We start from the raw sequence: 67,661 nt of genomic DNA, 5'->3' as shown, positions 1-67,661 counted from the left end.
ATCCCCAACCCACTTTGCAAAGCACAAAAATATGACCTTTTATTACACCCATGTAGGGGGGTTAGGGTGAAGCCCACCCCTGCAGAAGTAAAATGTAAGTGTAATGCATAATGTGCATGTGAATTGTATAAAAAGCCACCAGGTGGCAGTGTTGTAGCAGCTTTCCTGGCACCTGAGTGGGCAGGGAGAGAGCATTGGGAAGAGAGTAGGTTATATAAAAGGAAGTGATAGAGGGAAGGAAACAGGAGAGTCCCTGAGGAGATTTGCTGATAAGAACCCCATTTTGAAGATTCTGACCCTAAGGGTCACCCCTGCGACTGTGAAACGCGGGATCCATCTGGATTGTTGAACTGCATCACAGAGGAGCAAGTATAGTCTGACAGTCGGGGTTCTGGAGTTCGTATCACCTGGCTGCTGATACTCAAAAAATTCCTCACTTACTCAAGGTCAGTGCACCCTCAAGTAGAAGGGTATGGCTGGATGGCCTGGGCACGAACGGGAGAGCCCTGTCAGTTGCGGTCCTTCTTACGTGTTAGCATCCCCTGTGGGTGGGGTGAAGTGACTCAACGGACTTCATGACCCGGTCAGTGCTAGTGTGAAGTGTAGTGACGGAAGGAGAGGCCTAGAGGTGACACAAAATACCCAGATGCCAGGGATACGGACAGCTGATAAATTATGTAAGGGAAGGAAGAACAGAAGGAACCCCTATGGGAAGTGAACCGATACCGGCGAAGCGCTGACAGAGGTGATGTGGAAGATAAGGGAAAATAAAGTTTGCTTGTTTGAGAAAAGAAACAATGTCGGAACTTTAATTGCTGTGAGAAAGAAATGTCGCCTGAATAGTTATCAGGGAGCGGTCACTGATGAAGTGACGTACGAAACGCGCGTCGAGCGCAAGGCACGCAGAAACACCAGTATACACAGGTATCAAGAAGTATTTATTATTTGCCTAGTAGGTTAATTTGGACACAGGTCCACTAGCACATAAGTGGATACCTCGGATATAGTGTAGGAAATGCAATATTCATTCCTGTGTCATTAATCCCCTAATTATACGTGTATAAATATGAATTGAATTTTTTCAACTGTTAAAAATATATAAATTTATTTTATTTTGTATAGTCACACACTGGTAATTTATTGTTAGATTGTTACAATATTTAGGGGTTATTTATTTATTTTTACCTGGGTTTTGCGTCCTTGATTGCATAGGTAGGCACTCTGTCAAAATGAATTAGAAAATGAATATTTTCTATGTAGGAATTTTGTTTGTAAATAAAAATTATGTTTTAATCAATGAAGTTGTGTCGTAATAATTCCTCTGTTCTGATGGTATCATTTTGATTCTATTATCCACACGGTGTCTCCTGTTGTGAATACATTTTCCAGTTTGGAGCTCCCTCTTGTGGTCAGTGCTGGCGGTGCAGTTGACTTGTGGAATGAGAGCCAGACACCTATGGAGGACTGGCAATCAGGTCTTTCAGATTGGGCTATATAGCTGAATAGTTTTCTCTTGTTACTTGCCGGTGCTTAATGGATCTCCTGTGTGCTAAGGACATTCTGAAACCAGCCCTTTTCTCTACCAGAACTACTCTCAGATAAGTTGGTCTTTGTACCTCTACTTATTGTTTCCATTTTCTTGTTGTTTTTTCTGTTTTGATACAAATGCTTGATTCCTATTTTGCCTGTGTGGAGTTCTTGTTGGAATTGGATCATTCCCTGCTGGGAGTGTCTGTATACTTAGCTCCATGATTCTGCTATGTATTGTGTTTTGTCATGCTTGGTATTGAATTCAGTCCCTCATCTATATTAGTGTTTTTGGATCCCAGTAACATCAGAGTACTGATATAGTGGGGGAGAGCCTGTGTGGGCTCAGGGTCTTTCCATATCAGGCGTGCTGAGATTTATTAGGGTTTTTACAGCTACAGACAGTACTCTTTCCTATCCTTTCCTATAAAGATAGTTTGGGCCTCATCTTTGCTGAATGTTTTCTGGCTTTGTATTGTGTTTTCTTATATCAGTCTTTACATGTGGGGGGCTATCTATATCTTTGGGGATTGCTCCGAGGCAGATTAGCTTTTCTTATATTTCTATCTGTAAGAATATTTAGTTCTCCGGCTGTGTCGAGACAACTAGGTTATCGTAGGCTCGTCCCACGGCTACTTCTAGTTGTGCGTCAGGATTAGGTCTGCAGTCCGTTAAGGTTCCAGCCACTCTGGTTACTTTTTGGGTTTCCGCATTTTTGATCCTCCTTGGTCACTGAATCATAACAGTCTCCCAATTGTGCTCCTGCGCAGGCATATTTCACTTTGCCTAGTTATGGGCAGAGTAAAGTATTGTCGTGCGCATGCGTTGACTTTACTTCCGGCCCACCAGCGCCATGCGCATTTCAGCACTTTACTCTGCCCTCAGCAGAACAGACTGAAGTGCATCTGCACAGGAGCGTGATTGGGGGAGGCGCTGCGTGGATAACGTAGAATGTATCATCCACAAATGGAAGGAGGATGGTGATCCTAGGAAGAGAAAGGGCGCCGGATCAAGAACAGAGACGCCCAATCGGACCAGACCGAACTGTATGTGCTGTGCAAAGTGGGTTGGCGATATACATACAGCCTAATAAATTGCTGTAAAAGTGGCCTTAAAGTGGTGGCCATACTTTATATTGGCGACAGGTTCCCTTTAAGCTTCCGCATACACTTTAGATAGCTGTTGTGTGAACACTCGTTCAGCTAGCCGCTATCTCACTCTACTCTCCCATACACAGGAATGCTTGCTCTGCCGAACGCTCCTGTGTTCTCTACGAGAGAGCCACTGCTAGATGTCTCAGGCCGGTAGCTTACCTCTTGGTCAACAACAAGATCGGCAGCTCGAAATCGGACATGCCCAATCCTGATTTCCTCTATATTTTCTGTTGGCGATCCCCATATACATTAGACTGTGGGTTGAACCCACCGATAATATATGTGAATAGAGGTCTGTAGCACCCCTGAACCCATCAGGGTGCTACAAGGTTCTGCATCCCCACAAGGATGCAGTGCCTACCCCCTTAGGGACCAAGAACCCCAGTGCCGGTAACACCAAAAACCCAGGTAATCCCAGTTTTCTCCGGCAATTCCCCATGCAATGGTACCTAGCTAGGGTGGGACCATGTATGGTCGCCTGGAGGTGGAGTCATTCCGGTCCACTGGTTGACCAGGTGGGAGGGGCAGACTGTGGAAAGTAGTTGGGAACACAGGAAGTCAGGAGGAGTTGAGTAGTGACAGCCGAGGTGCAAAGGTGGAAGTGAAGTGACTCCCTGACTCGAGTTGACGGTGACCTGGTACCCAGGAGAGGTGGTTGCCGCTGGAGTACGGTGGAGTACTCTCGGAACTACGCACCAACGGGGTACAGGACTCAAGGACAGGAAAGAGCCTCAAGGACCTTGCTGACCCTAAAAAATCCGAAGACTCAGTAGCAAAGGGAGAACCGGGGACAGGACCAGAGACTCCAACCCCAAAGGGTTCACGCTACCATCAGGCGGACAGAAGTGGACAAACCACAGACCGGGGACCCCCAGTGTTCCATACCATGGGGACCCACTTACCAGAGACAGGTGCAGGAGCAGAAGGTACAAGAACACCAGACTGGCACTGGGCCAAAGGGGACCTGGAGGTGAAACCAGCCGGCCTCGGGCAACCAGTTAATATCCAAGTGAGTAAACCAGTTGCACTGAATACCTGTCTGGACTACTTCTTCCAACGTCCACTGCACCATAGACCCGCTGGGGCAAAACCCTACCTGTGGAGGCACTACCATACTAGCTGCTAATACCATCAGCCCCAGTAGATACATTTTGCAGCGGCGGCTCCCTACATATAGCCGCAACACCGCAAGTGGTGTCACGTATAAACTTTATTCACCAATCCCCTGTAAATATCCCCATTACAAAAAGGGCCCAGGGCATGGAACCGGGAACAGCCACCATCGTGACATTCCCAATAGAAACACTGCCCGGAACCAAGTACCCCATATCCCTGGGTGCTACAGGTCTTTACATCAGACCCTTTAGCTGGGAGAGTTAACAGATGAAAGGCAGACGCTTTTGGGTCGGGGAGTGGACTAGGGTTTCTACTGGGCATCAGAGGTCTCCAGCACCAGAGGGACAATAGGTGAAGGTCGGTAAAAGATTAGTGATGGAAAGTCCAGCAGAAAACAGTGAAATTCAGAATGGCAGAAGGCCAGATACAGAATAAAGGGAGTATAGCTATACATACAGAAATGACCTAAGAAGCATTAGAAGAAGCATCGGTGGAGTAGAGCTCCAGAGTAGACCTGTAACAGTGGTGGAGTGATAGGTGTCAGCCTAATGTGGAAGTTATAGAAATATTTCTAAAACTTGCAGTCACTGGTGTGTCACGCGCCTAGGTGTGGAACCTATCTAGGGTTGTGAGGGACCTCAGGGTCCAGCAGTAGGGATATCTAAGATCAGGTATCCTGCTCAGCACATAGATGCGGAACCTATCTAGGATGGTGAGGGACTTCAGGGTCCAGGACTAGGGATATCTAATGTCAGGTATCCTGCTCAGTGCATAGGTGTGGAACCTATCTAGGGTGGTGAGGGACCTCAGTGTCCAGCACTAGGGATATCTACGGTCAGGTATCCTGCTCGTCGCATAGGTGTGGAACCTATCTAGGGTGGTGAGGGACCTCAGTGTCCAGCACTAGGGATATCTACGGTCAGGTATCCTGCTCGTCGCATAGGTGCGAAACCTAGCTAGGGTGGTGAGAAACCCCAGGGTACAGTGGGAAGTTTGGTCAGGGGTCATCATCCTCCTCTTTCCTTCCCTTTCTCCATTCACTTGATACTTCCCCGTACCTAGCGTGACACTTGCCTTATGGGAACATCGGGGAAACTGGCTGCTTGAATCGGATTTCTGGGAAAGTCAAAGAGTGACATGTGGGTGTCAGATCCGTGAGATTGCGATGAAGAAGCAGCTAAATGAAGTGCCACCACATGTAACCTTGAGGCTTAAACTCTTTCAGAAGTGAGAAGTTTCACGTATGGTGCAGTTCATCAGGGTTGTTCATCTTTCAAAACTACAGTGAATTGAATTTTGTTTCTAGCTATATTGGCTCCTCCTGTTTCATTGCTACCAATCTTCATCACAAGAGACCTCAAGCCACCACCCCTGAGGATACCGTATAGATATGGTCAGCTCCTAACCTCATCCTAAGACATTATCATTGATGTTGAGGTTCAAGGCAACAATGGGCTGAAGGGAAACTTACACTCTTTTCAATTTGAAGCGTTGGATGACCCATGACTTACTTGTCTGTCTTGGATCGATTTCTCTGCCTTTGATACAGGTTCGCACACTTAGCCTGCATCTTTCCCTGCACATGTTGGCTGATCTGAGCAGCTATGTGCCTCTAACAGTCATGGAGGATTGGAGATCTGCCCAATTAAATTCCGCTGTCAATCTCCGATAGTGGAATTTAACAAGACCGGCGGGGAGTGCGTCATTCCATGCTCCCATTGGCGTTCCCATGACGTGACTGCAGGGCATTGACGGCCGTGGGTCAGATGATAATCCCTGCGTCTGACATTACGATCCTCCTATGAACGCCGGCTCCGAGCGACATTCATAGGAGATCGTGAATTCTGCTGTACAGAGTGCGGCTGATGCTGATCATGAAGCTGATGATAATACCCTGCTCTGTACAAGCAAGCAATCGGATGATTGCAACTTTAAGTCAACTAAGGGGACTTGTAAAAACAATAAAAAGTTTTAAAAACTATTAAAAAAAAAACCCACAAAAGTTCACAATCACCACCCTTTTGCCTCGTTGAAAATAAAACAATAATAATAAAAAAATACACATATTTTGGATCGCTGCCTTCAGAAACATCCGATCTATCAATATATAAAAAAAAATAATTTGATGGGTAAACAGTGTAAAAAAAATTAAAGTGATTAATGTCTATCTCATGTTTATGTTATGATATGTAAAAAAAAAAAAAATTATTGGTTAAAATAAAAAAAAAAATTAAAACACCAGAATTTAAGTTTTTGGCAGCGGCAACAACAGAGAAAAAAAAATAACAGGTGATCTTAATATTGTGTATTTATACCCCAAGATAATATCAATAAAAATATCATCTCGGGGAATAAAAAACAAAAACACACACAACCCCAGATCCCAAAAATGGAAAACGTTACGGCTCTTAGAGAATCGTGACACAAGAAAGATTAAAAAAAAAAAAAATCAGATTTTTTTTCACCACTTAAATAAAACAAAAACTATAAATGTTTGGTTTCTTCGTAATCGCCAATTTCCCAAGTAGTGTAAAAAAATTAACGTTAGCCAGAATAATCAGAGATAGTATTAATCAATCTGTAATATAAATAGGATAGTCATGCTTAAAACAAGTTGTAATGATGCAACTAAGTGAAAATAATTGTGTTATCGGTGAGATATGCATTATTATCGCACTTACTGTAATACGCTGGTAGAGCAAAGTGCGGTGATAACCGGATAGATTTATGAGCTGCAGGAGAAAATAACAACAGACAAGAAACATCCAAGATACAAAGCAAAGAACTTACGTCACCAGAACCCAATGCTACTCCACAGGACAGCCAAGGACACCAATCTTCTAACGAATGATCAGCACACCATAATTTCCTCCAATCAGGTGGAACACCACACTAGCACCAATGATAGGACTTTGTTACTAACGACAATTCAATCTGACTTCCGGACTTTCGACCTTTTGATTATTCATTTCTGAACCAGCTTCTTGCTAACCTGTCATCTTGTCTCTTAATGCTTCTTAAAACATAAAACATGCCACTAATACGGTATTTCTAAAATTTGGTTCCAGGGTACCGCGATGGGGTCTCAAGAGTTCCCTGAACCTTAAAAGGAAAACAATATTTTAACTTTATCTAGGTGATTGGGTTACATAGAAAGAATGATCACTGCAGGCAGCCAAAGATCCCCATATACGTGAGAGCGGGGTCGTGCGGAGGTGCCGCACTGGGACCGGATCCTTCTGAGATTCAGTTTACACTCAAGGAGAGCAAAGATACCTGACTCTAGGATGATGCTAGAGTTGGGTCCTAGAAGAAAGAAATACACACAGGGACATGATTTCCAACACTCTCCAAAGACTTCTGAAGTGTTCATTTATTTATACCCTTTCTGACTATAGGTGTACGGTGCATTAATATGTGTGTTTGTGACGTGGTTGCAATTAACAGAATACTTACATAGCTGCATAATAAGTAGAAGACGCTCCCTGTGTCCACACATCGTCAAGTCTTTGCTTCAGAACGTGTTCTCATGAGAATTACCACACCTTATGATAATTAACAGATCTGAAAGCATTAACACTTTGTAGCAATTATCTTCATTTAACTTTTTGCCAAAGTGGTTGCAGAGAGTAATACAATTTTTTTTTCCCAAAAACAGCGCCACATCTGTCATCAAGATGTGTTTGGTACTACAATTCAGTTCAGTTTATTTCCATGAAGCAGAGCTAAGTCATGGATGGTTTTGGTGCTGTTAGTGGCAGAAATCAGCCATATTTTTCTAACCTTGTACAATTTAAAAGTAAATCTAATATATAAAGCTGACTGTATGTGTATGTATGTATGTATGTGTGTGTGTGTGTGTGTGTGTGTGTGTGTGTATGTATGTGTGTATGTGTGTGTGTATGTATGTGTGTATGTGTGTGTGTATGTGTATAGTAATTATGTGTATGTATGTGTGTGAATGTGTGTGTATGTGTGTATGTATATGTGTGTGTATATTTGTGTGTGTATGTATGTGGTGTATGTGTGTATGTGTATGTATCTGTATGTGTGTATGTGTGTGTACAGTATGTATGTGTATTTATGTGTGTGTGTATGTGTATGTGTCTATGTATGTGTGTATATGTGTGTGTGTGTGTGCGTGTGTGTTTGTGTGAGTATGTATGTGTGTGTATGTATGTGTACGTGCATGTATGTGTATATATGTGTGTGTGTGTGTGTATGTGTGTGTGTATGTGTGTGTGTGTATGTGTATGTATGTGTGTGTATGTCCACAAAAGGAATCCGCACTGTCACATTTACAATCACAAAATTAACCCACCTCATTTTACTCATGGAGGATCATAGACTATGTTTTTGTGTATGTATCTGTATGTGTGTGTGTGTGTTTGTACAGTATGTATGTATGTGTATTTATGTGTGTGTGTGTGTGTGTGTGTGTGTGTGTATGTATGTGTGTATGTATGTGTGTCTATGTATGTGTGTGTGTGTATATGTGTGTGTGTGCGTGTGTGTTTGTGTGAGTATGTATGTGTGTGTGTGTGTGTGCGTGTGTGTTTGTGTGAGTATGTATGTGTGTGTGCGTGTGTATGTGTGTGTGTATGTGCATGTATGTGTGTGTGTGTATATATGTGTGTGTGTGTGTGTGTGTGTATGTGTATGTATGTGTGTATGTGTGTGTGTATGTGTGTGTATGTATGTGTGTGTATGTCCACAAAGGGAATCCGCACTGTCACATTTACAATCACAAAATTAACCCACCTCATTTTACTCATGGAAGATCATAGACTATGTTTTGAATGCAAAATTTAACCCCGCACTTTACAGTAAAAAAAACTTGCTTACATTAAAGTCAATGGAGCTGGGAGCTACATATCATTAATAGGAGCTGTGATTGGTTGCTATAAGCAACGAAGGAAATTCTTAGTATAAGAAGCTTATGTGTGAGGTAATTAATATGAGATCTGTGGAGAGATGGATAGAGAAAGAGACAGAGAGAGACAGAGACAGACAGAGACAGACAGAAAGAGAGACACAGAGAGACAGAGAGAGACAGACAGAGACAGACAGAGACAGACAGAGAGGCAGACAGGGAGAAAGAGAGAGACAAACACAGAGAGACAGACTGATAGAGACAGACAGAGACAGACAGAAAGAGAGACAGAGAGAGACAGACAGAGACAGACACAGACAGAGAAAGACAGAAAGAGACAGAGAGAGACAGACAGAGAGAAAGAGACAGAGAGAGACAGAGAGGCAGAGAGGAAGAAAGAGAGAGAGACAAACACAGAGAGACAGACTGATAGAGGCAGACAGAGACAGACAGAAAGAGAGACAGAGAGAGACAGACAGAGAGAAAGAGACAGAGAGAGACAGACAGAGAGAGACAGAGAGGGACAGAGAGGGACAGACAGAGAGAGACAGAGAGGGAGAAAGAGAGAGAGACAAACACAGAGAGACAGACTGATAGAGACAGACAGAGACAGACAGAAAGAGAGACAGAGAGAGGCAGACAGAGACAGACAGAGAGAGGCAGACAGAGAGGCAGACAGAGACAGAGAGACAGATAGAGACAGATAGACAAAGTGAAAGAAACAGACAGAGAGATAGACAGATAGGAAGAGAGAAACAGACAGAGAGAGGCAGAGAGTGAGATGGATAGAGAGACAGAGACATAGACAGATAGATACAGAGAGAGGTAGAGAGCGGCACAGAGACAGATAGATACAGAGAGAGGTAGAGAGCGGCACAGAGACAGATAGATACAGAGAGAGGTAGAGAGCGGCACAGAGACAGATAGAGAGGTAGACAGAGAAACAGACAGAGACAGGGAGACATCTAGTTACTATCCCCGGCAATGCTGGGTACTACAGCTAGTATATACAGTAAATTGACAATTGGGATGGTTCATTGTAATTTGTAAAAAAAAAAACAAGTGATAAAATACTTGAACTTTTTTCAGAGATTGTGCCACATTATGAGCTATTGGGTGGGGGGGGGACACCCCATTTATGACTCTTATCTATAACCATGAGGTGCTACAAAGAACGTCTCTCACGCTGGAGGACCCCGTGTGTCCATGCATTATACGGTCAGCCAGTTCATTTCAATGGACACTGTGTAATGATAAATTTGGTTTTTCGATGGCGCTGCAGAATAATTCTTCACTTGTTGCCAAGTTCCCCTTGAGTTATTGGCTTCAGTAGGACACTTAAAATTACGGGACCCTTCTAATAAGAAGGCATTGTCCTAAGCAGACTGCTCCTTTAAGGAGGTATTCACACTTTATAACGTAAAAAGGTATTGATGGATATGCCATCACTGTATTGAAAAGCTAACCTCGGGGAGCCCTTCTGGTGTTTGAATAGCTCCACTCCTAGAAACAAAATACAGCAGGCCTCCTTCATCTAAATAGGAACCTGTCAGTTGCTATAAATAAGCAATTTTTGTACCTGCTGTAAAAGCCGCTGTTCTCCTGAATCCGGCGATGTTTTTCTTTTCTTCCTGCGCCTCTCTGTTCCTGAGATATGGCCCCATCTTTTTTGTATATAAATCTAGTATTTTAGCCAACTGGGAGTGGTTCTCAGTAGACACCTACAAAGAAAAGTTAAAGACCACACCTACTTGACTAAACAGCCCAGATTTATATACAGGGAAGAATGGGCCATATCTCAGGAACGGAGAGGCGCAGGAACAAAAGAAAAACATTGCTGGATTCAGGAGAACAGCAGCATTTACACCAGGTAGAGAAAATTGACATATTTATAGAAATTGATAGTGTCACGGGAGTGTCAAGGGTGACAGACAGTTGTAGTTTCTGGCAATAGAAGGTCACAGTGTTTAGCTGCGCAAAATGCTCCTCAACTTTCTATTGTTCTTGCTGTTAGTATTCATTGGTATAGGTAGCTTTCCTGCTGGATTTTTATCTCATCCCCTTTAGGACTCAGCAGAGCTCTCCTTCTATCCAGTTGCTGATTATCAGTATTCGCCATGTGCTTAAATACTCTCATCTTCCCTGGACTGGTGCTTAGTTCATTCAAGCTCTGGTTGCAAGCAGGTGGCTTGTACTCCTCTGTGGTATTATCAATGAAACTCTGCTGAACTTCTACCTGTGTCATCTGTGGATAAGTAGTTCTTGCATTTTCCCCCTGTGTGTCCTCCTTGTGTCTTCTATAGTTTTTAGTGGGGTTGACAAGAGCTCATCCCACCTGTTCCCTATTTAGGGTTCAGCACTGGGGATACCTAGGGTCAGGTATCCGGCTCGGCACATAGGTGCGGAACTGATCTAGGGTGGTGAGAGACCCCAGGGCCCAGCACTAGGGATACCTAGGGTCAGGTGTCCGGCTCGGCGCATAGGTGCGGAACCTATCTAGTGTGGTGAGAGACCCCAGGGACCAGTGATAGGTGTAGTTAGGGGTCACCATCTCCCCCTTCCCTAGAAATAGAGTTTCCCTTCCTTTCTCTTTCGCCGTTAGCATGGTACTTCCCCACACCTAGCATGACAGACTATTGACTAATGACTCTAACTATTTCTGCACTGCCCATAGGCTATATAAACGTCTAGGCAGTCCACACTTTACTCTGCATTGATTTTCAAAAATGTCACTGCAAAGAAAGCAGCTTGCAGAGGATTGTACAGCTGTAGGTGTGTGGAGCCAGATGTCAGACACAGCCGGACTCCCCATAGAAAAGGCAAACTTCATTAATTATCATGTTTGCCTCCCTGATCGCTTTATACACAACACTGAACAAGCCGGATATTAATGTGATCATGATGACCCCTGAGAAAGCTACATATGCGAAACGCGCGTTGGGGACAGTGGCTGGAGTACTTCTTTGCCTATTAGGAGTCATAGTATGTAAAATAAATTTAAATATATCTGAATAAAATAAGTCAAGAAAAAATTAAATAAAAAATACCAGTCTGAATTGCTATTTCTAGTCTTGCCCCAGTTAAAAAAATATTATATAATATATAAAAATTATTTCTACAGAAAAATGGAACATGATTTGAAATGTTTTTAGTGGGTCTTTAAGGTTCTAAAAATAAAATATGAAAAATAGACACACATTTCCTATATTTTTATTTTTTTTACATTTTCCTCCCCTGAGATCAGCAAGAAGGGAATATAAAAAAAATGCAAAAAAAAGGGCAAAAAAACATTGAATATTAGAAGAACATTTTTAGAGCTGTTAAAAGTACATAAATGATAAAATGTCCTGGTTATAAACTGGTTAAAAGAGCTTTTTTATTTTTTTTTACTTAAATGCATGTCTTTGGGGATAAAAAAAAAATAAAAAAAATAATTTTTGCAATTCGGTATAATTAAAAAATGTTCATGGTTTGGTTTTTATAGGCTCTTTGTGTTCTTGGCACATTCAACTTTGATGTGGTCATTAATAAACAGAGAGGCGGTCAGAAAAAGAAGGATAAGGGAATTAGAAACTCCCAATTGACAGTGAAAATGAGCTCACTGAAGGGTTCTCAGTTAACTCATTCTGCAACAAAGGGGCTATAGAAGGCAAATGATGCAAACAGGACCTGGGTACCAGTATAGAATCCCTATATACACCTGGCCCTTCACCTATATACCTCCCTGCGATGAGGCTTTCACTTTCTGAGCATTGATGTCATCCAAACTTTGACCAAGAATATTTTATTACAGCTTTATCAGTTATATAAAAGTATAATTAATGCCAAAAGTTGCAAAGTCCCCGATAATATGATTACATAATAGTCTGATTATGCAGAATGTGAATGGAGTCATAGAAAGAGAATATATCTTAAAGGGCCGGTACATGCCGAGATTGATGAATTACACAAATGTCCGATCCTATGTATGGGGGGCAACTTCTAATCTTGGTACATGCCCTTTGATGGGGAACGCCGCCTTCTCCTTTATGACATCTATATATCGACAGGGGTTATCCATGAGAGGAAAATTAAATTAAAGGGAGTAGGGACCGCTGCAACCAATCGATGTCCTCATGACAATGTCACGGCTGAGATCAGCGATTGGCTGCAGGGGTCATGTGAATTATCGAGGTCTGATACCGGAGCTGAACCTTGTGGAATTCTAGGGGAAGTGATGGATACGGTTTCCAAGTTGTCAATATTCAAAAGGACAAATAAAAAGCCAATGTGGCGCACTGGACAAGCCAGGGGCCACAGGTAACAACCAGGGCCGGATTATAGGCGGGGCAGGCGGGGCTTCAGCCCCGGGGCCCCCACCATCAGAGCTTCCAAGGGGGCCCCCACCACCAGGGCCATACTTGCCACCCGTCAGCAATTTTTTTTTTTTCTTCTTCACACCCTCTCCCCCTCCGTAAAGACAGTCTAATAAATCAGCTGTGTTTTCGGGGGGGGGGGGAAGGTGCGCGCACCTACATTTATTTGTATCTGCGGGCGCAGGACGCTGATTGACCCCGGAAGTAGTTTGTACTTCCGGGGTCATAGGTATGCCTGCTCCCTGCTCTGCTGCGGGGTCCAATGCCGCGGCCGTCACAGCAGGACGCCGCCGCGGCCGCGGATGTCACAGCAGGACGCGGCCGCGGATGTCACAGCAGGACGCCGCCGCGGATGTCACAGCAGGACGCGGCCGCGGATGTCACAGCAGGACGCCGCCGCGGCCGCGGATGTCACAGCAGGACGCCGCCGCGGATGTCACAGCACGACGCCGCCGCGGCCGCGGATGAGAAGACCGGCGTCGCGGCCGCGGATGAGAAGACCGGCGCCGCGGCCACATATGAGAAGACCGGCACCGTGGCCAGGAGAGGAGACTCACCGGAGCAGGAGGATGGCCGCGGCACCGGAACAGCAGCAGGAGGACGGCGGCCTATACCGGAGCAGCAGGAGGATGGCATCAGAGCAGGTAAGGGCAGAGCTGAAGAAAGATGTGTGGTGTGTGAAGCAGAGCTGTGTGTGTGTGTGAGAAACAGAGCTGTGTGTGTATGTGTGTGTGTGTGTGTGTGTGTGTGTGTGTGTGTGTGTGAGAAACAGAAGCTGTGTGTGTGTGTGTGTGTGAGAAACAGAAGCTGTGTGTGTGTGTGTGAGAAACAGAGCTGTGTGTGTGTGTGTGTGTGTGTGTGAGAAACAGAGCTGTGTGTGTGTGTGTGTGAGAAACAGAGCTGTGTGTGTGTGAGAAACAGAGCTGTGTGTGTGTGTGTGTGTGAGAAACAGAAGCTGTGTGTGTGAGAAACAGAGCTGTGTGTGTGTGTGTGTGAGAAACAGAGCTGTGTGTGTGTGTGTGTGTGAGAAACAGAGCTGTGTGTGTGTGTGTGTGTGAGAAACAGAGCTGTGTGTGTGTGTGTGTGTGTGTGTGTGTGTGTGTGTGAGAAACAGAAGCTGTGTGTGTGTGTGTGAGAAACAGAAGCTGTGTGAGAAACAGAGCTGTGTGTGTGTGTGTGAAGCAGAGCTGTGTGTGTGTGTGTGAGAAACAGAAGCTGTGTGTGTGTGAGAAACAGAGCTGTGTGTGTGTGTGAAGCAGAGCTGTGTGTGTGTGTGTGTGTGAAGCAGAGCTGTGTGTGTGTGTGTGTGTGTGTGAGAAACAGAAGCTGTGTGTGTGTGAGAAACAGAGCTGTGTGTGTGTGTGTGTGTGTGTGTGTGTGAGAAACAGAGCTGTGTGTGTGTGTGAAGCAGAGCTGTGTGTGTGTGTGTGTGAAGCAGAGCTGTGTGTGTGTGTGTGTGTGTGTGTGTGTGTGAGAAACAGAAGCTGTGTGTGTGTGTGAGAAACAGAAGCTGTGTGTGTGTGTGTGAGAAACAGAGCTGTGTGTGTGTGTGTGAGAAACAGAGCTGTGTGTGTGTGTGAAGCAGAGCTGTGTGTGTGTGAGAAACAGAGCTGTGTGTGTGTGTGAAGCAGAGCTGTGTGTGTGTGTGTGTGTGTGAGAAACAGAAGCTGTGTGTGTGTGTGTGAGAAACAGAGCTGTGTGTGTGTGTGTGAGAAACAGAGCTGTGTGTGTGTGTGAAGCAGAGCTGTGTGTGTGTGTGTGTGTGTGAAGCAGAGCTGTGTGTGTGTGTGTGTGTGTGTGTGAGAAACAGAAGCTGTGTGTGTGTGAGAAACAGAGCTGTGTGTGTGTGTGTGTGTGTGTGAGAAACAGAGCTGTGTGTGTGTGTGTGTGTGTGAAGCAGAGCTGTGTGTGTGTGTGTGAAGCAGAGCTGTGTGTGTGTGTGTGTGTGAGAAACAGAAGCTGTGTGTGTGTGTGTGTGAGAAACAGAGCTGTGTGTGTGTGTGTGAAGCAGAGCTGTGTGTGTGTGTGTGAAGCAGAGCTGTGTGTGTGTGAAACAGAGCTGTGTGTGTGTGAAACAGAGCTGTGTGTGTGTGTGTGAAACAGAGCTGTGTGTGTGTGTGTGAAACAGAGCTGTGTGTGTGTGTGTGTGAGAAACAGAGCTGTGTGTGTGTGTGTGTGTGTGTGAAACAGAGCTGTGTGTGTGTGTGTGTGTGTGTGTGTGAAACAGAGCTGTGTGTGTGTGAGAAACAGAGCTGTGTGTGTGTGTGTGTGTGAAGCAGAGCTGTGTGTGTGTGTGTGAAGCAGAGCTGTGTGTGTGTGAAACAGAGCTGTGTGTGTGTGAAACAGAGCTGTGTGTGTGTGAAACAGAGCTGTGTGTGTGTGAAACAGAGCTGTGTGTGTGTGAAACAGAGCTGTGTGTGTGTGTGTGAAACAGAGCTGTGTGTGTGTGTGTGTGTGTGTGAAGCAGAGCTGTGTGTGTGTGTGTGTGAAGCAGAGCTGTGTGTGTGTGTGTGTGTGAAGCAGAGCTGTGTGTGTGTGAAGCAGAGCTGTGTGTGTGTGAAGCAGAGCTGTGTGTGTGTGAAGCAGAGCTGTGTGTGTGTGAAGCAGAGCTGTGTGTGTGTGAAGCAGAGCTGTGTGTGTGTGTGAAGCAGAGCTGTGTGTGTGTGTGTGAAGCAGAGCTGTGTGTGTGTGTGTGAAGCAGAGCTGTGTGTGTGTGTGTGTGAAGCAGAGCTGTGTGTGTGTGTGTATATGAATCAGAGCAGTCTGTGCGGCACCCCAGAGCGCTAAGCCACCCATCCCAGTAATGTGTACGCCACCAGAGCTGTTTGCCACTCCAGCAACATCTATGCCCCCTCCTGTAATGTATATATTGTAGGCCCTAGCCCCTCCTGTGATGTATATACAGCAGTGCTGTGTCAGTGTGCATGGTGTGCAGTCATGTCTGTTATTGATGGCCATCATGCAACACAGCCACATGTCCTGGAGGAGCTGGACGGAAACAGGCGGGGGAGGTGAGTGATGCTGCTTGTGACTTCTCCATATTAACACCTGTAATGCGTCTGTGTCTGTATGTATGTCAGTGTATATGACTTTGCATATATTTTTCTGTTTAAATGTATTTTTGTGAATTTGTCTTCAAATATGTATATGTACGTATGCCTGTATGTGTATGTGCGTGTCTGTGTGTGGATGGGGTCCACTGAGACTCAACCGGGGACCACAAAAACCTGGAGCCGGCCCTGGCTGCCTTAACATTGGGATGAATAAAAAAATATGTGAGTAACTCTACTTTCTGTGTATAAGTGACTGCTGTGAGTGATCCTGGACTGTGTCTGTATTGTACTGTGTGTATAAGTGACGGCTGTGAGTGATTCTGGACTGTGTCTGTATTGTACTGTGTGTATAAGTGACGGCTGTGAGTGATCCTGGACTGTATCTGTATTGTACTGTGTGTATAAGTGACGGCTGTGAGTGATCCTGGACTGTATCTGTATTGTACTGTGTGTGTATAAGTGACTGCTGTGAGTGATTCTGGACTGTATCTGTATTGTACTGTGTGTATATAAGTGACTGCTGTGAGTGATCCTGGACTGTATCTGTATTGTACTGTGTGTATGGGTGACAGCTGTGAGTTATCCTGGACTGTATCTGTATTGTACTGTGTGTGTATAAGTGACTGCTGTGAGTGATCCTGGACTGTATCTGTATTGTACTGTGTGTGTATAAGTGACTGCTGTGAGTGATTCTGGACTGTATCTGTATTGTACTGTGTGTATATAAGTGACTGCTGTGAGTGATCCTGGACTGTATCTGTATTGTACTGTGTGTATATAAGTGACTGCTGTGAGTGATTCTGGACTGTATCTGTATTGTACTGTGTGTGTATAAGTGACTGCTGTGAGTGATTCTGGACTATATCTGTATTGTACTGTGTGTATGGGTGACAGCTGTGAGTTATCCTGGACTGTATCTGTATTGTACTGTGTGTGTATAAGTGACTGCTGTGAGTGATCCTGGACTGTATCTGTATTGTACTGTGTGTGTATAAGTGACTGCTGTGAGTGATTCTGGACTGTATCTGTATTGTACTGTGTGTATATAAGTGACTGCTGTGAGTGATCCTGGACTGTATCTGTATTGTACTGTGTGTATATAAGTGACTGCTGTGAGTGATCCTGGACTGTATCTGTATTGTACTGTGTGTGTATATGTGACGGCTGTGAGTGATCCTGGACTGTATCTGTATTGTACTGTGTGTATATAAGTGACTGCTGTGAGTGATCCTGGACTGTATCTGTATTGTACTGTGTGTATATAAGTGACTGCTGTGAGTGATCCTGGACTGTATCTGTATTGTACTGTGTGTATGGGTGACAGCTGTGAGTTATCCTGGACTGTATCTGTATTGTACTGTGTGTGTATAAGTGACTGCTGTGAGTGATCCTGGACTGTATCTGTATTGTACTGTGTGTGTATATAAGTGACTGCTGTGAGTGATCCTGGACTGTATCTGTATTGTACTGTGTGTATATAAGTGACTGCTGTGAGTGATCCTGGACTGTATCTGTATTGTACTGTGTGTATATAAGTGACTGCTGTGAGTGATCCTGGACTGTATCTGTATTGTACTGTGTATAAGTGACGGCTGTGAGTGATCCTGGACTGTGTCTGTATTGTACTGTGTGTATATAAGTGACTGCTGTGAGTGATCCTGGACTGTATCTGTATTGTACTGTGTGTATGGGTGACAGCTGTGAGTTATCCTGGACTGTATATGTATTGTACTGTGTGTGTATAAGTGACGGCTGTGAGTGATCCTGGACTGTGTCTGTATTGTACTGTGTGTATAAGTGACTGCTGTGAGTGATCCTGGACTGTATCTGTATTGTACTGTGTGTATAAGTGACTGCTGTGAGTGATCCTGGACTGTATCTGTATTGTACTGTGTATAAGTGACGGCTGTGAGTGATCCTGGACTGTGTCTGTATTGTACTGTGTGTATAAGTGACGGCTGTGAGTGATTCTGGACTGTGTCTGTATTGTACTGTGTGTATAAGTGACGGCTGTGAGTGATCCTGGACTGTATCTGTATTGTACTGTGTGTGTATAAGTGACGGCTGTGAGTGATCCTGGACTGTATCTGTATTGTACTGTGTGTGTATAAGTGACGGCTGTGAGTGATCCTGGACTGTATCTGTATTGTACTGTGTGTATAAGTGACGGCTGTGAGTGATCCTGGACTGTATCTGTATTGTACTGTGTGTATAAGTGACGGCTGTGAGTGATCCTGGACTGTATCTGTATTGTACTGTGTGTGTATAAGTGACTGCTGTGAGTGATTCTGGACTGTATCTGTATTGTACTGTGTGTATATAAGTGACTGCTGTGAGTGATCCTGGACTGTATCTGTATTGTACTGTGTGTATGGGTGACAGCTGTGAGTTATCCTGGACTGTATCTGTATTGTACTGTGTGTGTATAAGTGACTGCTGTGAGTGATCCTGGACTGTATCTGTATTGTACTGTGTGTATATAAGTGACTGCTGTGAGTGATCCTGGACTGTATCTGTATTGTACTGTGTGTATATAAGTGACTGCTGTGAGTGATCCTGGACTGTATCTGTATTGTACTGTGTGTGTATAAGTGACGGCTGTGAGTGATCCTGGACTGTATCTGTATTGTACTGTGTGTGTATAAGTGACGGCTGTGAGTGATCCTGGACTGTATCTGTATTGTACTGTGTGTATATAAGTGACTGCTGTGAGTGATCCTGGACTGTATCTGTATTGTACTGTGTGTATGGGTGACAGCTGTGAGTTATCCTGGACTGTATCTGTATTGTACTGTGTGTGTATAAGTGACTGCTGTGAGTGATCCTGGACTGTATCTGTATTGTACTGTGTGTATATAAGTGACTGCTGTGAGTGATCCTGGACTGTATCTGTATTGTACTGTGTGTATATAAGTGACTGCTGTGAGTGATCCTGGACTGTATCTGTATTGTACTGTGTGTGTATAAGTGACGGCTGTGAGTGATCCTGGACTGTATCTGTATTGTACTGTGTGTGTATAAGTGACTGCTGTGAGTGATTCTGGACTGTATCTGTATTGTACTGTGTGTATATAAGTGACTGCTGTGAGTGATCCTGGACTGTATCTGTATTGTACTGTGTGTATGGGTGACAGCTGTGAGTTATCCTGGACTGTATCTGTATTGTACTGTGTGTGTATAAGTGACTGCTGTGAGTGATCCTGGACTGTATCTGTATTGTACTGTGTGTATATAAGTGACTGCTGTGAGTGATCCTGGACTGTATCTGTATTGTACTGTGTGTATATAAGTGACTGCTGTGAGTGATCCTGGACTGTATCTGTATTGTACTGTGTGTGTATAAGTGACGGCTGTGAGTGATCCTGGACTGTATCTGTATTGTACTGTGTGTGTATAAGTGACGGCTGTGAGTGATCCTGGACTGTATCTGTATTGTACTGTGTGTGTATAAGTGACTGCTGTGAGTGATCCTGGACTGTATCTGTATTGTACTGTGTGTGTATAAGTGACGGCTGTGAGTGATCCTGGACTGTATCTGTATTGTACTGTGTGTGTATAAGTGACGGCTGTGAGTGATCCTGGACTGTATCTGTATTGTAGTCCTGTAAATCTGAATGTGGCAGAACAGGAGAAGATAAATGTTCATTAAATTTATATCTAAATGCTACAGTTCGCGCTCTACTGTTATGGCTAAAAATGTTAACGTTTATGGGGCCCCCACCAGATTTTCTGCCCAGGGGCCCCCACCAACCTTAATCCGGCCCTGGTAACAACACACACCCCCACCCCCAGCAGTTCACAGCAGTCATCCCCAGTGAGACCTGATTTCTTCCCTCGGGTTCAGACAGACACACCAGGTGGGCGGAGTCAGGCAGATGGGCACGCCCACCCAGGAGTCTAGCTGGTCTGAGGCAAAAACCAGCTCAGACAAGTCCAGGCAGAGGAAGAGAGAGGAGGTCTGCAGAGAGGCAGACGCAGACTGGGGCCTAGGTTGGAGCCTAGGTCCCTTGTGTAGCCAGTGAGGCAGACGGTAGTGGCCGTATGCAGGAGCCGGGTAGACAGTCTTGGTGGAACCGTAGGTAGCCGGGGCTGGGCGGTGGCCCACCGGTACCGAACCGGGGAGCCAGCTGGAAACCGGAGCGCAGGAAGAGCGTACAAGAAGGTGCAGGAAAGGACTTACATTACCAAACTGGGTCAGGGGAAAAACACCGCAGCCGCCTGTGGGACCCGTCCATCCGGCCGTTTGTTTTACCATTCATCATTGGCTGAGTGAGTACCACCGTGCCGTGCGGCACAGCGCTGCCCCCGCGACCCTGCACCTCACCATGCCCCGCAACCCACCTGCCATCCCTCCCTACCCCATCACCGGACCCTGGGACAACCAACCCCCTACCCATGGAGGGGAGAACTAACATCCAGGCTGCTCCCTGTCACCGGTCCCGGGATCCCCGTGCAGAGCAGCGGTGGTGTCACCAATATCACCACAACCGTGGGTGGCGTCACGGACAATCTCCCTAAACCAAACCACCCCCTTTCACTCACGGGCGAGGAACGCTGCTCGAGTCCCCAGGATCCGGCCCACCGCTCGAGCCACCACCGAGCAGCAGCCGGACCCGAGCAGTGGGTGAGTGCAGCGTCCCCTCCCCGCCCGCGACACCAACAACAAAGGCCGGTGTAATCCCAGGCTAATCCGGGAAATCCCGTAATCCGCAGGATCCCGGCACGCAGCGAGAGTTTGCAGGATTATATAAGAAGACGTCAGAGATTATAATGATGGCATCTCCAGGGTGAGGTCATCTCTATATCTATCATTACCTTAAAGAGGTTCTACAGCAGCTTCAGCGTATGTTATACAGTTCAGCACTTCAGCTGCTGCAGAACATCATTATATACACATCTCATCTCAGCTGCAGAACATAATATAAATCAGGTGCTGCAGAACCTCATAATACACACCTCTGCTGCTGCAGAACATCCTAACCTGAGCTGCGGCAGAACCTCATAATACAAACCTCACAATACACATCTCAGCTGCTGCAGAACCTCATAATACACACCTCAGCTGCTGCAGACCCTCATAATACACACCTCAGCTGCTGCAGACCCTGATAATACTGCAGAACATCATAATATATACCTTAGCTGCTGCAGAACATCACAATACACATTTCAGTTGCTGCAGAACCGCATAATACACCTCAGCTGCTGCAGGAACCCATAATGTACACCTCAGCTGCTGCAGGAACCCATAATGTACACCTCAGCTGCTGCAGGAACCCATAATGTACACCTCAGCTGCTGCAGGAACCCATAATACACACCTCAGCTGCTGCAGGAACCCATAATACACACCTCAGCTGCTGCAGGTGTAAGGGGTAGTCGGACCCCTGGTAGTGAAGGAGCGGTTTTTCCCCCCCTGAAGACGCCACAGTAGTATGGTGGCAAATTGTAAATGTTGATGGTAAAATGTTACCTGTCATAAACTGTTTCCCCACTAGGTGCCAGTCTAGAGCAGTGGTTCCCCTGGTAACAGTGGCAGGGAAGGAAGGGGCAGGGCAGCCTAGGTGGGGAAGGAAGGGTTCTGAATGCAGAGTCCAGTGTGCAGTGAGATGCGAGCAAGCTCGGTCTGAGGTGACGGGGCAGAGTGTGGGAGTGAGACGAGGCAGTCAGCCTGAGTGAGTACTCTTGGCTAGAAAGCAGAGGAAACCCATGAGAAACGGTGGAAGAGTTGGGACTAGTCCGGAGCCGGTGGTGTGTACTAGAGTGGAGTGCAGCTATCAGGGGGATAACAAGTGGCCCCTGCAGGCGAAGGTTAGTGCCCTGACAAAGAAGTGGAGAGGTGAGAACTTATCCAGAGCTGGTAGTGTGTGCTGGATCTGCCCTACAGTAAATCCGGGTTAGAGCGCAGCTACTAGGGGGTTAACGTATGTCCCCTGCAGGCAAAGGAAAGTGCCCGTAGAGAAAAAGGAAACCGTTTTTGTAGAAAAGGACCTGTAACTTGTAACGTACTAAAGTAAACCTGCTGCAAACAAAAAGATGGAAGCTTTGTTTAATAAATCGGTGTTTGGTTTATCTGCTGCCTGCAATTGTCTCTTTCCTGAAAGTGAAGAAGGAGCTGGAGAGCACAGAAAGAACGCTGTCATGAATGGGCCCCATGCATCCACATTCTGCCCCAACAACACACCTGCTTTACAAGTGACGGCCGGGCCGGGGTTCAGCCTGCGGCCCACAAGGCGAGGGGACCCGACTACACCCCCTGAGGCGCCCCCTGCCCCCGTTACACAGGAACCCATAATACACACCTCAGCTGCTGCAGAACCTCATAATACACACCTCAGCTGCTGCAGAACCTCATAATACACACCTCAGCTGCTGCAGAACCTCATATACACCTCAGCTGCTGCAGAACCTCATATACACCTCAGCTGCTGCAGAACCTCATAATACACACCTCAGCTGCTGCAGAACCTCATATACACCTCAGCTGCTGCAGAACCTCATAATACACACCTCAGCTGCTGCAGAACCTCATAATATACACCTCAGCTGCTGCAGAACCTCATATACACCTCAGCTGCTGCAGAACCTCATATACACCTCAGCTGCTGCAGAACCTCATAATACACACCTCAGCTGCTGCAGAACCTCATAATACACACCTCAGCTGCTGCAGAACCTCATATACACCTCAGCTGCTGCAGAACCTCATAATACACACCTCAGCTGCTGCAGAACCTTATACTACTTCAGATCATATTAGACACCTCAGCTGCTGCAGAACCTCATAATACACATCTCAGCTTAACTGTAGAATATACTACATACCTCACCTGCTGCAGAACCTCATTAACACACACCTCAGCTGCTACAAAACATCATAATATACCTCAGCTGCTGCAGAAAATCATACTACACTCCACAGCTGCTGCAGAACCTCATCATACACCTCAGCTGCTGCAGAACATCATTGGTATATGTGGTGGGTGCAGCCGTTGTCACTGGGGCCGGAGATTTTACCATTTGGTATCATTTCTTCCTTATTACTGATGGATAAGTAATGGATGGCGCCCCCAGTAACACAATCCACCTTGCATCCTGTTCGGGCCAGGTAGTGAGTGGCACTGAGCCCAGTACACACCAGCTGCGCTCAGACTGCGGGGAATTACAGAATGATGGAGTTATGTTTCCTCCATTCACCACCAGCCACTATGACAATTCCCCGAAGAGCCTGATAATTGAGCAGGGAGTGCTGCGCATGCGCCTGAGAGGAGTTCCCCTTGCCTGCACTGGCGCCCAGTAACCACCAGATGGCGGCAGAGTCGCGATTTACTGCAGATTGAGGGAGTTCTCCTTGCCTGCACTGGCAATAAGTGGCCACTAGATGCCGCCAGAGAATCAACTTTTTGCAGCGGGAGCGGAGTTCTCCTTCCCTGCACTGGCGCCTAATGGCCACCAGATGGCGGCAGAGGGACGGCTTTTCTTCAGCCTGAGCGGAGTTCTCATTGCCTGCACTGGCGCCTAGTGGCCACGAGATGGCGGCAGAGAGACAGCTTGCAGCAGCCTGAGCATTACATCATCGCCCTCCGATCCTCCTGCAGCCCCTGCGCCCACTCTGCCCATCACCTGCTGCCCCCCGAGCATGGCAGAGAGTGAGGCGGACACCCCCAGCACTCCTGTGGAGTTTGAGAGCAAGTACTTTGAATATAATGGGATCAGGTTACCCCCATTCTGCAGAGGGAAGATGGAGGAGATTGCAGATTTCCCTGTCAGAGAGAATGACATCTGGATCGTTACCTATCCCAAATCAGGTAAATGCAAAAAAAAACCTCTAAGGGGTTAATATTCCTGTGCACTGTACATGGTCTGCATTGGGTGGGCACAGGGGGGTGAGCCTGGCATGAGTCAGCTGGTGAGGAGGGGTCTGCAGAATGAGGAAACTTTCCATTGTATGCGATGTGGTGACCTGGGGCTGCCATCCATGGCTGGGGGGGCCCTGGAGTACCTGCCCCCTCTTGGGTTGCCCACCGTTAACCCATGCCCTGCCGTCTGGAATCCTCTCCGTCCTGTTTACGCTTTTGCTTCGTAGATTAAAATTTGGGGTCCTCCAGTCCTGAGCGAATCTTCCCCAAATTTTTTGTTACGGGTAGATTTGTTTGTATCGGCCGACGAAAATTGGTTCCGAATCGAAAGCGGCACCGTGACGTTTTATTACCGTAACGAGATCGAAGAATAATAAACGGCTGGGAAGGAAGGGGTTAAAAATCTAAAATAAAAGCTGTCCCAGACCCCTCACCTGTCTCCATGGGGGCAAGGGCAGGGGCGCACGTCATTGACGTCACCAATATTTGTGTGGAGGGGAGAGGTAAAGGTCATATGGGGGGGGGGTGGAATTTTAACCTTAAAGAGTTCTGGATTTGGAATCCCCCAAAAATGTCGGGTTCCAAATTTAGAATCCGAAATTTGTAAGTAATTTGTCTCATTCCTATTAATATTCCATCTTAGGGCGGCCATGGGGAAAGATTCCCTCTTATTGATTCCCATCTTTACTGGTATGTATGGAGAAACCGTCGAAATATGCTTAATAGGGGAGGGCACTATGCCCAGTATTAGGGTACAGCCTATTTCACTATATACTGTAATAGGAACATGGGTATTATTCTATGGACCTGGGATATGTGCCACCCCCGCGTCAGCAGCCAGGCTGCTCGGATCCGGATCCGCGGTGGCTCGAGGGGTCTCCGGACCCGGGGGTCGGCGTCGTGCGGCCACTCGGAATAAAGAGGAGTGTTTACAGGGGATGGTGTGGAAAGTTCGTGACACCACCCGTGGTGCGTGGTAAGACGGAGAACCACCGCTGCGATTGGGAGTACCCGGTGGTGATGGAGTGTTTAACCCCTCAACGGGTAGGAGGGATGCCCCGGGACGCAGTGATGGTGACGGGGAGGTGCCGTTGGGACGGTAAGGGTCCACTGTGTACTCACTCAGTCCAATAACGCTGACACCGACAACTGTGGTAAACCAAAGTTCTTGACACCGCTGCTGCTTTGAGGGAGCACGCCTGGATCCCATGCCTGTTGGTGTTGCCTGTTAGTCTGTGACCTTTTCCCGTGGCACCTTGTCTTCTAGTTGGTCCCTTTAGCATAAAACTAATCGGGTCCCGCTCACCAGTGTTGCTACCTGGGTGAGCTTGCTCTCAGGGTTCACGCTTGGGATTTTCTGGACCATGTAGTGAGAAAGTCCTATCCCCCTCGTTGCGCTAGTACCCCAATTTTGGAGCAGGTGGAGAACGGATCTTGAAGGCTCCGTCCTCGTCGGGTAAATTGCCAGGACGCCTGAAGCTTCATACTGACCTAGGGTCCACGTACCCCGTCGTACCCTGGCCCCTGCCCGGTGATGGTACAAGGCCGCCGGCTGTCCTCCTCGACAGTCCGTGCCCCTTGTCACGATCCCCTGCGACCGGGGTCCAGCTCCTACCAGGCCCAGACCAACGTCTGCCACCTAGTAGTCTCAAGTAGCCCAGCTCCTGACCTGCTCTCTCGAGAGAGACACCACTCAACTCTCTTGAGACCTCTCCTCTCGAGAATCACCACACAACTGCCCATCTCCTGACACTCCTGACCTCCCCTTAACCAACCCCCCGAGTGGCCAACCCTATTCCCTTCAGGCCGTCCACTGGTGTGTCTGGTGGGTGTGGTGCAGAGTGTTCCTAGGATTCTAATTAGCTGTTCTTGGCAACACCAAAGGTCAGGGACCCGTAACCAAGGAGGAGGTGGATACTGCACAGAAGGGCAGATTGCACAATACCCTGTGACGACCTGATAGGCCGGGGCGTCACAGATAGGCCATCATTTTATGACTGCTGGTGTTTGATTCTCGCATCCTTGGAATGAAAGGGTTATGGTGTGGGTGGGGTGTAGTCCTGCGTCCCCTTATTGGAGGATCCTAGTGATGTCATCACTTTAGATGGCAATATCCCTTTAACAAATATCTGCCATGGCTTGACGTCTTCATGTATTACATGATCATCCCATTCATTTCAATGGCCAGATTGTAATACCACATTTCACCACTAGGGGATATATCCCGCTAGATGCAGCTTCTGGCGGCAATATAAGCTGTTTTCACCCAATAAGATCGTCTCGTGCCATTGATCACACAGTTATCCCTTCTCCTGCCATCTTAGGACAGGATTATGGCTGCCCCTTTCTAACAACAGCGCCACCCCTGCCCACATGTCACTGTGTGGTACTGCAACCACATTCACTTTAATGGAACTGAGCTGCTTTATCAGGCACAACCCATAGGCACTGGTATTGGTAGATGTCCGCCATGTTTTTCTTCATGCTGGACAGCCCCTTTAAGCTGTGTAATTAGTATGAGCCCCGGAGGCACTTACCGTATATAAGTGGATATGAATAAATGATGAGAGATGAAGCGAACGTCACGGAGCGGATGCTCTGCTCATATCATGGCTCTGTTGCTCAGCATTGAAAAATAATTGTACACAGAGCTATATTTTCAACAGAAATTAAAGGGATTCTCCACGACTGTGCTTGGGATAGGTCATACAGGTAAGGTTGCTGATCCCGGGAGTATTCTCCTTTTTGTTTATTTTTGTTTGTTTGGGGGGTTTTGTGTTTTTGGTTGTTTTTTTTTTAAATTACCATACAATTCGAAAGATGTGGCTTTTTTATGTAGTGTAAATTTTTATAGTCTTTACAAAAAGGGTGTGGCTTAATGAAGGGCAGCCTAAAGACACGCCCCCGAGGATCCTTCCTCTGGGTAAAAAAACATATAAAAATTAATGCTAAATTAAAAAATAGCTTACAATGACACATTTCACTTTACTAAATAATATACTTAAAATAGGAAAAAAAAAATCCAGGTCAAAAGTGCCCAGTTTTTATCTCTTATTTTATTGCAGCTGATCCCCGGAGTATTCTGATTTTTTTTTGTTGTTTGTTTTAAATCCACCATACAATTCCAAAGCTTTGCCCTTTTTATTTAGTGTAATTTTTATAGTCTTTAAAAAGAGAGTGGCTTACAGGGTAATTTTGAAGGCACCATAAAGACACGCCCCCGAGGATCTTGCTAGCACCATTTCTGGGTAAAAAAAAGCATAAAAATTAGCACTAGATAAAAAAAAAAAGCTTTCAATTACAACATTCACTTTACTAAATAATGTACTGAAAATAGGGAAAATAATCCAAGTGGTAGCTCATCAATTTGATATTGATGAGCTAACCAGAGCATATGTCATCAGTATTAAAGACCTGGACAACCACTTTCACAAGGACCTGTCAGCAGGTCAACAGTGTCTAGTTTTTCTTCTTCTTTCATTCCTGCTGAGCCCCTGAATATTCTACTTTTTGTTTATTTTTGTCCTTTGTTAAATTTACCATACTATTACAAAGATCTGAAGGCGTGGCTTACAGGGCAATAATGAAGGGCATCATAAAGACACGCCCCCGAGGATCCTGTTAGCACCACCCCAGGGTAAAAAAAATCCTGCTGATCCCCAGGTTATTCTTTTTCTTGATTTTTTTTGTTGATTTTTTTTATTTTTTAATTCCACCATATGATTCCAAAATTTATCCTCCTATTTTACTCCTTCTGATTCCCAGAGTATTCTGCTTTTTTTTTTTGTTTTAAATCCACCATATAATTACAAAGATCTTGCTTTTTTATTTAGGGTACATTTTTATAGCCTTTACAGAGAGGGCGTGGGGTACAGGATAATAATGAAGGGCAGCATAAAGACACGCCCCTGAGGATCCTGTTAGCACCACCCCTGGGAAAACAAACAAGCAAACATAAAAATGAGTATTACATTTAATAAAAATAGCCCTCAATGACACCATCCACTTTACTAAATAATGCACCAAAAATAAGAAAAAAAAAATCCAAGTGGTAGCTTATCAATTTGATATTTTATTCCTGCTGATCGCCTGAGTATTTTACTTTTTGTTGATTTTTTTTTTTGTTTAAACCCACTATACGATTCCAAAGATCTGCCTTTTCATTCAGTGTAATTTTTATAGTTTTTACAAAGAGGGTGTGGATTACAGAGCAATAATGAAGGTAGCATAAAGACACGCCCCCGAGGATCCTGTTAGTACCAACCTTGGATATGTTATTCCTGCTGATCTCCTGAGTATTCTGATTTTTGTTGTTGTTTTTTTCTGTTTGTTTTGAAAGTCAACATATGATTTAAAAAATCTGCTCTTTTTATTCAGTTTAAGGTTTTTTTTATAGTTTTTTTTTACAAAGGGGGTGTGGCTTACAGGGTAATAATGAAGGCAGCTTAAAGACATGCCCCGGAGGATCCTGTTAGCATCGCCTCTGGGATAAAAAAAACCCCATAGCACTAAATAAAAAAAAGCTGACAAAGACACATTTCACTTTACTAAATAATGTACTTAAAATAGAAAAAAAAACAGGTCAGGTCAAAAGTGTTGAGTTTTTCAACTTATTTTATTCCTGCTGATCACCCTTAATATTCATCTTTTCTGTTTGTTTTTACATCCACCATGTGATTCCAAAGATTTGGCTTTTAAATTGTGTAAATTTCTATAGTCTTTACAAAGAGGGTGTGGCTTACAGGGTAAAAATGAAGGGCAGGATAAAGACACGCCCCCGAGGATCCCGTTAGCACCACACCCTCAAGGATCCTATTAGCATCGCCCCCCTTGGTAAAAAACCCCATAAAAATTAGTATTCAATTTAAAAAAAAATAGCTTTCAATGACACAATTCACAGAATAATCTACAGAAAATAGGGAAAAAAAAATCCAAGTGCAGTAAAACGGGGAATAAAATTCAATTCAACAATTGCTTTCTGAGTTTTTGTTTTAACGGCATTAATTCTATGGTAAAAATGATGTAAGAACAGAATTCCCCAGATCAGTATGAATACGCCGATAACACACTTGTATAGTTTTTTTAATATATTTTAAGTGGTAAAAAGAAATTCTGACCCCATTTTTTGAGACCCGTAACATTTTATTTTTCCGTCTTTGGAGCTGATTTTGTTATTGTACCATTTTTGGGGCACATAGGATGGTTTTTGGAGGGTCCCTTAAAATTAAAGGGATTGTGTCATCAAGACAATCCCTGCCCTAACCCCCCAATATAGAGGATGTCCCCACTTTATGAGTGTACCGCCCTGAGAGGGGCCCAGCCGCTTCTCCGCTGCTTGGGCCGAGCCGCTCGAGGTCCGGGCTCGGGTTGTCGGTGGCACGAGCGCCTCCGGACCGGGGGCCACGTCGCTCTGTTAAGGGGAAGGCAGTGGGGTGGTGGTGGTGTGGGACGAGGCGTACAGCCGGGCGGGCCGCGTTTTCGTCCTACGGGTCGTGACGCCACCCACAGGTCATGGCGACGGGATGCACCACCGCTGCGGCTGGAGTGAAGGTGGGCTCGTCCGGGATCGGTGTTGCGGCCGCAGCCTAGATGTTAGCCCCTCCGTGGGTAGGGGCGGTGTGTCCCGGGGCCTGGTGGGGGAGACACTGATGGGGACGGTGTTGTTGTCGGGGTGCAGGGTGCCGTGCTGCGGTGCAGTATCGTGCCCGGGTGGCACTGGTGTACTCACAACTAATTCACACTCAGAGTCACTGGTAAACCAAAGTTCGGGCATGGTCGGGTCCCGCGGCCGGCTGCTTGTGTCCCCTGTGAGGTTGATGGTGGCCCCTTTCCCTTGCACCTCTTGTTGTGGTTTTTCGGCTCCCCTGCCTGGACAGTGGTAGCCCGCTCCATGGCATTGAGATGCCGGAGGAGCCCTCGGTTGCCCGCAGGCACCGGCCCGTCGGGTGACTGGCCCTTGGCGGTGGCACTCACCCGGTCTCGGTGGGCTTTTGCCTTCTTTCGGGACCTTGGGTGTGGATGAACCCGTGAGGTCAAGCCAGCAATCAGTCAATTTGCCTTTACTCAGTGGCTTCTAAGCTAGGACGGGGTCTGAGTACCCGGTTTCTGGTGCTCCAGTACATGGTTGACTCCCCGGTTCAGGGCCAGCGGGCTCCAACCCTGGCCCGGTCCCTACGGTTCTGCCGGTTGCTGTACCGGTACTCCTGCAGATGGCCACCACCGTCTGCCTGCCTGACGTTTCAAGGGTCCCAGGCTCCTACCCGGGTCCCTGACAGCTCTGCAACTCCACTCCTCTCACTGTCAGGCCTTGTGCGCACTAGGCGTTTTTGCTGCGTTTTTAGCGGCGTTTTTTACCGCGTTTTTGTGCTGAAAACGCAGTGACATTGCTTCCCCAGCAATGTCTATGGGTTTTCAGAAGTGCTGTCCGCACACAGCGTTTTTTTGTAGCTGCGTTTTTGTGGTGACCACAAAAATGCAGCATGTCAATTATTTCTGCGTTTTTCACCCATTGAGTTCAATGAGATGTTCAACAACGCAATGAAAAACGCATATAGCTGCGTTTCTATGACTAAAAACGCAGCTATAAACGCAAGGGGTGGGCAGTAAAGTGACGTGTACAGTAAGAGGATTCCTTCTGTTGGTAACCACAGAAGCATGAATCCTCCCGGTACCGTCACCGCTGCGTCCACAACCCGCCCGGTGCCATGACAGCTCCGTGCGGCGCCATGTCTGGGCGGGAGGTGGAGGCAGCGGCGAAAACCAAAGTGAACAGTAGAAAAAAAAAAATGTCATATACAGTCATATGAAAAAGTTTGGGCACCCCTATTGATGTTAACCTTTTTTCTTTATAACAATTTGGGTTTTTGCTATTTCAGTTTCATATATCTAATAACTGATGGACTGAGTAATATTTCTGGATTGAAATGAGGTTTATTGTACTAACAGAAAATGTGCAATCTGCATTTAAACTAAATTTGACAGGTGCATAAGTATGGGCACCCTTATCAATTTCTTGATTTGAACCCTCCTAACTACTTTATACTGACTTACTGAAGCACTAAATTGGTTTTGTAACCTCATTGAGCTTTGAACTTCATAGGCAGGTGTATCCAATCATGGGAAAAGGTATTTAAGGTGGCCACTTGCAAGTTGTTCTCCTATTGGAATCTCCTATGAAGAGTGGCATCATGGGCTCCTCAAAACAACTCTCAAATGATCTGAAAACAGAGATTATTCAACATAGTTGTTCAGGGGAAGGTACAAAAAGTTGTCTCAGAGATTTAAGCTGTCAGTTTCCACTGTGAGGAACATAGTAAGGAAATGGAAGAACACAGGTACAGTTCTTGTTAAGCCCAGAAGTGGCAGGCCAAGAAAAATATCAGAAAGGCAGAGAAGAAGAATGGTGAGAACAGTCAAGGACAATCCACAGACCACCTCCAAAGACCTGCAGCATCATCTTGCTGCAGATGGTGTCACTGTGCATCGGTCAACAATACAGCGCACTTTGCACAAGGAGAAGCTGTATGGGAGAGTGATGCGAAAGAAGCAGTTTCTGCAAGCACGCCACAAACAGAGTCGCCTGTGGTATGCAGAAGCACATTTGGACAAGCCAGTTACATTTTGGAACAAGGTCCTGTGGAGTGATGACGTTATGCATGGAGGCAAAGAAACACGGCATTCCAAGAAAAGCACTTGCTACCCACAGTAAAATTTGGTGGAGGTTCCATCATGCTTTCGGGCTGTGTGGCCAATGCCGGCACCGGGAATCTTGTTAAAGTTGAGGGTCGCATGGATTCAACTCAGTATGAGCAGATTCTTGACGAAGTTGAAGTTACGCAAGGGATGGATATTTCAGCAAGACAATGATCCAAAACACCGCTCCAAATCTACTCAGGCATTCATGCAGAGGAACAATTACAATGTTCTGGAATGGCCATCCCAGTCCCCAGACCTGAATATCATTGAAAATCTGTGGGATGATGTGAAGCGGCTGTCCATGCTCGGCGACCATCAAACTTAACTGAACTGGAATTGTTTTGTAAACAGGAATGGTCAAATCTACCTTCATCCAGGATCCAGGAACTCATTACAAGCTACAGGAAAGGACTAGAGGCTGTTATTTTTGCAAAAGGAGGATCTACAAAATATTAATGTCACTTTTATGTTGAGGTGCCCATACTTTTGCACCGGTCAAATTTTGTTTAAATGCGGATTGCACATTTTCTGTTAGTACAATAAACCTCATTTCAATCCAGAAATATTCCTCAGTCCATCAGTTATTAGATATATGAAACTGAAATAGCTGTTGCAAAACCCCAAATTGTTATAAAGAAAAAAGGTTAACATTAATAGGGGTGCCCAAACTTTTTCATATGACTGTATACTCACCTGTCTGCAGGGTCCCGGTGCCATGCCCGCTCCCATCTCCTCTCACAGTACCACCGCTCTGGCTGTGTGCAGTCTCCCTGGGGCACGTACGAAGCTTGCAGGACCTGGCGGTGGACACCTGATGCAGTCACCTGATGCATCAGCTGATCGTAATTCTCGCGGTGTCGCCGGCTTTTTCGCGCCCGGCCGGCTATCAGCTGATCCTGCCGTCAGGGGACTTCATCAGCTGATTACCGGCAGCTCTGGCAGCTCCTGCAGTGATGGGACAGGATCAGACTCTCATCCGATCGCTCCAGGAGCTGCCGGTAATCAGCACAGACGTATTTATTTATTTTTTTTTTGCACTGATGCTTCAGCTGATTGTATAATCGGCTTTTATACAATCAGCTGATGTGTGATGTGATTCAGGCACTTGAACCTGACACATCATCTGATCGCTCTGCCTTCCAGCAAACCGATCAGATGATATTGGATCCGGATTGGACGGCGCGGGACCCTTGACCCAGGATTACTGCGGAGGGGGGTTTATTTCAATAAAGATGGAGTCACTAATTGTGTTGTGTTTTATTTCTAATAAAAATATTTTTCTGTGTTGTGTTTTTTATTTTTATCATTACTAGAAATTCATGGTGGCCATGTCTAATATTGGCGTGACACCATGAATTTCGGGCTTAGGGCCAGCTGATAATATACAGCTAGCCCTAACTCCATTATTACCCAGTGAGCCACCCGGCATCAGGGCAGCTGGAGGAGTTGGATACAGCGCCAGAAGATGGCGCTTCTATGAAAGCGCCATTTTCTGGGGTGGCTGCGGACTGCAATTCGCAGTGGGGGTGCCCAGAAAGCATGGGCACTCTGCACTGCGGATTCCAATCCCCAGCTGCCTAGTTTTACCTGGCTGGACTCAAAAATTGGGCGAAGCCTATGTCATTTTTTTTTTTTAATTATTTCTTGAAATTCATGAAATAAAAAAAAAAAAAAGGGCTTCCCTATATTTTTTTTTTTTTTTATCATAAAGGTTTTTATTGAGTTTTCAGAAAAATACAACTTCTCATACAACAACATCAAGAACAGGAGCATTGAGTAGCAAGAGGTGGAATAGCCTCGAGCCATTATCAGAATATCAATCTGGGACATTAAATACCCCTTACAACAACAACCTGAACATAGGAGCAGGGAGGGAGGGGGGAAAGAGAGGGGGTGGGGGGGGCTTCCCTATATTTTTGATTCCCAGCCGGGTACAAATAGGCAGGTGGGGATTGGGGGCAGCCTGTACCTGCCTGCTGTACCTGGCTAGCATACAAAAATATAGCGAAGCCCATGTCATTTTTTTTTTCTTTTTGGGCAAAAAAAAAACTACTGCATACAGTCCTGGATGGAGGATGCTGAGCCTTGTAGTTCTGCAGCTACTGTCTGCTCTCCTGCATACAATGAACATTTTGAAGAAGGAAATGACATCAGACCTTTTTTTTTTTTTTTTTTTCATCAACAATCTTTATTTCCTGCCTCAGGACAGTAGTCTCCTTGGTGGGCGTGTCTTTCCGCCTGACTCCGCCCACCTGGTGTGCCCTACTGGCCCTGAGGGAGGCATCAGGTCTCCCTTTCGGGTGACGGGTGTGTCCTCACAGGGGATGGGGGGGGTGTGTGTGTAATGTGGTAGGTGTTGTTACCTGTGACCCCTGGGATCCAGGGCGTCACAAGAGCCCCATCTGCATCGTAAAGCCACAAACTTAGGGAACTGGAATACCACACTTCTCCTGCGGGGGCAGTGTCTGTGAATGTCATTAGTGTTACCCAGAGATCAGGATTCGGCCTCAACATGCGAGAATAAATCTGTAAAAACTTGGTAATATTTCAATATTTCCTATTTTTTATCACTCCCCCTCCTGTAGGGACCAGTTTGCTGCAGGAAATCGTGTATTTAGTGAGTCAGGGAGCCGACCCCGATGAGATCGGACTGATGAACATTGATGAGCAGCTGCCCGTCCTCGAGTATCCGCAGCCCGGCCTGGATATCATCAAGGTAACTTTCTCTTAAAGGGCCTAAAAGAATATTTCTTGGGATTATATGTCCCCGGACCATTCAGTACATGACAGGGAATGTGCCATCAGAAAAGTAGTAATTTTTGGAAGAAATCTTCCATTTTTTTCACTGTCCACTAAGTCTTATACTAGACTCATACAGCCTGTTCTATACAGAAGACTTTTCAGCAGTCTCATTATCATCACAGGCAGGATTACAGTGACAGGATTTCTCTAGGGTTCACAAGTTTTCACGTCTAGTGTAAACTAATGATGGGCGAGCAGTACAATGCTCGGTGCTTGGTACTAATGATGAGTGGACACTATGGGTGTTCATTCCCCGATTCGAGCAGGTCAGACGCGCCGATGGGCTGATCTCGAGTAACCAGTATAATGGAAGTCATTGATTGGGCAGCCAGCCATAAGAAGAGCATTTCCAGGGAGGGCGGGCTTTTTTTTTATATATTTTTTTTGGGCACACTATTTCACACTAGGGGAAGTACCAAGTGAAAGGGCAACCCTGGGAAGGGGGAGATTGTGACCCCTGACCAAACCTACTGCTGGTCCCTGGGGTCCCTCACCACCTTAGATCGGTTCCACACCTATGCGCCAAGCCGGATACCTGACCCTAGGTATCCCTAGTGCTGGTCCCTGGGGTCCCTCACCACCCTAGATAGGTTCCACATCTATGCGCCGAGCCGGATATCTGACCCTAGATATCCCTAGTGCTGGTCCCTGGGGTCCCTCACCACCCTACATAGGTTCCACATCTATGCGCCGAGCCGGATATCTGACCCTAGATATCCCTAGTACTGGTCCCTGGGGTCCCTCACCACCCTAGATAGGTTCCACACCTATGCGCCGAGCCGGATATCTGACCCTAGATATCCCTAATACTGGTCCCTGGGGTCCCTCACCACCCTAGATAGGTTCCGCACCTATACGCCGAGCCAGATACCTGACCCTAGATATCCCTAATACTGGTCCCTGGGGTCCCTCACCACCCTAGATAGGTTCCGCACTTATGTGCCAAGCCGGATACCTGACCCTAGATATCTCTAGTACTGGTCCCTGTGGTCCCTCACCACCCTAGATAGGTTCCACACCTATGCTCTGAGCCGGATACCTGACCCTAGAAATCCCTACTGCTGGGCCCTAAATAGGGAAAGGATGGGATGAGCTCTTCGTCAACCCCACTAACAACTATAGAAGACACAAGGAGGACACACAGGGGGAAAATGCATGAACTACTTATCTACAGATGACAGAGGTGGAAGTTCAATAAAGCTTCAGCAACGGCACCACAGAGGAGTACAAGCCATCTGCTTGCAACCAGATCTTGAATGAACTGAATAATATCACCAGCAGCAGTCCAGGGAAGATTTAAGGACAAGGGGAATACTGATGATCAGCAGCTGTATGGAAGGAGAACTCCGCTGGGTCCTAAAGGGGAAGAGATGAATCCAGAAGGAAGCTACCTATACCAATGAATACTGACAGCAGAAACAATAGAAAGTCAGGGAGCATTCTGCGCAGCCAAATGCTGTGACCTTTTATTGCCAGAAACCACATGACTGTCTGTCACCCATGACACACTAGATCCAAAAACTTTGCTGCTACCCCCAGTGAGAGCCATTCAGGACTGCAGTGGCTCCCACTGGGGTGCCGGCTCCCATCAGTCACTGAAGGGAGCTGGCTCTTTGTGTCGGATTGTTCATGAGCGACACATCTGAGCACCTGCGATACTGAGCCGAGCGCGGAGCGAACCCGAGCTCCCCAATGCTCAATCATGTACTAAGCAGTGCCGAGCACACTCACCAGTCATTGGTAGCCATTATCATTATAATTCCACCATTGCTTAATGGAAGGTCCTCGTGAGTCTCAGATTAGAAAAACATTTTTAATAATTGCACCACCTGTAGGCTTTATTAAATATTGCAGCTCAAGACAAATTATAAACAACCCAAAGTAGAAAATGCAAACCCAAATAGTAAAAATATTAATTAAATATATTCAATTTATATCTTATATCTCCAAGACTGAGCATTTCGGTGCGAAATGCGCGTCGGGTGTGGAGGGACCTTGCGTCTGTATTTACTTAACTTAGGCGATGTATATTATTTGAATGGGGTTTAAATATATGATGTAGCTACTTGTTTAATTGAGCACATGTCTCTTGAATATATATATATAGCATTAAGAGGATACTTCTGTTGTTGGATATCCTCTTTCCTCACAAAGAGGATTGTTTTGCACTATTATATTTTGGTATATAAATTGAATATATTTATTGCAATTATACATATTTTGTTTTTATATATTAACAATAGTATATACCATATATCTCTACCCCCTTCTATACTTACATGATCAATATCTTATTCACCTATTTAATTATTTGTCAGGTGTCCGCTTGGTTTTTCTTCCTTTGTTTTTCTGCCATTCTCTTTTTCGTACTATTTGATGTTTTGGTTTTTTTTTGCTTTTTACTCCAGGAATTGACATCTCCAAGACTTATAAAGAGTCACCTCCCGTACCGGTTCCTGCCTACAGACCTGCACAATGGAGAGTCCAAGGTGAGAAACCGCTGACGGCTTTAGTGTAGACAATTAATAGATGTACACATCGGATCCTCATTTTTTTGGCCAGAATGAAGGGTGATTAAAAAGAGCGTTTCTCTCTCTGGAGGACCAGACAGCCTATTAATTTGAATGGACGCTGTGTAATACTTCACTTCTCCTCCAGGGGAGCTGCAGTAAAATTGAACACTTACTGCCAGGATTCCTTCCAGATCTCACTGAGAGGTAGAGCAACTTCAGATAAACTTATTGTGAGGTAAAACGTCTACCAAGTGGGGATTGTTCGAAGGAGTTGATCCCTTTTTTAGGTTGCATAAAATCTAAGACCTACACATTTAGGACATTTAAGCACCACATCTGTCATGAAAATATAATAAGCAGATATGTTTTCATGGTCTCTGGATCAGGGGTGATTGTCCCCTCCCTCCAGAGCCATACCAAATTAACAGCCAGGAAACGATTTCCTTGTCAGATGTAGCAGGTACCTTTCAATTTATCTTACAACACCTCCCCCCAGCTCTTCAAAGACCCCCTGCGTAGCCAGAGACGCTCCGTCTACAATCTGTACACACAGGGGCGGAGTACACGTTTCCTGCAGGAATATAGCTTTGCTGATCAAAAGGCTAGGGCAGCCGTATTGTCTCCATTGGGGAAGTATTAATATTGCGAGATACATATGTCCCCCAGATATGGCGGGCATACCGCTGATCTCGAAATTCCATAACGCACATCTCACATATTTAAGCTTAATCGTAGGACATACGGAAGAGCCACAAATTAATATCTGCCCCCCATAACATACCAGATCCCCTTTCTGTGGTATCCCCCTTCTGCTAAAATCCTAAAATAAAATATGACTGTAATATCGTCCGCATGGGATGCTCCCACACGGAGATATAAGGACCATGAGAATTCCATCATTTTGGAAGAGGGGAAAAACCCCTCCCTTACATGATGTCAGCTGAGGTGGGGGCTGCGGGTCGGACAGAGGTTAATAAAAGCCAGTGTCTTAGTACACACTGCATCAATGCCAGAGGATATGCTTTCTGTGTATAGGATTGTCCAGTTCCAAGGGGCTGCCTCTCCCCCCTATATCTGAGCCATAATCTGTGACCAGGTGTAGTAATCTTTCATTTTTTTTTCCTTTTTATTTTATGTAACTGTCTATACTGTATTTGTATTGTTTCCTTTTGTAAATTCTTGTATATTTTTTAGAAACACTGCCTTCTATTTTGGATTAACCCCTTCAGCCCCCGGGCACTTTCCGTTTTTGCGTTTTTGTTTTTTGCTCCCCTTCTTCCGAGAGGCGTAACTTTTTTATTTTTCCATCAATCTTGCCATATGAGGGCTTGTTTTTTGCGGGACGAGTTGTACTTTTAAATGAAACCATAAGTTTTACCATATAGTGTACTGGAAAATGGCAAAAAAATTCCAAGTGCGGAAAAATTGCAAAAAAACTGGGATTGTACAATAGTTTTTGGGATATTTTATTCACCGTGTTCACTATATGGTAAAACTGATGTGTGGGTATGATGCCTCAGGTCGGTGCGAGTTTGTAGACACCAAACATGTATAGGTTTACTTGTATCTAAGGGGTTAAAAAAAATTCACAAGCTTGTCCGAAAAACATGGCGCACGTTTTGCGCCATTTTCCAAAACCCGTAGCGTTCTCATTTTTCAGGATCTGAGGCTCAGTGATGGCTTATTTTTTGCGTCTTGACCTGACGTTCTTAACGGTACCATTTTTGCGCAGATGCTACGTTTTGATCGCCTGTTATTGCATTTTGCGCAAAATTTGCGGCGACCAAAAAACGTAATTTTGGCGTTTGGAATTTTTTTGCCGCTACGCCGTTTACTGATCAGATTCATTGATTTTATATTTTGATAGATCGGGCATTTCTGAACGTGGCGATACCAAATATGTGTGTATTTTTTATTTTTTTAACCCTTTAATTTTCAATGGGGTGAAAGGGGGGTGATTTGAACTTTTAGGTTTTTTTATTTTTTTTTAATTTTTTAAAACTTTTTTTTTTACTTTTTTTTTTTATTTTACTAGTCCCCCTAGGGGGCTATAGCGATCAGCAATCTGATCGCTTTGCACAATCTGCAGATCTCAGCTACAGAGCTGAGAACTGCAGATTTGCTGCTTCACTTTCAATGCCGGCTGTATTCCGGCATTGAGAGGAAGTGACTCATGTTAGCCACAGGCGTCATCACATGACCCTGTGCTACCATGGCAACCGCCGAAAGTCACGTGATCATGTCACGTGACTTCCGGCGGGGGCGGGGTAAGTCACTGTAATGGCGGCGCCCATATACATATCGCTGCCAAGACTTTGGCAGCGAAATGTAAGGGGTTAATGGCCGCGGGTGGAAGCGATTCCACCCGCGGCTAGCAGGCACACATATCAGCTGTTGATAACAGCTGATATGTGCGCCGATCGCCGCCGCCCGCCGGCGGCAGGGGGCGGGGCTTACCGGAAAACGATCCATGACGTATCTAGTACGTCATGGGTCGTTAAGGGGTTAAATATATAAAATTTAATAGTTTCTTTCCTCATGCTCTATATTTATGAATCCACAACCCGAAGGGCCTTATGCTATCTGTAATGGGTGTCCGAACTTCCTGTACTAAGTTTTGGTGGTGGCAGCGGAATTATTGTTGTGTAGGATTATTGGGGTGCTATCATTAAGGGTACAGAGGTATATATAGATTCCATTAGCGGGAATCGGTGATATATACATTTATCCTTGCTGTGAGACCTCCAGTATTTGGCATTATCAGCTCAGCAGCCTCATTTACTTATTGTCCGACAGTTCCGAAATTGACCTGACACTAAGGGGGGCGCTAGAGAGTAGTCGTGTTCTTGACAAATCAGTGAACAGCTGCGGGATATCCGAGTGACTCCCCCGGCTGTTCGTGACAACATCTAAGAACTAACCCAAGAACACCCACTTATAGGCGGGGTTTCGCCCTCCCCTGCCCCTTTTCTGGGACTGTGTTGGTAAGTGTGGACTTTTCATGTTTATAACCCGTGTCACTTTATTGTAGGTGATCTATATGGCTCGTAATCCCAAAGACCTCGTCGTGTCTTATTACCAGTTCCACCGGTCCCTGAGGACAATGAGCTACAGAGGAACTTTTCAGGAATTTTGCCGGAGATTCATGAATGACAAATGTGAGAAAATAAGTTTTTTTTTTTCCTTTACATTTATGAACTTTTATAATGTTTACATGATGATTATCGTCCCCACAAACTTAAAATGATAGTGCAAGCGAATTTAACCTTGTAGTATATCTCACTGGAGAAATCTGCTTCTTTCTCCACTTATGAGCCACCTCTTCCTCTGCCTCCTAATTTCATTATTAACTTTGAAAAACAGCTAAAATCCTTCTTGTTTAAGAAAATACAAACTGTGAGGTAAGAGGAAGACACATATTGATTGTGCTGTTGCTTTCTAGTAAGTGTTTTATCTCACCCTAGAGCTGGATTCACAGCTACTCTGCTCAGTACTGCTGTATAATGTACTCCATGCTGCTGCTTTCTAGTAAGTGTTTCATCACACCCCGGTGTTGGATTCACAGCTACACTGCTCAGTACTTCTGTATAATGTACTCCATGCTGCTGCTTTCTAGTAAGTGTTTTATCACACCCCAGTGTTGGATTCACAGCTACATTGCTCAGTACTGCTATATAATGTACTCCATGTTGCTACTTTCTAGTAAGTGTTTCATCACACCCCGGTGTTGGATTCACAGCTACACTGCTCAGTACTTCTGTATAATGTCCTCCATGCTGCTACTTTCTAGTAAGTGTTTTATCTTACCCTAGAGCTGGATACACAGCTTCACTGATCAGTACTGATGTATAATGTCCTCCATGCTGCTGATATCTGGATTCACAGCTACACTGCTCAGTACTGCTGTATAATGTCCGCCATGCTGCTACTTTCTAGTAAGTGTTTTATCTTACCCTGGAGCTGGATACACAGCTTCACTGATCAGTACTGCTGTATAATGTCCTACATGCTGTTACTTTCTAGTAAGTGTTTTATCACACCCCAGTGTTTTATTAACAGCTGTACTGCTGTATAATGTCCTCCATACTGCTGCTTTCTAGTAAGTGTTTTATTACACCACAGTGTTGTATTAACAACTACACTGCTCAGTACTGCTGTATAATGTAATCCATGCTGCTGCTTTCAAGTAAGTGTTTTATCATACCCCAGTGTTTGATTCACAGCTACATTGCTCAGTACTGCTGTATAATATCTTCCATGCTGCTTGCTTTCTAGTATGTTTTTTATCACCCCACCCTGTTGGATTCACAGATACACTTCTCAGTACTGCTGTATAATGTCCACCATGCTGCTGCTTTCTAGTAAGTGTTTTATCACACCACGCTGTTGGATTCACAGCTACATTGCTCAGTACTGATGTGTAATGTCCTCCATGCTGTTATTTTCCAGTAAGTGTTTTATCACACCTGAGTGTTGGATTCACATTTACACTGCTCAGTAGTGCTGTATAATGTCCTCCATGCTACTTTTTCTATTACGTGTTTTATCTCACCCTGGAGCTGGGTTCACAGCTACACTGCTCAGTACTGCTATGTTTACAGTGGGATGATCAGTACTGATATAAATGTGTTATGTTGTGACTGATCTGTTTTTGAAGCATTTTTTACTTACTGTTCAGTACTGCTGTATATTGTCCTGCACGCTGCTGCTTTCTAGTAAGTGTTTTATCACACCACAGTGTTGGATTCACAGCTACACTGCTCAGTACTGCTGTATAATGTCCTCCATGCTGCTGCTGCTTCTGAACATGTGCTACACAGAGACAGGAGAGCAGGAATCCCTCATATCTGTGTATGCTGTGCATGGGAGACATCATACCAGCTAGTCTACTCCTAGCTAAGAAACAAATGAAAATTAGAGGCTGCAGAGGGGGAGACTGATGAAAAATGCCGGCTACAAGTCATATAATGAGCAGAAATGGTGTCATTCCTCATATACATACACAGGTCACCTGAAATGACAGGTGCACCTTAATAATAGAGCATAAAAGCCCTGGAATCAGAGAAATGGTGTTCAGACGTCAGTTTTTTTATGGTTTGCTAAGTTCCTGGTGATCATTTTCTTTTGTCACCACTAAGGGGCAATCTTTGTATGGCTTCTATTCATTCTAATAGGAGCTGTATACGGCTGAATACAAATCTGCCCCCTAGTGGTGGCAAAGTTGTACAAGTTTTCTATGTGACGAAGCTTTGAGCCTCTTTTGATATCAGTTTATAAAGAGTCGTTCTGTGTTTTTTTTACATGACTGATCCCGTTAATAGGCCCCATCCTGGATACGTGTCAGGAATACGTGACATCCTGGTCACAATGTATTGACTATTGTCCTCTCTTTCCTCCTCCAGTGGGTTATGGCTCATGGTTTGATCATGTCCAAGAATTCTGGGATCATCATTTGGACTCGAATGTACTTTTTCTGAAGTATGAGGATATGCACAAGGTGAGGGAGGCTGGTCCCATCATGTATACTGGTACAATATAGCCGTACATACATGTGTATATATATATATATTCTGTGCTCCTCTTACCAGGATCTGGGTACTATGGTGGAGCAGCTGGTCAGATTCCTGGGTGTCTCCTATGATAAAGCTCAGTTGGAGTCCACGGTTGAGCATTGCCACCAGCTAATCGACCAGTGCTGCAACGCAGAGTTGCTTCCGATCGGCAGAGGTGACTATCCAGCCGCTATAATTCTCCAGATTTGGGGACTTTTTTTTAATGAAATGCATGTATTTGAGGCTAAAAATCATTTTTGCAATTGGGTTTCATTAAAAATTTTGCACCATTAGGCTTTTATAGCCTTTCTATTACTTGGCTGCAGATTGAGTTAACTGAGAATCCTTCAGTGAGCTCAGAATGAATGAGAGGGGAGTTTATCAGTCTTATCTGTCTTTTTTTAGCTCTTTTTTTGAGCTGATTTATGGCCACCGACCACGTCTAAGAGGCTGTAAATGCAATTTCTTAATGAAACTGAATTTCAAAAATTATATTTATCCTCTAAAACATGCATTTAAGGAAAAAATAAATAATGGTGACCTATCCTTGGGGCAGCTCAATAATATCAGGTGGGTGGGAATCAGACTTTAAACTGATCAGTTAATCAGAATTGCGCCGCATGCTAAATGTAACAGCGCCATGCAACGTGTAGTGGCCATGAGTGGTACTGCAAGCTTGCACTTCTACAAGTGAATGCGTGGGACTTGTAGTACCACAGCCCTTTTCCAGTCAGTTGTTTCCCGTTTTTCTGCTATGGTAGATAAGTAAACCAATCAAGTACAACCGGAAGTATAGGATTATTATTATTATTATTATTATTATTATTATTATATACCGTATTTTTCGCTTTATAAGACGCACCGGAATATAAGACGCACCCCAAACTTAGACATAAAAAAGGTAAAAAAAAGAAAAATGGGGTCCGTCTTATACTCCGGTGTTCTCTTACCGGAGGGGGGCAGCAGTGGTGGTGAAGCGGGGTCACAGGAGGCACAGGTTGTGCTGGCAGGCGCGGCAGGTCAGTGGCAGCGGGGTCCGTGGTTGCAGGTGCCGTGGTTGCAGGCGCGGTGGCGTCCGCGGTGGCAGGATCCGTGGGGTCCGTGGTGGCGGCAGCAGCCGTGGCGTGTGAGCCGTGCAGCAGGCCGGTGCAGTGAGTGTCCGCGGTCCCGGTTCAGTGGTGGCAGCGGCGGCGGCAACTGCTCAGTGGTGGCAGCGGCAGGGACTGCTCAGTGGTGGCAGCGGCAGGGACTGCTCAGTGGTGGCGTGTGTCCGCGGTCCCGGTTCAGTGGTGGCAGCGGCGGCGGCGGCTCAGTGGTGGGAGCGGCGGCAACTGCTCAGTGGTGGCAGCGGCAGGGACTGCTCAGTGGTGGCGTGTGTCCGCGGTCCCGGTTCAGTGGTGGCAGCGGCGGCTCAGTAGTGGGAGCGGCGGCGACGGCTCAGTGGTGGAGTGTGTCCGCGGTCCCGATTCAAGTAATGGCGCCCGGAGCGACGCATGCGCAGATGGAGCTCTCATCCAAGGGCTCCATCTGCGCACGCGCTGACTCCCGGAGCAGCGCGTGCGCAGATGGAGCTCTCATCCAAGAGCTCCACCGGCGCCATCATTTGAAAGTGGGACCGCGGACAACTGGTAAGCTGCACAGCCGCCCGCCCCGCATGCACAGAGTGGCAGCCAGCAGGCTGCCCGCCCACCCCGCGTACAAGCCGCCGGGTACCTGTGCTTGCGTGCGGTGGCAGCCGGGTACCCATGGCTGTGTGCGGGCGGCAGATGGGTGACTGTGTGAGGGCGGCAGCCGAGTACCTGCACGGGCACCCGACTGCCGCTCGCACACAGCACCCGGCTGCCGCCCGCACACAGCCATGGGTACCCGTCTGCCACCGCATGCAAGCACAGGTACCTGGCTGCCGACCCCACACAGCACCCGCTGCCGCCCGTACACAGCCACGGGTACCCGGCTGCCGCTGCATGCAAGTACAGGTACCCGGGCGCTTGCATGCAGCCACAGGCACCCGCCCGATCGCCTCAGACAGGACCCCCCCCCCCCCGCTACCGCTTTATAAGACGCACCCCCCATTTTCCTCCCAAAATTTGGGGAGGAAAAGTGCGTCTTATAAAGCGAAAAATACGGTAATTAGGTTTATGTTAATTTTTTATTTATTTGTTTTTTTATTTTTTTAATATTTTATATTATTTTTTTTTTACTTTTTTATGTTAAATTCCAGTTTTGTTAATCATATATGTATGGTTCACGCTTGTGTTTGTCTTTATTTATTTCACACGTCATTTATATTGTTTGCATTTTCATTTTGTCTCATTTTTTGGGTTCTGTTTTGTTTTTCTTTTAGCCCTTTGGTTGTTTTCATTCTGAAGATTCAGTTCTTCTTTAGCTTGTATTGCATGTGTCCCAGTGACAGGAGCGCGTCAGGCGTCAGGTGGGTGCCTCACATAATGCCGTCGGGCAGCTGCCCGTACCCTCAGATTTCAGCTCACCTTCTCCCTCTCCTGTACAATGATTAACACCTCTACAAATAGTAGATAACACAGGATCCACCATTCACAATAGGTGATGTCACAGCTCACCTCCTCCTCTACCATTCATAATAGGTGATGTCACAGCTCACCTCCTCCTCCACCATTCACAATAGGTGATGTCACAGCTCACCTTCTCCTCCTCTTGAACAATGACTGATAACAACTCTATATACAGTAGATAACACAGGATCCAATTATGCAATAGCTGATGTCACAGCTAACCACCTCCTCCACCATTAATAATATGTGATGTCACAGCTCATCTCCTCTTCCACCAGTCATAAAATGTGATGTCACAGCTCACCTCCTCCTCCTGTACAATGAATGATAACACTTCTATATACAGTAGATAACACAGGATCCACCATTCACAAGATATCACAGCTCACCTCCTCCTCCCTGTACAATGACTCTATAGACCAGGATTTGAATATTAGGGAGAATTGTCAAATTTGACTGCAGTTTTTAACATTTTTTTTGCTTTGCAGGCAGGGTCGGGCTGTGGAAAGACATCTTCACTGTTTCGATGAACGACAAATTCGACCTGGTGTATAAACAGCGGATGGGGAAGTCGGATGTGACATTTGACTTCAGCCTATAGGAAGCGCATGCATTAACCCCGCGTATTCGCCTGACAAGCTTTCGGCCTCTGCACAATATTCTGTAATTACCCCATGTAACACTTTCACCAGAACCGTTCCCGGGCCGCGGCCTGTCTGTCAGTATTTCATTGCTTGTATCTTTTTCTATCCACGGAGCAGTGACTGCTGATAAATCCGGTGCCGAGTGCTGACGGCCGGTGCCAGGTACAGACTGGGAGCCTCCACTCAGCCATATCCAAGCCTGGGCACCCTGGGTACGATACGGGGGACCTTGGGCAGCCGGGGGACCCTGGGTATGGTCCGGGGGAGCCTGGGTACAGTCTGGGGGACCTTAGATATTGTCAGGGGTACCCTGGGTATGGTCCATTGGACCTTGGTTACAGTCTGGGGGACTTTAGGAACGGTCCAGGGGACTCTGGGTACAGACTGAGGACTCAGGGTACGGTCCAGGGGAGCTTGGGTACAATCTGAAGGACCATGGGTATGGTCTGAGGGACTCTGGGTACGGTCCGGGGTACCTTAGGTATGGTCCCCGGGGCCCTCGGTACAATTCAAGGGACCTTTGGTACGTCCAGGGGACCTTAGGTATGGTCTGGGGGACCTTGTTTACGGTCTGGGAGACGCTGGGTATGGGCCGGGGGACCTTGAATACAGTCTGGGGGACCCTTGGTACGGCCTGGGGGATGCTGGGTATGGACCGGGGAACCTTGAATACAGTCTGGGGGACCTTGGGTACTGCCTGGGGGATGCTAGGTACAGTCTGGGGGACCTTGAATACAGTCTGGGGGACCTTGGGTACTGCCTGGGGGATGCTAGGTACAGTCTGGGGGACCTTGAATACAGTCTGGGGGATCCTGGGTACGGCCTGGGGGATGCTGGGTATGGGCCAGGGGACCCTGGTTATGGTCCGGGGACCGTGGGTACAGTCCGGGGAGCACACTCTCTTCTCTCTTTCTCTTTGTGGAGTTAATAGTTTATCGTATTTTCTAGCGCTTTTCAATGGAAAATATTGTCAGAACCTTTGATAAATCAGATCCCGGTCACGGACGGACGGCCGGGGCAGCCGATGATGAATGCTGTGTGTGAATTGCATCTCAGGGCTTTGTGGTCGCATTGGTTGTCTGGTTTGTGTCATCATTCCATAAAAATAAAATCTTGATCTTATATAGCAGCCGCGAGTATATGTTTGGTTTTTATTGAGAATTATTGGGCCAAGTGCGGCCTCCATCATGTCTGAATCCATAACAGAGGCGACCGGTGGGTGGAGAGGTGACCCCTGGCCCCAAAATAAACCAGGGGCTACATAAATACAATCCTACAAGACCCCCTTGACTGAGAGAGAATGAAAAGTCCAAATAATAAAGTCTATTAATTCATTACATAAGGTATTAATAAAATACAGGGAAACCCTATAGAAAGGGGAGTGGATATATAAAATACAGGGAAACCCTATAGAAAGGGGAGTGGATATATAAAATACAGGGAAATTCTATAGAAAGGGGAGTGGATATATAAAATACAGGGAAACCCTATAGAAAGGGGAGTGGATATATAAAATACAGGGAAACCCTTTAGAAAGGGGAGTGGATATATAAAATACAGGGAAATTCTATAGAAAGGGGAGTGGATATATAAAATACAGGGAAATTCTATAGAAAGGGGAGTGGATATATAAAATACAGGGAACCCCTATAGAAAGGGGAGTGGATATATAAAATACAGGGAAAGTCTATAGAAAGGGGAGTGGATATATAAAATACAGGGAAACCCTATAGAAAGGGGAGTGGATATATAAAATGCAGGGAAACCCTATAGAAAGGGGAGTGGATATATAAAATACAGGGAAATTCTATAGAAAAGGGAGTGGATATATAAAATACAGGGAAATTCTATAGAAAGGGGAGTGGATATATAAAATACAGGGAAATCCTATAGAAAGGGGAGTGGATATATAAAATACAGGGAAACCCTATAGAAAGGGGAGTGGATATATAAAATACAGGGAAATTCTATAGAAAGGGGAGTGGATATATAAAATACAGGGAAACCCTATAGAAAGGGGAGTGGATATATAAAATACAGGGAAATTCTATAGAAAGGAGAGTGGATATATAAAATACAGGGAAATTCTATAGAAAAAGGAGTGGATATATAAAATACAGGGAAACCCTATAGAAAGGGGAGTGGAAATATAAAATACAGGGAAACCCTATAGAAAGGGGAGTGGATATATAAAATACAGGGAAATTCTATAGAAAGGGGAGTGGATATATAAAATACAGGGAAATTCTATAGAAAGGGGAGTGGATATATAAAATACAGGGAAATTCTATAGAAAGGGGAGTGGATATATAAAATACAGGGAAATTCTATAGAAAGGGGAGTGGATATATAAAATACAGGGAAATTCTATAGAAAGGGGAGTGGATGTATAAAATACAGGGAAACCCTATAGAAAGGGGGAGTGGATATATAGAATACAGGGAAACCCTATAGAAAGGGGAGTGGATGTATAAAATACAGGGAAACCCTATTGAAAGGGGAGTGGATGTATAAAATACAGGGAAATTCTATAGAAAGGGGAGTGGATATATAAAATACAGGGAAATTCTATAGAAAGGAGAGTGGATATATAAGATACAGGGAAATTCTATAGAAAGGAGAGTGGATATATAAGATACAGGGAAATTCTATAGAAAGGGGAGTGGATATATAAAATACAGGGAAATTCTATAGAAAGGGGAGTGGATATATAAAATACAGGGAAACCCCATAGAAAGGGGAGTGGATATATAAAATACAGGGAAACCCTATAGAAAGGGGAGTGGATATATAAAATACAGGGAAATTCTATAGAAAAGGGAGTGGATATATAAAATACAGGGAAATTCTATAGAAAGGGGAGTGGATATATAAAATACAGGGAAATTCTATAGAAAGGAGAGTGGATATATAAAAAACAGGGAAATTCTATAGAAAGGGGAGTGGATATATAGAATACAGGGAAATTCTATAGAAACGGGAGTGGATATATAAAATACACGGAAATTCTATAGAAAGGGGAGTGGAAATATAAAATACAGGGAAACCCTATAGAAAGGGGAGTGGATATATAAAATACAGGGAAATTCTATAGAAAGGGGAGTGGAAATATAAAATACAGGGAAACCCTATAGAAAGGGGAGTGGATATATAAAATACAGGGAAACCCTATAGAAAGGAGAGTGGATATATAAAATACAGGGAAACTCTATAGAAAGGAGAGTGGATATATAAAATACAGGGAAATTCTATAGAACGGGGAGTGGATATATAAAATACAGGGAAACCCTATAGAAAGGGGAGTGGAAATATAAAATACAGGAAAACCCTATAGAAAGGGGAGTGGATATATAAAATACAGGGAAACCCTATAGAAAGGGGAGTGGATATATAAAATACAGGGAAATTCTATAGAAAGGGGAGTGGATATATAAAATACAGGGAAACCCTATAGAAAGGAGAGTGGATATATAAAATACAGGGAAATTCTATAGAAAGGAGAGTGGATATATAAAATACAGGGAAACCCTATAGAAAGGAGAGTGGATATATAAAATACAGGGAAATTCTATAGAAAGGGGAGTGGATATATAAAATACAGGGAAACCCTATAGAAAGGGGAGTGGAAATATAAAATACAGGGAAACCCTATAGAAAGGGGAGTGGATATATAAAATACAGGGAAATTCTATAGAAAGGGCAGTGGATATATAAAATACAGGGAAACCCTATAGAAAGGGGAGTGGATATATAAAATACAGGGAAACCCTATAGAAAGGGGAGTGGATATATAAAATACAGGTAAATTCTATAGAAAGAGGAGTGGATATATAACATACAGGGAAATTCTATAGAAAGGGGAGTGGCTATATAAAATACAGGGAACTTCTATAGAAAGGGGAGTGGATATATAAAATACAGGGAAATTCTATAGAAAGGGGAGTGGATGTATAAAATACAGGGAAACCCTATAGAAAGGGGAGTAGATATATAGAATACAGGGAAACCCTATAGAAAGGGGAGTGGATGTATAAAATACAGGGAAACCCTATAGAAAGGGGAGTGGATATATAAAATACAGGGAAACCCTATAGAAAGGAGAGTGGATATATAAAATACAGGGAAATTCTATAGAAAGGAGAGTGGATATATAAAATACAGGGAAACCCTATAGAAAGGAGAGTGGATATATAAAATACAGGGAAATTCTATAGAAAGGGGAGTGGATATATAAAATACAGGAAAACCCTATAGAAAGGGGAGTGGAAATATAAAATACAGGGAAACCCTATAGAAAGGGGAGTGGATATATAAAATACAGGGAAATTCTATAGAAAGGGGAGTGGATATATAAAATACAGGGAAACCCTATAGAAAGGGGAGTGGATATATAAAATACAGGGAAACCCTATAGAAAGGGGAGTGGATATATAAAATACAGGTAAATTCTATAGAAAGAGGAGTGGATATATAACATACAGGGAAATTCTATAGAAAGGGGAGTGGCTATATAAAATACAGGGAACTTCTATAGAAAGGGGAGTGGATATATAAAATACAGGGAAATTCTATAGAAAGGGGAGTGGATGTATAAAATACAGGGAAACCCTATAGAAAGGGGAGTGGATATATAGAATACAGGGAAACCCTATAGAAAGGGGAGTGGATGTATAAAATACAGGGAAACCCTATAGAAAGGGGAGTGGATATATAAAATACAGGGAAATTCTATAGAAAGGGGAGTGGATATATAAAATACAGGGAAATTCTATAGAAAGGGGAATGGATATATAAAATACAAGGAAATTCTATAGAAAGGGGAGTGGATATATAAAATACAGGGAAACCCTATAGAAAGGGGAGTGAATATATAAAATACAAGGAAATTCTATAGAAAGGGGAGTGGATATATAAAATACAGGGAAACCCTATAGAAAGGGGAGTGAATATATAAAATACAGGGAAATTCTATAAAAAGGAGAGTGGATATATAAAATACAGGGAAACCCTATAGAAAGGGGAGTGGATATATAAAATACAGGGAAACCCTATAGAAAGGGGAGTGGATATATAAAATAAAGGGAAATTCTATAGAAAGGGGAGTGGAAATATAAAATACAGGGACACCCTATAGAAAGGGGAGTGGATATATAAAATACAGGGAACTTCTATAGAAAGGGGAGTGGATATAAAAAATACAGGGAAATTCTATAGAAAGGGGAGTGGATATATAAAATACAGGGAAACCCTATAGAAAGGGGAGTGGATATATAAAATACAGGGAAATTCTATAGAAAAGGGAGTGGATATATAAAATACAGGGCAATTCTATAAAAAGGAGAGTGGATATATAAAATACAGGGAAACCCTATAGAAAGGGGAGTGGATATATAAAATACAGGGAAACCCTATAGAAAGGGGAGTGGAAATATAAAATACAGGGAAATTCTATAGAAAGGAGAGTGGATATATAAAATACAGGGAAATTCTATAGAAAGGAGAGTGGATATATAAGATACAGGGAAATTCTATAGAAAGGGGAGTGGATATATAAAACACAGGGAAACCCTATAGAAAGGGGAGTGGATATATAAAATACAGGGAAACCCTATAGAAAGGGGAGTGGATATATAAAATACAGGGAAATTCTATAGAAAAGGGAGTGGATATATAAAATACAGGGAAATTCTATAGAAAGGGGAGTGGATATATAAAATACAGGGAAACCCTGTAGAAAGGGGAGTGGATATATAAAATACAGGGAAACCCTATAGAAAGGGGAGTGGATATATAAAATACAGGGAAATTCTATAGAAAGGGGAGTGGATATATAAAATACAGGGAAATTCTATAGAAAGGGGAGTGGATATATAAAATACAGGGGAATTCTATAGAAAGGAGAGTGGATATATAAAATACAGGGAAATTCTATAGAAAGGGAAGTGGATATATAAAATACAGGGAAATTCTATAGAAAGGGGAGTGGATATATAAAATACAGGGAAATTCTATAGAAAGGAGAGTGGATATATAAAATACAGGGAAACCCTATAGAAAGTGGAGTGGAAATATAAAATACAGGGAACCCCTATAGAAAGGGGAGTGGATATATAAAATACAGGGAAACCCTATAGAAAGGGGAGTGGATATATAAAATACAGGGAAACCCTATAGAAAGGGGAGTGAATATATAAAATACAAGGAAATTCTATAGAAAGGGGAGTGGATATATAAAATACAGGGAAACCCTATAGAAAGGGGAGTGAATATATAAAATACAGGGAAATTCTATAAAAAGGAGAGTGGATATATAAAATACAGGGAAACCCTATAGAAAGGGGAGTGGATATATAAAATACAGGGAAACCCTATAGAAAGGGGAGTGGATATATAAAATACAGGGAAATTCTATAGAAAGGGGAGTGGAAATATAAAATACAGGGAAACCCTATAGAAAGGGGAGTGGATATATAAAATACAGGGAAATTCTATAGAAAGGGGAGTGGATATATAAAATAAAGGGAAATTCTATAGAAAGGGGAGTGGAAATATAAAATACAGGGAAATTCTATAGAAAGGAGAGTGGATATATAAAATACAGGGAAATTCTATAGAAAGGGGAGTGGATATATAAAATACAGGGAAATTCTATAGAAAGGGGAGTGGATATATAAAATACAGGGAAACCCTATAGAAAGGGGAGTGGATATATAAAATACAGGGAAACCCTATAGAAAGGAGAGTGGATATATAAAATACAGGGAAATTCTATAGAAAAGGGAGTGGATATATAAAATACAGGGAAATTCTATAGAAAGGGGAGTGGATATATAAAATACAGGGAAACCCTATAGAAAGGGGAGTGGATATATAAAATACAGGGACACCCTAGAGAAAGGGGAGTGGATATATAAAATACAGGGAAACCCTATAGAAAGGGGAGTGGATATATAAAATACAGGGAAATTCTATAGAAAGGGGAGTGGAAATATAAAATACAAGGAAATTCTATAGAAAGGAGAGTGGATATATAAAATACAGGGAAATTCTATAGAAAGGAGAGTGGATATATAAGATACAGGGAAATTCTATAGAAAGGGGAGTGGATATATAAAATACAGGGAAATTCTATAGAAAGGGGAGTGGATATATAAAATACAGGGAAACCCTATAGAAAGGGGAGTGGATATATAAAATACAGGGAAACCCTATAGAAAGGAGAGTGGATATATAAAATACAGGGAAATTCTATAGAAAAGGGAGTGGATATATAAAATACAGGGAAATTCTATAGAAAGGGGAGTGGATATATAAAATACAGGGAAACCCTATAGAAAGGGGAGTGGATATATAAAATACAGGGAAACCCTATAGAAAGGGGAGTGGATATATAAAATACAGGGAAATTCTATAGAAATGGGAGTGGATATATAAAATACAGGGAAATTCTATAGAAAGGGGAGTGGATATATAAAATACAGGGAAATTCTATAGAAAGGAGAGTGGATATATAAAATACAGGGAAATTCTATAGAAAGGGAAGTGGATATATAAAATACAGGGAAATTCTATAGAAAGGGGAGTGGATATATAAAATACAGGGAAATTCTATAGAAAGGAGAGTGGATATATAAAATACAGGGAAACCCTATAGAAAGTGGAGTGGAAATATAAAATACAGGGAACCCCTATAGAAAGGGGAGTGGATATATAAAATACAGGGAAACCCTATAGAAAGGGGAGTGAATATATAAAATACAGGGAAACCCCCTATAGAAAGGGGAGTGGATATATAAAATACAGGGAAATTCTATAGAAAGGGGAGTGGATATATAACATACAGGGAAATTCTATAGAAAGGGGAGTGGATATATAACATACAGGGAAATTCTATAGAAAGGGGAGTGGATATATAAAATACAGGGAAATTCTATAGAAAGGGGAGTGGATATATAAAATACAGGGAAATTCTATAGAAAGGGGAGTGGATGTATAAAATACAGGGAAACCCTATAGAAAGGGGAGTGGATATATAGAATACAGGGAAACCCTATAGAAAGGGGAGTGGATGTATAAAATACAGGGAAACCCTATAGAAAGGGGAGTGGATATATAAAATACAGGGAAATTCTATAGAAAGGGGAGTGGATATATAAAATACAGGGAAATTCTATAGAAAGGGGAATGGATATATAAAATACAAGGAAATTCTATAGAAAGGGGAGTGGATATATAAAATACAGGGAAACCCTATAGAAAGGGGAGTGGATATATAAAATACAGGGAAATTCTATAAAAAGGAGAGTTGATATATAAAATACAGGGAAACCCTATAGAAAGGGGAGTGGATATATAAAATACAGGGAAATTCTATAGAAAGGGGAGTGGATATATAAAATACAGGGAAATTCTATAGAAAGGGGAGTGGATATATAAAATACAGGGAAATTCTATAGAAAGGGGAGTGGAAATATAAAATACAGGGAAATTCTATAGAAAGGAGAGTGGATGTATAAAATACAGGGAAATTCTATAGAAAGGAGAGTGGATATATAAAATACAGGGAAATTCTATAGAAAGGGGAGTGGATATATAAAATACAGGGAAACCCTATAGAAAGGGGAGTGGATATATAAAATACAGGGAAATTCTATAGAAAGGGGAGTGGATATATAAAATACAGGGAAACCCTATAGAAAGGGGAGTGGATATATAAAATACAGGGAAATTCTAGAGAAAGGGGAGTGGATATATAAAATACAGGGAAATTCTATAGAAAGGAGAGTGGATATATAAAATACAGGGAAATTCTATCGAAAGGGGAGTGGATATATAAAATACAGGGAAACCCTATAGAAAGGGGAGTGGAAATATAAAATACAGGGAAACCCTATAGAAAGGGGAGTGGATATATAAAATACAGGGAAACCCTATAGAAAGGGGAGTGGATATATAAAATACAGGGAAATTCTATAGAAAGGTGAGTGGATATATAAAATACAGGGAAATTCTATAGAAAGGGGAGTGGATATATAAAATACAGGGAAATTCTATAGAAAGGAGTGTGGATATATAAAATACAGGGAAATTCTATAGAAAGGGGAGTGGATATATAAAATACAGGGAAATTCTATAGAAAGGAGAGTGGATATATAAAATACAGGGAAATTCTATAGAAAGGGGAGTGGATATATAAAATACAGGGAAACCCTATAGAAAGGGGAGTGGATATAAAAAATACAGGGAAATTCTATAGAAAGGGGAGTGGATATATAAAATACAGGGAAATTCTATAGAAAGGGGAGTGGATATATAAAATGCAGGGAAATTCTATAGAAAGGGGAGTGGAAATATAAAATACAGGGAAATTCTATAGAAAGGAGAGTGGATATATAAAATACAGGGAAACCCTATAGAAAGGGGAGTGGATATATAAAATACAGGGAAATTCTATAGAAAGGAGAGTGGATATATAAAATACAGGGAAATTCTATAGAAAGGGGAGTGGATATATAAAATACAGGGAAATTCTATAGAAAGGGGAGTGGAAATATAAAATACAGGGAACCCCTATAGAAAGGGGAGTGGATATATAAAATACAGGGAAACCCTATAGAAAGGGGAGTGAATATATAAAATACAGGGAAACCCCCTATAGAAAGGGGAGTGGATATATAAAATACAGGGAAATTCTATAGAAAGGGGAGTGGATATATAACATACAGGGAAATTCTATAGAAATGGGAGTGGATATATAAAATACAGGGAAATTCTATAGAAAGGGGAGTGGATATATAAAATACAGGGAAATTCTATAGAAAGGGGAGTGGATGTATAAAATACAGGGAAACCCTATAGAAAGGGGAGTGGATATATAGAATACAGGGAAACCCTATAGATAGGGGAGTGGATATATAAAATACAGGGAAACCCTATAGAAAGGGGAGTGGATATATGTCACGCTCCCCGGGTCCCCTGCGCTGCTCCCCGGCTCACCTGTCACGCTCCCCGGCTCACCTGGCTCGCTCCCCGGTTCTTCAGTCCGGTCTCCGCCGCTCCCCACTCTCCAGCATCCATTGCCGGAGCTTCCTAGGCGTCCTGGTACCCGCTCCCGGCGCCCGTCGGCGTCTCAGCCCCAGCCCGGCTCTGCTGCTTCCTCCTCCCAGCTTCCTGCTCTGGCTTCTGGCACCCGGGCCGCGCGCATGCGCATTAGGGCGCGCGCGCGGTCATTGACCCTTTCTTAAAGGGCCAGCGTCCATTGACAGGAAATGAAGCACACAGGTTCAGGGTATAAAGGGGTTGAATGTCCAAGTGGGCGGGGCCTGATCTTCGTGTTTCCCAAGCTAGGAGTCAGGTCTCCTTGTGTCTCTTTGCCATACTTACGTATCTCTCTTCTAGAGCCGATCCTGCCTCGCCATCCGGTCCTGCCGAATCCCGCACCCCGAACGCTGCCTATCTGCCATCCTGACAGTCCGTACCATCTCTGACCCCTGTGGTGACCCGTCATCTCGCTCCAACGGTTCCGGACTCCGCCTGACATCATCTCGGCTTCCGAACCTGAGCTCCGTCACCCGGACTACCATCAGTGACTCCGTGGACCCAGGGACTTCTCTATTATACTCTTGTGCACGGACTGCCCTGCTACCTGTAGTGCTCCAGCTACCGGACCCCTTACCATCATCAAGGAGTTCGGCCCAGTGGATCCACCTCCTGGGTCTGCCCTTCCACCTGGCCCTAACAGTAAGATCAGGCCATGGATCCCGCTGAAGCACTATCGGCCTTGCAGGAGGAACTCCAACGCCAGCGTGAGACCCAGACCCGCATGCTGAACTTCATGACTTCGGTGGACGCCCGCCTGAACACGCTACAAGCGTCAATTACATCTTCAGCATCTCGGGCTTCCACTAGCCAATCCACGGCTCCAGCCCCCGTGGCAGCCTCTTCGGATGCTTCCAGACTTCGTTTGGCTTCACCACCCCGGTACGCCGGAGATCCCAAGACCTGCAGGGGTTTCATAAACCAATGCTCCCTCCATTTCACGCAGCTGCCGCATTTGTTTGCCTCCGACCAAGCCAAGGTCGCCTTCATCATGTCCCATCTAGAGGGTGAGGCACTGGCGTGGATGAACCCCTTGTGGGAGAAGGAGGATCCTGTGACCACGAACATCCAGGAGTTCCTGCAGGCATTCCGTGGCACCTTTGACGAGCCCGGACGCGCCTCCACGTCTGCTTCATCTCTTCTCCGGTTACGTCAGGGGACTCTGACGGTGGGTCAATACGCAATCCGTTTTCGCACCTTGGCTTCGGAACTTGGCTGGAACAACGAGGCCCTAACTGCCGCCTTCTGGGAAGGACTCTCGGGTCGAATTAAAGATGAGCTGGCTGGTCGTGACGTACCATCCACCCTGGATGCCCTGATTACCCTAGCGACTCGAGTGGACATCCGCTTTCAGGAGCGATCCAAAGAGGTGTCCCGTGAGAGACGTCCGGTACGGCATTCCTCTCCTCCGCAGAAGCCCGCCGTACTACAGTCAACGGCATCTGGTGTCTCCGTCCACGAGCCCATGCAGATCGACCGTGTGCGGCAGTCTGAACAACGTCGAGCAGAGCGGCTCGCCAAGGGCCTCTGCTTCTACTGCGGAGAGGGCACACACCTGCTACGCTCCTGTCCAGAGAGGCCGGGAAACTCCAAAGCCTAGGGTTGGTAGGAGAGGCCACCCTAGGTGCTGGGACTCTCTCAGACCCGGTTATGTGGACTGTACAAGTGACAACGGGAGAGACGCGGTTCACGGCCGAGGCGTACCTCGATTCTGGAGCAGCAGGCAATTTCATCCAGCAGGCCACGGTGGACAAGTACCAGGTGCCTGTTACTCCACTCGACAAACCCCTCGTGATTGCCTCTGTGGATGGGAGACCCCTCTCTGACACCATCTCCTGGATCACCAGGCCGGTCGAACTGCGTATCGGTGCCCTGCACACCGAGAACGTCGCTCTCTACGTCCTCCAACACATGTCCCATCAAATCCTGCTGGGACTTCCCTGGTTACGGACACACGAGCCATCAGTCAGCTGGGGCACTGGTGAAATCACCCGATGGGGCTCTTCGTGCCATGAGAACTGTCTGAAGACCATACAACCCATCCGACGACCTCCGGTTCCAGAGAACCTACCGGGACTGCCCTCGGCCTATTGGTCCTTCACGGACGTCTTTGATAAAAAGGAATCTGAGGTACTTCCGCCACATCGTCCGTACGATTGTGCCATCGACCTGCTCCCGGGAACAACACCACCTCGAGGACGGATATATCCATTGTCTCCAGCCGAAACAAGGGCCATGTCTACTTACATCACAGAGAGCCTGGCAAGGGGATTCATTCGGAGATCCTCCTCTCCTGCTGGAGCAGGCTTCTTCTTCGTTAAGAAGAAAGAGGGCGACCTACGCCCATGTATAGACTACCGGGGATTGAACCAAATCACCGTAAAAAACAAGTACCCTCTGCCGCTCATCCCCGAATTGTTTGACCGGCTTAGAGGAGCTCGTGTGTTCACCAAATTGGACCTTCGAGGTGCCTACAACCTGGTCCGCATCCGCTCTGGGGACGAATGGAAGACCGCGTTCAATACTCGCGATGGGCACTATGAATACTGCGTGATGCCCTTCGGCCTGTGTAACGCACCAGCAGTCTTTCAAGAATTGGTGAACGACGTTTTCCGGGACCTTCTTTACGTCTGTGTGGTGGTGTATCTGGACGATATCCTTGTCTTCTCTCCGGATCTCCAGACCCACAGAGAGAACGTGCAGCTGGTTCTACAAAGACTGAGAGAGAATCGTCTGTACGCTAAGTATGAGAAGTGTGTCTTTGAGCATTCTTCTCTCCCCTTCCTGGGTTACATCATCTCCGATACCGGACTGCAGATGGATCCAAAGAAGGTCTCTTCCATTCTCAACTGGCCTCCTCCTTCTGGACTGAAGGCAATCCAACGCTTTCTGGGATTCGCCAACTACTACCGCCAGTTCATCCCTCACTTCTCTGCTCTGACCGCTCCTCTCTCCGCCTTGACCAAGAAGGAGGCTAATCCAAAGGACTGGTCACCTGCGGCCGACGCCGCGTTTGGCTCCCTGAAGCGGGCATTTGCCTCTTCTCCTGTGCTCCACCGTCCGGAGTTAAACCGCCAGTTCACCTTGGAGGTGGATGCCTCCTCCTCGGGAGCCGGAGCAGTGCTCATGCAGAAGTCCTCCTCCGGGAAGATGGTGACTTGCGGTTTCTTCTCCAAGAGCTTCTCAGCGCCTGAACGCAACTACACCATCGGTGACCGAGAGCTATTGGCAGTAAAACTGGCTCTGGAGGAATGGCGCTACCTTCTGGAAGGAGCAGTGTACCCCGTAATCATTTACACGGACCACAAGAACCTGGAATACCTGCGGTCCGCTCAGCGACTGAACCCACGGAAAGCCAGGTGGTCCTTGTTCTTTGCCAGGTTCGATTTCCAGCTCCATTTCCGACCCGCGGACAAGAATGTACGCGCTGATGCCTTGTCCAGGTCTTTCATGCCCATGGAGCAGGAGGAGGAGACATCCCAGCCCATCATCTGTCCTAGTAAAATCATTCCAGTGGCTCCTGTCACCCTGGCCCAGATACCGCCCGGGAAAACCTATGTCTCTGAGACTGACAGGCAAAAAGTGTTACACTGGGGCCATGCCTCGAAAACAGCCGGCCATGCTGGTCAAAAGAGAACATGGAGTGCGATTGTACGTCATTACTGGTGGCCATCCCTTCGCACAGACGTCGCTGCTTTTGTCTCTGCCTGCTCCTCTTGTGCCAGGAACAAGACGCCCAAACACCTGCCATATGGCCGTCTTCTGCCTCTGCCTATACCCTCAGTTCCGTGGCAACACATTGTAATGGACTTTATTACGGACTTGCCCCTGTCCTCCGGACACACAGTCATATGGGTCGTGGTGGACCGGTTCTCTAAAATGGCTCATTTCGTCCCTATGGCTGGACTGCCCTCTGCTCAGGAACTCGCGGACGCCTATATACATCACATCTTCCGCTTGCATGGCTTTCCATCACACATCGTGTCCGACAGAGGAGCTCAGTTCACCTCCCGCTTCTGGAGGGCTCTCTGCAAACATCTGGGAGTGACTCTGGACTTTTCTTCTGCCTACCATCCTCAGTCTAATGGCCAAGTGGAAAGGGTCAATCAAATCTTGACCTCCTTCTTACGACACTACGTCAACGCCCATCACGACGACTGGTCCACGCTTCTTCCTTGGGCTGAATTCTCCCATAACCACCACGTCAGTGAGTCCTCCTCCAGCTCTCCCTTTCATGTCGTTTACGGACTTCAGCCCTCCGTCCCATTGCCTGTATCTCCTTCTTCGGATGTCCCTGCTGCTGATGCTGTAGCCCGTGACTTTGCAACCATTTGGGACTCTGTCAAGGCGTCCCTTGGGCGTGCTTCCCTGCGGATGAAAAGACACGCAGACAAGAGACGTCTGGACCCTCCGTGTTTCTCTCCTGGAGATCTAGTCTGGCTTGCTTCCAAGTACGTCCGATTGAAGATACCATCCTACAAGCTGGGTCCTCGCTACATCGGGCCGTTTAAAGTCCTCAGCAAGATCAATGAGGTCTCCTACAAGCTACAGCTCCCGGCCACGATGAGGATACCCAACTCCTTCCACGTCTCCCTGCTCAAGCCGGTTGTCCTTGGTCCCTTCTCCGCTGCTGCCAGTTCGGCTCCTCCTCCTATTGCCGATGACGACATCTATGCGGTAAGGGATATCGTGGCCATGAAGACCGTACGGGGTCGGCAGTTCTTCCTGGTGGACTGGGCAGGGTATGGTCCTGAGGATAGGTCCTGGGAGCCCCGGGAGAATGTGGGTACTCCGCTGATCCGTGCCTTCCTGTCCCGGTTGCGGGGAGGGGGGCGTGGGGGGGGGTACTGTCACGCTCCCCGGGTCCCCTGCGCTGTTCCCCGGCTCACCTGTCACGCTCCCCGGCTCCCCTGGCTCGCTCCCCGGTTCTTCAGTCCGGTCTCCGCCGCTCCCCACTCTCCAGCATCCATTGCCGGCGCTTCCTAGGCGTCCTGGTCCCCGCTCCCGGCGCCCGTCGGCGTCTCAGCCCCAGCCCGGCTCTGCTGCTTCCTCCTCCCAGCTTCCTGCTCTGGCTTCTGGCACCCGGGCCGCGCGCATGCGCATTAGGGCGCGCGCGCGGTCATTGACCCTTTCTTAAAGGGCCAGCGTCCATTGACAGGAAATGAAGCACACAGGTTCAGGGTATAAAGGGGTTGAATGTCCAAGTGGGCGGGGCCTGATCTTCGTGTTTCCCAAGCTAGGAGTCAGGTCTCCTTGTGTCTCTTTGCCATACTTACGTATCTCTCTTCTAGAGCCGATCCTGCCTCGCCATCCGGTCCTGCCGAATCCCGCACCCCGAACGCTGCCTAACTGCCATCCTGACAGTCCGTACCATCTCTGACCCCTGTGGTGACCCGTCATCTCGCTCCAACGGTTCCGGACTCCGCCTGACATCATCTCAGCTTCCGAACCTGAGCTCCGTCACCCGGACTACCATCAGTGACTCCGTGGACCCAGGGACTTCTCTATTATACTCTTGTGCACGGACTGCCCTGCTACCTGTAGTGATCCAGCTACCGGACCCCTTACCATCATCAAGGAGTTCGGCCCAGTGGATCCACCTCCTGGGTCTGCCCTTCCACCTGGCCCTAACAATATATAAAATACAGGGAAATTCTATAGAAAGGGGAGTGGATATATAAAATACAGGGAAATTCTATAGAAAGGGGAGTGGATATAAAAAATACAGGGAAATTCTATAGAAAGGGGAGTGGATATATAAAATACAGGGAAACCCTATAGAAAGGGGAGTGGATATATAAAATACAGGGAAATTCTATAGAAAGGGGAGTGGAAATATAAAATACAGGGAAATTCTATAAAAAGGAGAGTGGATATATAAAATACAGGGAAACCCTATAGAAAGGGGAGTGGATATATAAAATACAGGGAAATTCTATAGAAAGGAGAGTGGATATATAAAATACAGGGAAATTCTATAGAAAGGGGAGTGGATATATAAAATACAGGGAAATTCTATAGAAAGGGGAGGGGATATATAAAATACAGGGAAATTCTATAGAAAGGAGAGTGGATATATAAAATACAGGGAAATTCTATAGAAAGGGGAGTGGATATATAAAATACAGGGAAATTCTATAGAAAGGAGAGTGGATATATAAAATACAGGGAAACCCTATAGAAAGGGGAGTGGATATATAAAATACAGGGAAACCCTATAGAAAGGGGAGTGGAAATATAAAATACAGGGAAACCCTATAGAAAGGGGAGTGGAAATATAAAATACAGGGAAACCCTATAGAAAGGGGAGTGGAAATATAAAATACAGGGAAACCCTATAGAAAGGGGAGTGGATATATAAAATACAGGGAAACCCTATAGAAAGGGGAGTGGATATATAAAATACAGGGAAACCCTATAGAAAGGGGAGTGGATTTATAGAATACAGGGAAACCCTATAGAAAGGGGAGTGGATGTATAAAATACAGGGAAACCCTATAGAAAGGGGAGTGGATGTATAAAATGCAGGGAAACCCTATAGAAAGGGGAGTGGATGTATAAAATACAGGGAAATTCTATAGAAAGGGGAGTGGATATATAGAATACAGGGAAACCCTATAGAAAGGGGAGTGGATGTATAAAATACAGGGAAACCCTATAGAAAGGGGAGTGGAGATATAAAATACAGGGAAATTCTATAGAAAAGGGAGTGGATATATAAAATACAGGGAAATTCTATAGAAAGGGGAGTGGATATATAAAATACAGGGAAATTCTATAGAAAGGAGAGTGGATATATAAAATACAGGGAAATTCTATAGAAAGGAGAGTGGATATATAAAATACAGGGAAATCCTATAGAAAGGGGAGTGGATATGTAAAATACAGCTGTATACGATATAAGAAAAAAAAAAATGTATATCCATAGGCAGAAGACGATCCAAATGGGAAGAATCAATGCACAGCATTAATGATCAGACCTAGAGGATTGTAAAGGGAGTAACTCCGTGTTTAGTATATCACCATGGTAACCACGGAATGTGCAAATTCCAAAAAAAATAATGAAATGATAAAAAATAAGGTGCATATGGTGCTAATGTATGTAAAGCGCTGAGGAGATAATAGTGCTATATAAATGAATGAATATTATTATAAGTGGTGAATACATATACAAGGTGACCATAGATGTGTGTGCAGCCTGACCCCGTGGACAGAATTGGCTGAAAATTGGTATGTACAGTGCCTTGCGAAAGTATTCAGCCCCTTGAATTTTTCAACCTTTTCCCACATTTCAGGCTTCAAACATAAAGATAAAAATGTTAATGTTCTGGTGAAGAATCAACAACAAGTGGGACACAATTGTGAAGGTGAACGATATTTATTGCTTATAAATAACTGAAAATTGGGGCGTGCGATATTATTCATCCCCTTTAAGTTAATACTTTGTAGCGCCCCTTTTTGCTGCGATTACAGCTGCAGTCTCTTGGGGTATGTGTCTATCAGTTTTGCACATCGAGAGGCTGAAATTCTTGCCCATTTTTCTGCACCGCCCCGTGCTCGGCAGCCGAGCCGCTCGGATCCGGACCTTCAGTGGGTGGCTCAAGGGTCTCCGGACGGACCCGGGGGTCTCGCGGTCACTTCAACCAAAAAAGGGGATTGTGGTTTGGTGACGTAGATGTATGGCCGAAGCTGTGTTAAGTTCGTGACGCCACCCACGGGATGTGGTGAGATTGGACACCACCGCTGCAGTTACGGGGCACCCGGGGGAGATGTTGCGCAGCAAGTTGTTAACCCCTCCGTGGGCAGGGATGGTGGCCCCGGGACCCATTGGGGGGATGTTTGGCGATGCAGGGAGACGGGCGACCGGAGGGTGCTGATGTACTCACTATTAGTAAACACACGAGTCTCTGGTAAACCAAGGTGATGGTGGTTGGTGCCTGCAGCCGGCTGCAGTCTGGTCCCCCACCCGGCTAGTGGTCTCTGTCTTTCTCCTGCACCCATGTAATATGGTGGACTGCCTGCGCTTGCAACTAAAGGAGTCCGCTCCCGGCTTGTGGTCGCCTAAGGAGCCCTTTGCCTGCAGACGCTGGCCCGTGGGATCTCTGAGCCATGGCGGTGGCATTTTTATCCCCCTTGTTGGGCTGTTGCCTTCAGTCGGGACTTTGGGTGGGACAGGACCTCTAGTCCTGGCCGCAATCAGTTAATTAGCTAGCCCTCAGTCGCTTCTGGACCTAGCTTCAGGGTCTGAGTACCCCCCTTTGTGCTCGGGTTTCCGAGTCGGTTCACTGGGTCGGTACCGGCGGGTCACTACCCTGTCCCGGTCCAACTCGGTTCCACCGAGCCGGCTTCCCGTCTCCTGCAGACGGAGACTGACGTCTGCCTCCTAGCCAAAATGTACCAGGGCTCCTACCCCGGCACCTGCTCAAATTAGTTTCTCTCCTCTGCTGGAGCTGCACACAGCTCCAGCCCACACTCCTCTCCAACTTGAACTCCAGACTCCCTCTCCTTCCCGCCTCAGGCTGTCCAAGACTCCTCGTGGGCGTCTTCCAACCGCCTGGTTCCGCCCCCTGGTGTGTCCATCCAGCCCTGAGGGGGGTGACTAGTGTTTTAATGTTTGGCTGTGTGTTACCTATGAGGGACAGGTGTAATGCGGGGCCCTATCTGTGACTACCTGGCCGGGCCAGGGCGTCACACTTCCTTTGTAAACAGCTGGAGCTGAGTGAGGTTGGATGGAGGCGTTTGTGAACAGCAGTTTTCAGCTCTTTCCACAGATTCTCTATTGGGTTCAGGTCTGGACTGTGACTTGGCCATTCTAACACCTGGATACGGTTATTTGTGAACCATTCCATTGTAGATTTTACTTTATGTTTTGGATCATTGACAAATCTCCGTCCCAGTCTCAGGTCTTTTGCAGACTCCAACAGGTTTTCTTCAAGAATGGTCCTGTATTTGGCTCCATCCATCTTCCCATCAATTTTAACCATCTTCCCTGTCCCTGCTGAAGAAAAGCAGGCCCAAACCATAATGCTGCCACCACCATGTTTGACAGTGGGAATGGTGTGTTCAGGATGACGAGCTGTTGCTTTTACGCCAAACATATCGTTTGGCATTGTGCCCAAATAGTTTGATTTTGGTTTCATCGGACCAGAGCACCGTCTTCCACGTTTGGTGGCTCCCAGGTGGCTTGTGGCAAACTTTAAACAACACTTTTTTATATACAAGGGGCATGATGCACGGTACTGTTATATATAGGAGGGACAGAGTGTAACACAGCTACATTCAAAGGTACAGATTGTGGCGCCATTATACTCCAGGGTCCATGTAAAGCTCTATTATTATACTCAGGGGCACATTAAGCAGAGCTCTATGAGAATTAGGCTTAATTTCGGCTTGGTATAGACGATGAGGATGTGCTGCATAAGTGAGGAGTAGTGGTGGGCGGACTCCCAGATAACCGGGACCGGCGGGTCTCACCAGGTTAAAAAATAAAACCAGGTTCCGGTCCGGGATTGGTCCCGGTTATGTGGCCAGACGCTGGTCCCCATATAAGTTTAAGGGGACCAAAATCCGGCGATTAAATGGGGGTAGGAGGAATAGGGGGATAGGAGCAAGCCTTATCAAGCCTCCGGTGTGGCTGTAACTGCTTCCGCGGCCGCTCATTCACTTCCGGGGCCGCTCATTTACCTTCACTGCATATGCACTGCTTTCCCCGCTCACCAGCATCTGCGACTGGTTGCAGTCAGATGCTCCCCCACTCTGAGTCCTGAGCCCTGCGTTTATCTTGGCTGTGTATCAAAATAAGAGGAACCACATGCGGCTTTTTTAAAATTATTTAAATAAATAATTTTAAAAAACAGTGTGCAGGTCTCCCCCAATTTTGATACCCAGTCATGATTAAGCCAGACAGCTGGGGGCTGGTATTCTCAGGTGGGAAGGCCAGTACTTATTGTGCCCTCGCAGCCTAAAAATAGCAGCCTGCAGCCGCCCAGAATTCTCGCATCAATTAAATGAGACAATCCTATCACTTTATCTGGCTCTTCCCGCTTGCCCTGGTGCGGTGGTAATCGGGGTAATAAGGGATTAATCGCAGCTCACAGTTACCACCAAGACCTAGTTTAGTAAAGGGAGGCATTTATGAGACTGTAAGTGAATCTGTAAGTGAAAGTAAATAAACACACAAAAAAAAATCGTTTATTGAAATAAAAGACAAAAAAGCACCCTCTTTCACCACTTTATTAACCCCCAAAACACTCCTGCAGGTCCAACATAATCCACATGAGGTCTCACGATGAATGCAGCTCTGCTATATCTCAAGGCACAGTGCGCAATCATGGTACATGGCCGCCCGCTGCGGACTTCACGTAGAGCCTGAGCAGTGATTAGCGGAGACATCACTCAGGTAAGTTGCGATCACAGCTGGAGGTTCCCACGGTCCTCCACCTGTGACCGCAGGTAACCTGACCTCATGGGAGCTCAATGAACTCAGTTACCTCACCTTTTCTTTATTTTTTTGTATTACTTGAGTGCTGGATCCGGATCAATACCCAGATTTCCCTGAGAATTCCGGGCCCGGCCCTCGAGTACCTTTGAACCCCCGCGGGTCTGGACTTTTACAATCCGGGTCCACCCATCACTAGTGAGGAGACAAAGACACTGGCAGCAGGAGTAGGAAAAGTCGTCATGATGGACTACGACTGACGGAGCAAAAAAGAACAACTCCGATATGAGAAGGCATCATCTGAGTCACTGGGTGTCATTATTTATTCTCCCCCTGATCGTGATGTATCATCTCTGGAATTATAATGGGCTTGAAGGGCGCTTCTAGATCTGTAAGTAAATCTTTTTACACAGACGTTCCCTTTAAGGTGCCTACTTTTAGGGCTCTGGGGATATAAGCTCATATTAATGTCTAAATTTCAATGATAACATATTGGGGGGGAAACAAATAACTTTTTCTTTATTTGTTATTCTCATAATCGGCCACTAGATGGAGACATTCACACATTTATGTTATCCTCTGATTCTTTACCCCTGAACGCAGAGCTCACAGGTTGCGTTTGTCGGATGCTGATGTTCCACCATAATGATCAAATACTGCAAGTGTAGATAAAAAGAACTTATTTTTAACAATAAAGTGATGCAAATGCAGCATATTGTAGGACTTCTTACTCCGGGGTTCGCATCTCATTTTGACGGCTTAAGTTGCCTTTAAATGATCAGTGATGCTGCATAAGACAATGGTACAAGGGAATAGAAAAAACTTTGTAACGTATCTTTTCACAGAAATATGCTTTTTTTTCCCCACTTATGAGCCTTTTCTCTGCTGCCTCCTGGAAAAAAAAGTGTTTAGAACAAAAGTCTTGATCAAAAGAAAGGGCGTCTAGTTTACTGATGGATCACATTACAGCTACCCATTGAAGGCTATGGAGAAGTGGACAGAAATATGACAGATTGTGATACTGCTTTCTAGTAAGTGTTTTATTTCACCCCAGTGCTGTATTCACAGCTACCCTGCTCAATGCTGCTGTATAATGTCCTCCATGCTGCTGCTATCTGTATTCACAGCTACCCTGCTCAGTACTGCTGTATAATGTCCTCCATGCGGCTTCTATCTGGATTCACAGCTACCCTGCTCAGTACTGCTGTATAATGTCCTCCATGCGGCTTCTATCTGGATTCACAGCTACACTGCTCAGTACTGCTGTATAATGTCCTCCATGCTGCTGTTATCTGGAATCACAGCTACCCTGCTCAGTACTGCTGTATAATGTCCTCCATGCTGCTGCTATCTGGATTCACAGCTACCCTGCTCAGTACTGCTGTATAATGTCCTCCATGCTGCTGCTATCTGGATTCACAGCTACCCTGCTCAGTACTGCTGTATAATGT

The 67,661-nt window shown here is 45.4% G+C and overlaps 1 protein-coding gene across 1 annotated transcript; it reads left to right on the top strand.

The window, feature by feature from the left end:
* Positions 1 to 23,607: 23,607 nt before the first annotated feature.
* On the top strand, positions 23,608 to 46,803 carry SULT4A1 (sulfotransferase family 4A member 1). The gene is made up of 7 exons (XM_075344234.1): positions 23,608 to 23,886; positions 34,218 to 34,348; positions 36,843 to 36,923; positions 39,979 to 40,105; positions 42,350 to 42,444; positions 42,536 to 42,674; positions 45,519 to 46,803. The coding sequence occupies exons 1-7, from the start codon at positions 23,718 to 23,720 to the stop codon at positions 45,629 to 45,631; spliced, it is 855 nt and encodes a 284-aa protein (XP_075200349.1). The 5' UTR covers positions 23,608 to 23,717; the 3' UTR covers positions 45,632 to 46,803.
* Positions 46,804 to 67,661: the final 20,858 nt, after the last annotated feature.

Source organism: Anomaloglossus baeobatrachus, chromosome 4 (genome assembly GCF_048569485.1).
Source record: "Anomaloglossus baeobatrachus isolate aAnoBae1 chromosome 4, aAnoBae1.hap1, whole genome shotgun sequence".
Taxonomy (NCBI): Eukaryota; Metazoa; Chordata; class Amphibia; order Anura; family Aromobatidae; genus Anomaloglossus; species Anomaloglossus baeobatrachus.
Note: the sequence above shows the minus strand (reverse complement) of the source record. Positions and strands in the feature narration are given on the sequence as shown.

Excerpts from the sequence above, each read along its gene's own strand:
- SULT4A1 (XM_075344234.1), top strand. The coding sequence starts at position 23,718 with ATGGCAGAGAGTGAGGCGGACACCCCCAGCACTCCTGTGGAGTTTGAG. Across the intron at positions 23,887-34,217 it reads CGTTACCTATCCCAAATCAG|GGACCAGTTTGCTGCAGGAA; the intron begins GTAAATGCAAAA and ends CCCCTCCTGTAG. Across the intron at positions 34,349-36,842 it reads CCGGCCTGGATATCATCAAG|GAATTGACATCTCCAAGACT; the intron begins GTAACTTTCTCT and ends TTTTTACTCCAG.